This window comes from Podarcis pityusensis (assembly GCF_964106645.2).
Source record: "Podarcis pityusensis genome assembly, chromosome: 5".
NCBI lineage: Eukaryota > Metazoa > Chordata > Lepidosauria > Squamata > Lacertidae > Podarcis > Podarcis pityusensis.
In genome coordinates this window covers 59,459,197-59,531,285 of record NC_138032.1, presented here as the reverse complement: position 1 = coordinate 59,531,285, position 72,089 = coordinate 59,459,197, and the positions used below count along the sequence as shown (strand labels likewise).

At 42.1% G+C, this 72,089-nt stretch overlaps 2 protein-coding genes across 3 annotated transcripts; one reads left to right on the top strand and one right to left on the bottom strand.

Annotated features, from left to right (window-relative positions):
- Positions 1–17,649: 17,649 nt before the first annotated feature.
- Positions 17,650–40,410, bottom strand: GLRX3 (glutaredoxin 3). The gene is made up of 11 exons (XM_081007216.1): positions 40,252–40,410; positions 37,968–38,076; positions 30,861–30,935; positions 29,999–30,200; positions 25,429–25,601; positions 25,282–25,343; positions 23,981–24,038; positions 22,629–22,681; positions 21,494–21,533; positions 21,318–21,410; positions 17,650–17,923 (listed from the first exon to the last, which is right to left on the bottom strand). The coding sequence occupies exons 1-11, from the start codon at positions 40,332–40,334 to the stop codon at positions 17,873–17,875; spliced, it is 999 nt and encodes a 332-aa protein (XP_080863342.1). The 5' UTR covers positions 40,335–40,410; the 3' UTR covers positions 17,650–17,872.
- An 11,711-nt stretch (positions 40,411–52,121) lies between these two features.
- On the top strand, positions 52,122–64,769 carry LOC308477989 (uncharacterized protein C10orf143 homolog). Of its 2 annotated transcripts, none has more exons than XM_081007232.1 (4): positions 52,122–52,530; positions 60,109–60,273; positions 60,395–60,460; positions 62,288–62,815. In XM_081007232.1, exons 1-4 carry the CDS (start codon positions 52,465–52,467, stop codon positions 62,399–62,401), a joined length of 411 nt encoding a protein of 136 aa, XP_080863358.1. In that variant the 5' UTR covers positions 52,122–52,464; the 3' UTR covers positions 62,402–62,815. The 2 variants fall into 2 exon arrangements, with proteins under 2 accessions (XP_080863358.1, XP_080863359.1); XM_081007233.1 differs by lacking the exon at positions 62,288–62,815 and adding an exon at positions 62,841–64,769 and having other exon boundaries at positions 52,363–52,530.
- The last annotated feature ends 7,320 nt before the right edge of the window (positions 64,770–72,089 follow it).

The following is a 72,089-nucleotide window of genomic DNA, read 5'->3' as shown; positions in this document are numbered from 1 at the left end:
TTGCAGACATAGATTTCAGAGGTGTTAAAAATTGATTTGCTCTCTGGATCTCTGCCTAGCCAGGCTCTTCTGGCAAGCTGATATTTCTCATGCTCATAAAGTAAGCACTTTGCTGCTGACTCTGCTTGTGCCACTGCTTCCATGCAGGATCGGAGTAGTTCATTTTCAGTCAGCCTAAGACACACGCTGAGAGGGGGAAGTGATTTAAATCCCTTTTGCTTCTGGGTAACCCTAGAGAAGCCATGATATCCATAGCTTAGTCTTTTTATTATCTAGCCTTTTCCCACATTTATGAGCTCTGTCTTTTAAAACTTTATATATACTTTTGAAGGAACACAGCATACTTCAAGAGGGCTTAACTCTTTTATTCATGCAGGTCTTGAGCAGGGGTGGGGGGTGGAATATAATGAATAAGACAGGCAAAAGGAAGGCTGTGTAATGGCTCTCTCTCTTCTGCCCCACCTATTAACAGGACAATATTTATTCAGATATACATATTTCTATAGTGTGTTGTCTCACTTATTCCCTGAGACAGAAAATGTATTTTTTTTCTGATGTGACTAGGGCAGTCATGTTTGTTGTTCATACATCTGTTCCATTCATGTGTAAACGGGAAGGTGACATGGCGAGGAGAACTCAGAACTCCCTATTCCATGCCTTAACTCACCTTTCTCCATTCCTTCAGGCATGGTGTAGTCCAGCTCACTTCATCAGTCAAAAAGGACTGAGGTAAAAAGTGCAGGAAAAGGACATGAGATGTAAATCAGGAGAATGAGGAGGATCAGATCCACTACCCATTTATAATTTTACTGTAAAATTCAAACCACCCACTACCATTTTGAGTATGATTAGACCAGCGTGGTGTAGTGGTTAAGAGAGGTGGACTTGTAATCTGGTGAACCAGGTTCGCTTCCCCGCTCCTCCACATGCAGCTGCAGGATGACCTTGGGCCAATCACACTTCTTTGAAGTGTCTCAGCCCCACTCACCTCACAGAGTGTTTGTTGTGGGGGAGGAAGGGAAAGGAGATTGTTAGCCACTTTGAGACTCCTTAAGGGGAGTGAAAGGTGGGATATCAAATCCAAACTCTAGTGGAGTCCCATACCTTCACAAGTTTCTGGGTATCACAAGTTGGAGAAGTGCTGTTGCACTCAGGTGCTCATTGTGGGCTTTCCATAGGCATCTGATTGGACACAGTGAGAACAGGATTCTGGAACTGTGAGAACATTGTGGAACTGTTTGTCTGAAAAGGACTGAGATGTCCTAACAAGCACATAACTTCCCAGTTCATGTTCTTTGAGGTCGATTTGCTGTTTTCCTTGGCACTGGGTTGAGCTGAAGAGAGAATATAGCCCTAAGATTATTGTTGTTTTGAAATAAAATTAGTTCAGCATTAGCCGCTAGGCTGTATGCTAACCAATTGTCTTAAATAAATGCATACTGTTTGGTAGAAAGCCATGATGCATAGTGACATTTTATGAGCGCTTCTAACAAAAACACATAGGAAAAAGAGGGTAAGATAGAGTTAGTGCCAATTTTCCTGTTTTGTTTTACAAACATCCATTTTATTAAACCTCTTTTAGTTGTGCCTCTCATGTTTTGAATCTTACTCTACTTTTTCATGAGAGTGTATGACAGAACAATTTAGTAGTAAGACTGAGGCTTTGCATATGTATCTGAAAGTACTTCCCATTGAATGCAAAAATTCATTTTATTGAGCACAATTTTATTAAACTTTTTCTCCCTCTACTACATAGTGACATCCCAAAAATAATCAATTCTCAGTTATAAGGTACTGGATATTTCAAACCTATAATTAAATGAATTGTATATGCTGTTTTCATAAATATTGGTAATTTTTAGAGACACTTGCCAGACACGCACAAATCAAGAATATGTAGTTTTGGTCCTTAAGCTGATGGATTTTGCTTCCTGTATTACAAAACACACACATATAACATTCATCATGCCTGGAGACAGTTTCACAGCTCTACATATATTGGCTATTCTACACCACAGCTAACTATTACTCAAGAAAGATGCAGTGATAAAAAATATCACTTGATTTATGTTCTTTCGTTTCGAAGTTTCTCTCTCTGAAAACTCACACTCAACATGAACATTCTTTAGTAAGTTACCCTACAAATAAGCCACAGATTCATGAATGATACTGAACAGTTTGCGCCACCTCTTAAGACAAAGAATTTACTGAAGATGTAACCTACCTTCTCATTGACTTTTTATACATTAGAGCCATTTAAAGGTGCTGAATCACTGCTTTACTGCAATTATGTGGTAACCTTCTGTGCTATATTATCCAATGGTGCTCTCTATCATGGTCAATATCCTTGAATATTCACTAAGAAATAAATCTTACAATATTGTAAGGTACCTTACAATATTAAGATTATTGCTCAATTGTTCTGCCACTTTTATTGCTTTCTACTGAGCTCAATAATGGGAATAGTAGTCAAAGACTTCTTAATTGCACCTTAATATCAATTCCTGTTCTCATTGGAGGGAGAATACTTTAACTACTTATCTAGGGTGTTTTCATCTTTATTTGCAAAATAACTTTGCTATATAAAAATGAAAAGAAGCAATCTGAAGCAGTCATTAATTAAAGCTCCCCCATGGGAACTGCCATCAGCACCAATTGGTGGAAAGGTTTTTGAAGGGAAAATCCATCACTAATCTCCCAGCTGTACTCAACACGAAGAAATAAAATGGGCTGAACCAGCAAACAGGAAGCTTTTGATTAAAGAGGCAGTAGTTCTGAAGAGCCACAATAGTGCTTCAATAAAATCTAGGAGGACAGCTCCAAAAAAACCAAAATGCAGTAAGTATACAACAATATTGTCTGACTACTCCACTTAGTATGGAAGCAACTTACTAGCTTCTGGTATAGAGAGACTGAAGACAGATACTGTGTAGGAAAACAACAGTAGCCAGCTACTTATACACTGATGTTTTTCCTTTCTTTTCTATTTCTGTTGAGGACCAGACTATTTTTACTTGGAATATATTAAGTGGATCTTCTGATTTTAAAAACCAACATCCTAGAAACTGTACCAGGAACTCCTTCAACAGATATGCAGGTATACGGCAAATACAGGCAAAAAACGAACAGCAGTGGGGGTGGAGAGGAGTCAGTTTTGATTGATGCAAGAAAGGAACAAATACCTCTTTAATCCCTGCTGAAAAACTGGGGGGAAAACAGGGCTATGTTTTAGTTTTCAAAAATCCTGGCAATTCAGTCACAGATGTCCTGCCTTCAGTTCTGTAATTCCAGCCTGTTTATTTCTTTTCATTGACCACACTGCTGAATACACATCTAGGTTTAGGATGGGAGTGGAGAATCTTTTTCAACCCATGGGCCATAATACATCATGGGAACCTTCTTAGGGGAAAATATGCTACCACTGTGCAGGGCCAGAAGAAAACATGGGTGGAGCAATTAATGTGGCTCTTAACTCTGCACAGAAGGCTACATTTCCACCCATAAAGAAGCTAGAAGTATCTGCACATACCTACATCTCTCCATCCATGAATGCAGGAGGTATTATTACAGTTCAATGACATATTCCAGCTAGGCAAACTTGATGAGGAGGTGTAGCAGGGTTGGTGGGAGGTGTAGCCTAGGTCAGAAGAGCCCCAAGAGTCAAACAGAGATTCCTGTAGGGTCACATCTGGCCTCTAAGCCTGAGGTTCCCTGCCCGTGATTTAGGAATAACAGCTTTTTAAAAAATCACTGACTAAAAGTAGGAGGGAATATCCCTATGAGCCAAACAGCAAGGTGTAGTCAGCAAGTAGACACAAGCACTCTAGGACGAAAGGCTTTTCAGGGATGAAGATTGGGAATGTATATCTGTTCTTGAGCTAAACGATTCCCATGCAGAAGTGTGAAGCTACTTCGCTTGTGCTGCAAGCTCCCCCAAGTAAATGTTTTTGGTCCTCTAACATCCTTTAGCTCTGAAATTTAAAGCCTTAAAACTCGCATGCAAAGCGGATGAGGATTTAGGTAAGAGTGCAGAAACGTACTTACCTAAGTGCCTGCCGTTAACAGAAGGATTCTTTGTGTTACAAAATAGGCTTTATACATGTGAAATTCCCTCTAGACATCCTTTGAAACTAACTCTTTTGTGTCACAGAATGAATGAGCATGTGAGAGAGAAAGAGACAGAGAGACAATCCCAGATGAATTTTGGGCATATTGCCATTAGATTCCACTGTTTACAACTTTTCTTTTCCCAGTTTTAAGGGCTTTCCATGTTCCATGAAGCTCCAAAATGCTGGGAAATTCCAGCTGTTATTGGCACCACAATTAACAGCCATGTTATTTAGGGAATATTGATATGGTGTGGCTTCCTAAACTTTTATTACCTTGCAGCTGGATGGCTGACAGTGGCAGAACAATAGATCTAGGTCCCAGGTTTCTCTCTTCACTGGAATAGATACACGAAGCTATATCCAACAAAGAGGAGCAAGAATTCACATGCAACTTATGCCTATTAAGCAGCTAAATTCATCAAGTGACATAAGATTAGAAGATAAGGTTGCCAACTTTTTTCCTAACCAGGCTCCCATGCCTTTAATGGAGTTGCCAGTTGTTGTTCCTCCTCTGCTTGTAGCCACTGGTTCACTGGATGACATTAACAGGGTGCCTAACAATTAGCCCAGCTGATTTCTGCACATTTTTTTTATTATGAAGGCAGAGGAGCAAGCCCAGATGGGGTTTTTCAGGGCATCTGGCAAGCCTATCCTGTAAAGCTTGTAATTGAAAGAGGAAATTATGAACAGATAAAACAGCCACAGTTGTCCCCTAAATCTTTCTCCTCCCTCTTTCTTTGAAGGCTCTCTAGTGCCATCAAAAGCTGCCCATCTTGCAAATGTACTACAGAAATATCTTTTGTTAATGTCTGATAACATCCTGTAAAACTGGACTGCTACCCAAAAATGACTGTCAGCATTCATTTGTATATGTCCAAAGAAATGGGGAAAGGTGCAAAGTCACAGCTTCATCTGGAATTGTCAATGTAACTGCAATATTAAAATATAATCTGTCTATCTCCCAGTTACACACACTCATACTTGTAAAGAATAGTAAGGAAAACTGTGCCTTTTTGGAAGATTTAAATTAAGTACAAAAAGCTCAGTGGATTATTCAGCCTCTCAAAAGGCTTTTGATTTAAAAAAAAAAAAAATCCTTGCAAGAAGCTCTTGGGAAACTTAGATACCAGAATGCAAGAGCAAAAAGCCCTGTCATGGATTTAAAAAGAGGTTAAGAGGCACGAAACCAACTGGAAACAAATGGGCAATTTTCAGTATGGAAAAAGGTTAATAGTGAAGTGCCCCAGAGACCAGGACCAGGTCTGGCATTTTTCAATGTATTCATTAACCATCTGAAAGGGATGGTGAAAAGGAAGAAGACAAAATTATTTAGGTCAGCCAAGGCTAAGGAAGAATACGGACCCCAGGTATGGATCTAATGCTATTCAGTGCTTTCGTATTTATCAGAGTTAAATCTAAGATAACACACTTGAGAAATCACTATTTAATTACAAACTTGAATTATCTGTAACCTTACGATGCAACTGCAGGAAGAAACATATTGCTCTGCAGACGCTCTCCCTCACTCTCCCCCTGCTGTAGTCCTTCTAATTCAGCGCTGGGGAAGCTCTGTCCCTCTAGATGCTGTTGGACTACAACTCCCATCAATCCTGACCATGGCTATGCTGGTGGAAGAGATCCAGCAACATCTAGGGGCCCACAGGTTCCCCATTCTACTCTAGCTGCTTTTCAAGTTCTGACTACTTGAAGCTACCTGGGCTTTCAGGGAAACATGCGGTTGAGGTGCCTGGCTGGATCCAGGATGTGGCGATGAAATATTTTCCATCTCTTTCTCTCCCTCCCTCTTCATTCAGCCTGTGAGAGGTGCTTTGGAAGATCTAGATTTTCGATACCTTGTGCCTTCATTTGGCTAAATGGCACCTAATCTTTTTTTTCCTCTAGGTGACCCAGGTCCTCCTGTGTCTTGCCATGACTGGGAAATGGAAGAGGATAAACTGGGTGAAATGAAATCCTGACAAGACTAAAATGATGGTGACTGGCAGACCTAATGTCCCTGTGCACATATGAGCCCCTTTCCATTAAAGCGCTCAACAACTAGCCTTAAAGACTGTTCCTGGATGTGTTTGCTGCAGTGGTGGCTAGGAATCCTTTGAAAGATCTCTGCTTCTTGATGCAGTTGTGGCAATTTCATTCTTATTTGGACCTAGCTTCCTTGGCCCACACTGTTTTAACCTCCAGCTACAACTTCCCTTAGTCAGCCATATCACTCCCTTCCTGCTGGCCTAGTTGAGTTAAATGTCATGGAACAACTGTAGTCGGAGACTTTTGGAAATGTATTGTTACAAGATTCTGTCTTGCCCCAGCCCATTCAATGATATCACTTAGATTTCAAGTGTTCAGCCACATTTACCTTTTGCCCCATACCTTCTAGGCACAGGTCCTCACTTTAACACTCTGAGCGTTGTTGGTTTTTTGAGCTTTCCTGGCAAAAACCTGCTCTTTAATGCTGAATCAGAGCAAATGGCAATTCAGGTTTTCTGTGGATTGCCATTTCCTCCAATTAAGTGGTAAAGAGTGGGTTTTCACAGGGAAAATTCTGGGTAAAAAAAAAAAAGGAAGCAGCCTAGAAACATGGCACAAAAGTCTGAATGAGCCCCCTGCCTTCTTAGCATAACAAAGAAATAGCAGAAGTGGTCTGTCTGCAAAGAAGTAGAATGATGTCTGGGTCAGCTGAGACTTTGAAAAGAAGACCTTTTTGCTTTCCAGCTCCCTTGTGCAACATTCAGAGGGCTTTGTCTTGGGCAGCTCTCACCTAGGTAACTAGCACTTGGCAGCATTCAAGGATTGTCTTGTATCACTCATTTCCATTAAGCTGTATCACTACAGCAAAATAAAGCCATAAAGCTCCTGCAGAGGCGAAGGAAGTTCAAGGAGAGTCAGATGATAAAAGATAGGCTGTGGTTCAGGAAAAGATCTCTTGCTTTTCCTATGGAGTTCACAACAATTCGGCTCACCGGTAAAAATGCAACGTTAAAAGATAACAGCTCCATAGCAATAGGGGCTCCCAGCATATACATGCAAACAATACACACATACACTGTTGAGTAGCTGGCACTAAGGGAATGAAATTTTCCAAACATAAATAATGCAGCTGAGGAACAAATTGACAAATACACTGAGGCTTGTATCCAGTGCAGTGCTAAGTAAGCATCCCATCAGTGCCAGGATAAAAACAGCCCTGCTGGATTTAGACTAATGGCCCATCTTGTCCAGTAATCTATTCACACAGTGTTCAACCAGATGCCTGTAGGAAGTCTGAAAGCTGGAAATGAACACAACATCACCCTGCCCACCTGTGATTCCCAGCGACTAGTTTTCAGAGGCATTCTGCCTCTGACATATTAAGCAATGGGACTCTTCCCCCCTCTCCTTCTCAAACCTCCCCCAAATCTGCTCAGGTGTAGACTAGAGTGAGCTAGATAGACCAGTGGTTTGAATCTGTTTAAGGAGCTGTTGCTATCTGTCATTGCTGCAGGCAGAAGCACTCCAAAAGCAGGTATCCAGTAAACAGAGTTTCTGTGTCAGAGGTGGAGAATCTCTGGTTCATGGGCCCACCTTAGCCCTCCATAGGTTCCAATATGGCCCGTGAGGCCATTTTTCTAAAACCATGGCCATCTATCCAAGGGGTGATCTCACATGATGGATGGAACTTCAGTCCTGTTTGGTTTGCCTGTGTATGCTAGTTCCCTGCAGGGAACTTGCTGTATGCAGTCATCAGCTAATGGGTGGCTTAGTTTGGTTTCATATGTGAGCCAGAGCCAGGCAGCTACAGGAGGCAGTACCAACTTATTCTGGTTTTCCTCCTCCTGTGCAATGATACAGGCACAACCTTCAGATATTGAAGATAGAGGAGAAAAGCTGGGCACCTAAACATGTGACATTTCTAGAAGGCAGCATTAAACACTTAGATATGTATTCCTGTCATTTTTCAGTTTTTCTGAAGGAAAGAGAAGACTCTAAGGGAGTCTCTGAATGATAGGAATTTTATGAATGTGACAGGACACAAGACTTGCTGCACTCTAGCATAGGATTTTTAGGGTACAGGAGAAATGATAGGGTTCCACCCCACTTTGCTTTAGCAACCACTCTCTCCCGTTAAGTTTCACACAGCCTATTTGAATGCCCACTTCGGCACCACAAAGCAGTATTCAAAACTGGAAGAAGATTACGCATCATTCCCCCATCACCCACCCACGCTTGCTGGCATGGCTAACATTAGGATGGCCCATTTCCTACAACAAAGGATGAATCATTGTTGTTGAAATTACAGTGAACAGTTGCTTCAGTGTGAATACTGAAGGACATTTTGGAACAGCAGACGCTCTCTGATCCTCCTCCCAAAACAAAACAAAAAAAATGAGAATGCAAGCATGCAAGAAAATCAATGTTTTGGAACTGTGTATCAGTCAGTATTCCAAATGCTTAAATAGCCCGGGAGATTAACCCTCTGGCCTTGTTAACAGTCCTTGACTGATTGCTGCATCAGCCGGTTAGAATATTATTACATTTCTTGACAGTTTCTGATCAGCATATTGAAGTAATGTCAGCCTAAACACATACTGAAGGCTGCTTAGTAGTATTTCCCTGTGTGTACCTACATGCTGTATTGGGAGAACCAGGTATGATAAGGAACTGAGCAAGCAGAGTAGAAAATTATTTACGATCTGTTAGTGGCAGCAGAAAAGCATTTTTTAAGCTCTGTATTTCAATGCCATCACATGTTTATCTCCCCCCCCCCCCGCCATTTGACCTAGTACGCAAAGGGATGCCTTACTAAGAAACAGACATCAGGTTTCAGTAGCAGGATATGCGAAGACTGTAGGTCAAGATTCACAATACAGTTCAGAAGCGCATTCTTTGATATATTTAATATTAAGTTGCGGAAACCCTATCATACACCGTAAATAGCAACATCTATGCAAAACAACAGGTTAGCTAATTTGGATTATGGGACTGTATTACCTTTGTAAAAAGGGAGAGGAATACAGGGAAAGTGACAATGTGTTTGTTTTTCTAATGCCCCTGTATTTCATCATGGCATCATTGGGAACTAGGCCTGCCTGCCTGCCTTTAGCAAGCACAGCTGAAACTCCCATTTTGGCAGCTTGATCTTGGACAACTGCTGCTAGACTGGATTGCTTAGGTGTTAGATACAGTTAAAAGTGTGCCGCTGGGGTCTGCTTCAGCTGTTAACACTGACCGGCTTTTTGATGACTTTGAGGCCCCTGCCCTCACCCCTGCCCCACAGCTGTTCAGAATGGGCTCTGTATTTATGAGCCAAGCTGGCCTTTTTCTGAAAGTTTGGTGTATGCCTGTTAATTGAGCCACACCCATACCCCTTTTTCATACAGATCCCTGCAAACTGCACTGTTCAGCTTCCTCCCTGAGCCACTATACCTGGGGGAAAGTCAGGGTTTAAAATCCAGATGGGAGACAGCGATCCTTGGATGGTTCTACTACTGGATATGAGCTGGATAGTTAAAGAGAGCCTCCAAGCCTGGAGACAATCTACCACTGATTAGCTGGTGCTGCAGGCAGACTTCCTCCAATGTGAGCTGCTGACCAACTTCCTGGCACCCATTGTTGGAGGCAGACCTCCAGCCCAAGGAAATTTACAAAAATGCATAAATCTGGGGGAAAGTGTGCATAAAAATGAATATCTTATTGAAAATAACATCCAAAACTGCATTATATTAGAAGACATTACTTGCAAATCTGCATACAAGCATGTGCTTATGGGGGGGGGGAGAATTGCATCAAAATTCTAAAGAAATTTCATCAGGATTTTTAAAAAGAAATTTCCCAAATTGCTGCAGAAATGTGAAGAACCGAATTTAAGATTGGAAAAATGGGAAACTGATATTAGATATGTAAATGCACTTCTGCATGTAATTTGTGCAGGCAGTTGTAGCTACAATTCCCTGTATACATCAGAGCTCCCACACGCATCAGGTGCAAAACATTTTCTCCAGGACTGAATGTCTGGGCTTGTAGCTGCTTCCTTAAACCTGCTCAGAACCCAACCTAGTCACAAACAAACCTCACAGTTCCACATCTACAGGTATAAACTGGAAACTATAATGATTATCTCACAAATTTGTTTTTTAAATAAAGGCAGTATGGGCTACAAAGAAGGTTGTGTGCTGGGGACATGGCTGCTATTTATTTTGAGCATTTTTAAGCTCCTTGTCCAGACCAAGTCCTCTCAAGGTAGCATACAGTATGAACCACAAAACTGAAACAGAAGATTAACTTCTAAAGTGACAAAGGGAAAGATAAACAACATGCTAAAATATATATAAAAAACCCAGCATAATATAATTTTAACAAACCATAGCAATAAAGCAGTTAAGTCAGCAGCATATCCAATAAAACTGTATTAGAAAGAAAGCCAGTTGAAACAGACAGGCCTTCAAAGCCTTTTTGAACATCAGGACTGAGGGGCTAAATGAGTACCTCAGAGAAGGCTTTCCACAAAGTAATTTCAAATTCATGGAAGCGTTCAGTTATATAATTCTTTTGTTACTTATTTATTTATGAAGGGTGTGGTTATGGCATTATCTCCCCTCTGAGAACCACCATTCCTTATGTCAAGAACCACGATACACTGGATGTTGTTTCCTTTCCCTGCAGTTTTCCTTCCCAAAATGAAAAAATATATTCCCTCTGACAGCTCAAATTAGAGCGTAGGAAGCCCCATCTAGTGTTGTTCATATTTATTCTGAATTCAACATCAGCAGGGTGAGCAAGTTTAGAATAATTGCTTTAAAATGTCATCCATTTTTAATGTCAGGCATAGTAATCAGATTTTTCACCTGACTGTGTCATATGACAGCTGAGACACACTATCCTCTTGTGAATGAACATCCTTAAATCAAAAGCGAATTGAACTGTGAAAATGTATCAGGGCAAACCACCCACCCCACATACATGATCACATTTTATTACTACTTCTTAATGTTGATTTAGTACCAACAGGCTAGTTGTCACTGTATTATAGGCACTGCCAGATTTTAGTCTATTCATTTAGGTAAATGGGTTAGCTTTTTTTAAAACACAAAACTAGAAAACCACAGTGTGCTGATTCGAGGAGAGTTGATGCAATGCTAGATACTGCATGAAGCCTATATCTAAGAGCACTCTACAATCTAAATAGCAAAGCTACCAATTGCACAGAAAATAAGTCCTCAAAAGGGAAGGTTCAAGGAGAGTTCACAACTTTGTAAAAATAAGAAACAATTCTTGACCAGGTCACCGTAGCCTCACAGATGAAATCTAAAAGGTATCAATTCATCATGTTCAGTGACAGGCTAGAATAAAACCTCTGTTCCTTGGGAAAATGAAAGTTTAAGTGTTTAGGGTACTCTCTGTTTGGGCAGCCGGTTCTTGATGCCTTGTGCCAAATTCTAGTTAATCCAATACTGTTGTCTATTTTTAAAATTATTTATAATGGAACAGTACCAGTACTATGCACTGAACAAGCTTTGCATCCAGAAAGCTTATCATTCTTCATTTAAATAATTTACAGGCTGATCCTATGGTCCTCCTGTGCCATTGGCAAGCCACAACACAAGGGCTAAAGCAGCTTAGTTGTGGCCCTAGGCTCAACTAGCAGCACAATCAAAATGGCACAAGAGCTAACAATATCTAACATAGCAACATTGAGGAGCTTTCACATCATCCGTGGGAACTCTACTACCACCAACCAAGAGCCATGTTTTCATGGGAAATTGTAGTGAAGTGTCATCAATATACCGGTGGCAACCTGTTCAATTTCTCTTGTACATCTGATTCAGGCAAGGTGGCAGAAGCATTGCACCAGTACTTGGATCTATGCACGGACAAGCTGAGGACCAATAAACTGAAGCTCAATCCAGACAAGACAGGGATGCTGCTGGTGGGTGATTCATATGCCTAGAGTGGTGTTCCTCAACCTGTTCTGGACAGGATTGAAATCCCCTTAAAAAGGATCAGATCCACAGTCTGGTGATGTTCTAGATGCAGCTTTTATCATGGGAAGTACAAGTGGCAACCTGTGCCTATTCCAGATCTTATACTTGTGTGCCAGCTTCAGTTATGTACATCATCTGTGACTGGCAGTTATGCCACTGTCTGGAGTAGATCAAGTCCAGAGTGAATATAGCAGGGTTAGGGAGCATGTGTTATTGTAGTCCATATGTTATTGGACTACAACCCACGTTAACCCAAGCCAGCATGGGTTATCCTATAGGATCTATAGGTTTGGATGTAAGAAGGCAGCAATTTCTGGCCCAACCTGCATTTTTCATAAGCAGTGCTGTTTCCATTTCACTGCGATTCAGTTTCCACCCAGTTCTTCATTGTCTGCTATGGATGAATGTTACTGTTGTTGCTATTATGTGATTCCACACCATGTATGCAATCCTGCTTGGTTCAGGTACATGAGGTTAGGCGCTTGTATCTGAACCCTGCAGAAATCAAAATTGAACTCCCTGCACATCAACTGATTTTGAAGTTGGGGAGTTCAGTGCTGCTCAGTCATTGTGATTTCCCCCGAAAACCCAGTTCAGCATCTCTGTATTCCAGGACAGAGAACTATTGGATCTCATCTCTCTCATTTCTTATGACCTTTTATACTTCACAGATCTGCTCACCTACAGCTCTTGCGAGATCTAGACTATTTCTATTTGCATATATGAACTTTTCACTGTCTTGGTTATCTCCATACAGTTCTGTAGGGTTTCTAAACATCCACCTCCAACTGCCACACAAGGGAATTCCCTGCTATCTCCATAATTAAGCTTTTGGTCCAGGCAAAGTGAATTGGAGGTGACCTATGTTTTGCCTTGTACTGAACTAACCACCTTTTCCATTCTGTAGCACTGCATTATGGGTGCTTCCAAGCCACAAAAGCTATTTTACTCACTACCAGGTATTCTGTGTAAGTAAGTATTCTAACCATAACAACTAGTGTGACTCTTGCTTGTTCCTCTGCACAAGCAAGATACCGTATTGGCCTGAACATAAGTCGTACCTTTAAAATTGGAGGGGGGGGGAGGAACAAAACCTGAATATAAGCCGCTCCCTTCCTCGCTGCTGCTGGCTGCATATTGGGGGGGTGCTGTTTTGCCAATGGTCAGAATTTGGGGGGAAAGTGAGGCTTATATTCAGGCCAATATGGTAACAGTGGCACCTATTAATTTTCCCTAATTTCCCTAAAATTAATCAAGGCAAATATTAGCATTTATGGAACAATCACATTGCAATAACTTGCATTTCAGTCCAAACACAAACTGAGAATCAGGTAGAGGAGGAGGAAGACAGTTGCCAGCTGCTAAAAAGGAACAGGAGAAGGAATACCGGTACTTAACAGGTGTAATGGCAGAGGTACAAACCACCAATGCAGGTTAAAATCCCACTCAGCAGCTGTTTATATTCAGTATTGCTCCCAAAGAGAATTTTAACCTTTCTGAAAGGGGCCAGGTTATCTATGGTAGTGTGACTGGGCTTTGCAAGAGTGACAGCTGCCTCACTGATCTGTGTTTTTTAATTTAAAAATACAAAGCGGCAAATGTTTGAGCATTTTGTCCTTTTATAAAATTTATAAAATATCAAGCACACATAAAAGAAAAGCCAGTCAAAAAAAAAAAAATTCAGCACAAACGCAGTCTTAAACAAAGCTGGGAGGATGGCAAGGGAAACCTTGAGATGCAGTGGGATGGCAGCGACATCCTATGGCTCTCCTGGAAAATATGAGCAAATGCATGATACATGCTGGAGGAAATGGCTAATGTGAAAGAGATCTCTCCTCCAAGCATGCATTTTCTCAATTAGCATCCCCTTCCTTTTTTTTTGCATTAGCTTTTCTCCTAGTCAAATGCTGTTATGGTCATAGCAAATGAAGACCTCACACTTTAATTCAGAAATACTTGATCTTACCTATAGCACACACAGAAGGACCGCATTTGGGGCACAAACAGTCCTATGCTGACATCGTGTGGCAAAACCCATCTCTGCATGCATGTGGTTTGTGATGCTCTCTCTAGAATGCTGGTATGCAGCACCCTCTTGTGGAAGCACAGCAGACATGCTGGCCAGCAAATACTTTCAAAGTAAAGCAGTTGTGCTTATAAAAATTATTACCAATCCAAAAAAAGGATATAAGAAAAATTAGGCTAGAGAGAACTGAGTTTGTTAACAAATAAGATTTACAGGTATAGTACTGATTCAATGAAGTCAGTGCTAGTGCCAGGTTATTTTGCACCCTAGACAAGGCTAATGACTTGTACCTGCCCCCAAAAATTGCTAACTTCAATTTTCAAAAGCAGATGTCTTGTAGAAATGATATAGTTCTTCCAAGTATAAAATAAAAGTAAAATGTTATCAGAAATTTATAAGAAATAGCAAAGACTAATCTGTATAAAACTGTTTCTCTCAAAAGTCAGCACTGCACCCCTTGAGGTCTGCATTATATATCTGTAGGGGGGACAAATACTAGAAAATAATCGCATAACATCTGATGAGTGCACTGAAATTCCAGAATTCATCTATTTTTGTATCATAGAATAATAATAAAAATGTGCATCAAGTGCTTTCTCAGTATGACACTTTATAGGTAAAGGTAAAGGTAAAGGGACCCCTGACCATTAGGTCCAGTCGTAACCACTCTGGGGTTGCGGCGCTCATGTCACTTTATTGGCCAAGGGAGCCGGCGGACAGCTTCTGGGTCATGTGGCCAGCATGACTAAGCCGCTTCTGGTGAACCAGAGCAGCGCACAGAAATGCCGTTTACCTTCCCGCCGGAGCGGTACCTATTTATCTACTTGCACTTTGGCGTGCTTTCGAACTGCTAGGTTGGCAGGAGCAGGGACCGAGCAACGGGAGCTCACCCTGTCACGGTGATTCGAACCGCCGACCTTCTGATCTGCAAGTCCTAGGCTCTGTGGTTTAACCCACAGCGCCAGTTAGCTCCTATTATTTCTATATGGGAGGCTCATTTGGTTTTTTTAAACATTCAATATTTTAGGCACACATACATACAAACTTTTTCCAGCTCTGCAATATTTATAGGTAAATTTCACCCTGCTTCTTGGTTTTGCTTAATTATAATGTCTATGTTGTGCCTGAGCTTTGAGACCTGTTCAGGCATTGTCTCAACCTGACAGCCCCCACCACAGAGACTTTTTCCCCATCTGTATAGCGTCTGTGTTGTGCTTTACTTATTACGCCAGAAAGACAGGCACCTATATCTTGTCCAGCATTTTACAAATAAATCAGTATAAAATTTAAGACCATCTTGTAAACAAGAAAGCTTAAAAGAAGATGGCTCACACTTGCATTCAAGAATATGTAATGCAATGAATATCCTGTAAGGTTTCTGTGTGCTTGTAGGAAAAGGAAAAGACAGCTTTTATGGGGAAACTGCTAGAGTAGATGAATGAGGTCTCAGACTGAAGCACAGAATAAATTTTGGGGGAAAAGATTTGTCAGTATGAACCCCCCCCCAAAAAAACCCTGAGTTTGGTGGGGACAGGGGTAAAGACTTGAGTCCTTGCTGTTCTTGGATGCAAGACTTTTACCCCTCACTTTTTTTAAAAAAAGTCTCTTCAGCCATTAGCTGGAGGTCACACATATCTCTTTAAGGCAGGTTTCCCCGACAGTTTGCCATCTAGATGTTTTGGAATTTGACTCCAATTATCACTGACTTGCTGAGCTAGCTGATGGGAGATGGAATCCAAATTACCCAGATTGGGGAAGGCTGAATTAGCAGCATAGTCATTGCCACAGTGTGCTTCCCTGTACTTAGCATGATAAATCTGATACCCACACTTCTAACAATGCTTGGACCACCTTTGCTGTTAGAGGGGCTTGCCCAGATTTGGTGATCATTAATTGACCATCAGTAAGTATTCAAGCAGCTAGAGAGGTGGTTACAGAGTTTGGAATTGCACCAGCACTCACACTGTCAGCATTAACTGTTTTGTGGCAATTTAGCTGATCTTAATAAAAGATTATTACTCAACTGTGGCTTTTGGATTTATTTATGTTTTAATTGACTACCATGACAACAGTAGTTTCCAGGTTATTATGACTGCAGAGACAGATGTCTTATCCAACAGTCAGATTATTGACTGGGATTCCATTCAAAACTCACATAACCCATTTTAAAACACCTGCCCTAGTTGCCAGTTCATTTCCAGGCCTAATTAAAGGTGCCCATGCTAATGTTTAAAGCATTAAATGACTTTGGCTGCAAATACCCCAGACCACCTTCTTCCCTACAGACCCTCAAGGGTGTTAACATCAGCAGAGAGGGGACCTCTTTGTCGTTGCACCATTCTCTAAAGCTTGTGTGTGGCCCTGGGGAGGGCATTCTCTGTGGGTGTAGCAGAATGAGAGATTGCATTTGAGGAACTCCATGGAGGTAAGAGGAGATGGGAGATAGATTATAGTGTCAGGGACTGGCAGGACGCTGACAAGTGTGCACTGGGGAAGAAGGGCTGGAGTCTTGACTCTGGAGAGCGAGTCAGTGATTTGTGGGGAACTGTACTAGCCAGGAGGCATGAACCAAAGGCAGGGGACGCTTCAAAGGTGGAGGGTGGAGCACAGAATGGGTCAGAAGAAAAGGAAGAGCCAAATTACCGTAGTGAAGGGCCATGTGCTTCCCCAGCCTCTCTTGCACCACTGTCTCCCAGAACCAGGAGGGGACTGAAAAGGGATGAGCAGTGGAAGTTGCCACATGGGCGTAATCTCTGGCTGCATGTGTGCAGCGCTTCAATGAGAGGTACCTAAACTGGTGGAGGAGTGGCAATTGCTGCATACAATACCAACCTGGGAATAGCTGCCTAGACACAAGATTGGTATCCAGAGCTGTAGAAACACTGTTATCTTTGAGAATAAAGAGTTAACTATCAGCCGTGTACATTCCTTGGCTAGTAAGAGGCCCTAGGCAATATGGCCAATGCTAAGGGAGGATGTGTGTTGCAGCCCAGCATCATCTGAAGGGCACTAGATTAGCTAGTCCTGCCTTAGTCCATTGCTTCAGGAAGAATCCATCAACTGCTGTAGTGGGCAATACAATCTACTTCATCTCATAATCTTCCCAGGTTAACCTCCTTGAACTGGTTCCTATGCCAATGCTCTATCACGAGTGGGGAATGTGCAACCTCCCAGCTGTTGCCAGACTACAACTCCCATCATCCATGGCCTCTGGTCATGCTGAATGGGGCTGATGAAAGTTCCTAGTTCGGCAACATCTGTAGGGCCATAGGTGCTCCCCACTCCTGCTCTATTTGCTGCCACTTATTTGAAGAAGGTCCAAAGAGATGCAGCTCAAACAACAGCATGCTGGATAGCAGCTTCTTCTGAGGCTGGTTTCTGAATCCAAGTGTGGGTTCAAAAATCCCAGGATACTCTGAGCCCAACAGAAAGGATCAATGAGCCACAGGAGACGTGAGTGAGGTCCACAAGTATTTTACAAATGCTGAACAATTTTGTGTGCAGGAGGAAAAATGAAAAGTATGCAAGAACATCACAGGCATTGTTGGCTTCCAACTTTAATTCAATTTGAAGATGCTTACGGCTTTACATTTAGGGTGAAAACCTACAATTACATACACCTGTAGTATGGCCTTGCGAAGCATGAGCAGGAAATCAGAAACCGGCATTCTATTCCTTCCAGCAAATCGTGAATTGTTCCAGTGCAACGAACAATCATACATTTTATATTTCATTGGTCTTCATTAACGTGTCCTTGTGATGCATTAATTTTCTCCTTTCAGGGTAGACGTCAATTCACCAGTTTCTTTTAGTTCCTGGAAACAGAAAAAAGGGGAGGAAGCATTCAGAGGCTGGTGTCACCAAAAGAACTCTAGTTAGCCTGTAATTCAGCTTTCCTCAACCTGATGCCCTCAAGACTCCAACTCCCATTACCCCTAATCAAGCGATTTTGTTGTTTTGCATGCAGCTACATTACTGCATATCTAACAAGAGGACAGTGAGATACCCAAAAACTTCTGTTGCTTTAGAAGTTGGTCATCTATGGACCTACCAGTCCCACAACTGGTAACCATCTCTCTGGTAGAAGCCAGGAGACCAGAGAAGAGACTGCAGAAGATAATTACAGTTGCCCCAGCTGCAGCAGTGAGCAGTCACCCCTGCAGACTCCTTAGAATGGGGCAGGCGTAGCAGATGAGGCAGGTGTCAGCTGTCTGACAGACGGACCACAGGGCAAGCGCATGGCAGAAGGGCATCTCTGTAACCTTTAGCTAGCTCTAGAATGAGGCTTTGCTCAGTATACATCCTCTCTCTTAACGTGCTCTCTAGAATCTGGGCAAGCGTGATAAGCAGGGAGAGATTTGTTATCTTTCTCAACATGGAAAGCACACCATGTTAATCCAAGGTTGCACAGTGCCAAGGAATGGCTGCCACCAAAAGTATTGGCCCAATGCCTCTTCCTCGTGGCATTTAGCAAAACAGAACAAGCAGGATGCCATCATTGTTTTAGGTATTTCTACTGCTGGGAATTGGGGAGGGAAGAGTGAAGCAAACAGTTTTGGTCTTAGCTATGCTTTGAAAAAGCAAAGTGTCGCCATTCCTTTGGACCAGGTTATCTGAGAGATCACCTTCTCCTCTTTAGGAGCCCCTTCTCAGAATGCACCACCAAGTGAAGTGAAGCAGAGCCCCCCCCCCCCCCCTCCGAGAAATAGCCTCCCAAGAAAAGCTCACCTGCTGCCTTCTTTATGGTCTTTTTGGTTCCAGGTAAATGGCTTTTTCTTTATTTTGCTTTAGGATTTTTTTAGACCAGTTGCTCAAAGAAAATTCTCCATGTGGTGTGCAAGTCCACTTATATGTAAAATATGACTAAAACACACCAGCTAATTAAAAATAAATATATATAAAACCATCATTATGGTTGGTTTGTCATGGTGGTTGTTCTGTGTTTATGGTATATAAATTTAGTATAAATATATTATACCATAAATTTATTTGTTTATTAATGTTTTCAAATATGTTGTTACTTGGAGGCCTCTGGGTAACAACGGACTAACAAGTCCAATAGATGATGATTATTAACATATAACACCAATAAAATGTTTAAAATGAACAATTTATTCTCCCAGTCTTTTAGAAGCTGTCATCTTAAAATCTCAACTTTTATTCCACTGCCCATATAGTGTATCTTAAATTATACTGAGAATTTGGTTTTAGGCCTTTCTCTACCAGAATTTTTATGTTTCAAATGTTTTTATGATTTTTTTGGTATTCTTCTTACTAAGAAGTTTTGGGGGGACTTAGATCTATTATTCGGCAGGCAAATACCAGAAATAAAAAATAAAAAATATAATCTTAGTAAGATCAACAGAAAAAGCTTGGGCAGGTTAATAGATTAAAAATAGGTTCTTTAACTGGGCATAATAAAATAGATTTCTTTATGTACTTTTTATTAACAGGTTTTTTTGGGGGGGCGGAAATGAGAGAATGATGCTGACCTAGAAAAACATCTAAAATAACTAAACTTAACTTTAAACAACATTTTGTCAACTTCAATTTATTCAATGCCCTCTAAAAAGGCAGATTAACATGACTAATCTCCCCACCTCTTTAAAAACTATATAAAAAGAACCCTTTAATGCACTACTCCGAGAAATAAATGTGTGGGGTTGTTTTTTTTAAAAAAAATGGATACATGAGCAACGTAATACCAACTTCTTTTTAAAACCTAATGAGATTTATTGATTCTGTCTTCCCGGGAGTTACAGTGCCTATGGTATTGGCTATAAAACACTCAAGACAAGAATAGGCTCAAGAGTATTTGGGCTTAGAAGCCTGCGCTTGTTCTGTTGCACACACACACACAAATATATATCAGAAGATGCCGTTAACAAATGCAGATCTATTTCTGTTGCTTAGGGCCTTTTCAAGAAAGCACACAATAAAGCCTTACCTTTTCTCAGGAATGAGAGACAGTTTGCTAGGCAAAATGTCATCACCTTACTCAAGAAAACACAACGTCAAAAAACTAAACTGAGAACCAAATGAAAAGCTGTAAATGCACCCACAGGGGCGAAATGGTTCTTACAGGAAGGTAAGTGACTGCTGTCAAGAAAATACATTTCAGTGCTACACTAGCAGGCAACCTAGTTGCACACTGGAGATTTAGGGCTCCTTTCACCAATATATTAAGCTAATGATGAGAGTCACAGGAAAAACCAACTAAGTCACTCAGTCTCAAAACAAAAAAAAGGATCAGAAAAAGGGGTGTGTGTGGATGTGTGTCATCTCACCACGGCTGAACAAAGGGGAGAGATGCTCAAACAAGGAATAAGAAAACTCAAAATGCAGAGAAAACGCAGAGATAGATCAGTCTAGAGGTAGCTGGGCAGGGAGGAATGCATAATAATAGAGAGATTTACTTTGGAAATTTAAACGCTGCCCTTCCAATGGGTTTGCATTGTGTAGGGCACCTTACAACAATAATAAAAAATCACATAGCATTTATGGCTGCTGTGTTAAAACCTCTGAACAACTAGGATTGTTTCTAAAGGATGTAAAAAAGGCACCAACCAAGGCAGGTTAAATGTTTGCCAGAATAAAAATGCTTTTTTGACCTGCCGGCAAAAAAAATAGGGGGACGGTGGGGTTCAACCGATCTCACAGAGCAAGATAATGAATGGCTGCTAGCCACAGTGGACTGTGTCTTTACATCCATTGTCAGAGACAGCATGCATCTGAATATTAGTTGATGGGAATCTCAGGTGGGGCAAGTGCTGCTGCAGCGAGGTTCTGATGAGGGCTTCTCACTGGCATCTGGTTAGCCACAGTCAGAACAGGATGATGGGATAGATGGGCCCTTGGCTTGATCCATCAGGCCTCTCCTTATGTTCTGGGTGCAACTAGTTATGGCTGTGATCTCAACCCAACTGACCAGGGCTCAGCCACAGCTACGACACAAGAGAAAGGAGCAGGTAAGCTGATATGGAAATTGATGGTTCTTTGGGTATCCTGGACCAAGACATGTTTTTATTGGCTAATGACTCTTCAAAGTGATGGTGTTTGCTGTTTAGGGATGTAAGAAGGAAACACCACCAGTTCAAAGAGTGACTAACAATAAAAACATGTCCAATATAAATGAGAACAAAATTTAGGAAGACCTTTTTTTAAGAATGAAGATTACACACACCTGCCAACTATTAGGTCTTTGCTTACCTTCACAATATCCAGGCCTCCGACGAGTTCCCCTTTCACATACAACTGGGGGTAGGTTGGCCAGTTTGAATACTTTTTTAATCCTTGCCGCACCTAAAGAGAATAAATGCTTGGTCAGCCTTCCACGGTGCAGTTTTTAAAGATGATGACAGGAAAAGCGCAAGCAAACAACGTACCTCTTCATCCTCCAATATATCAAACGTTTCATAATCAACACTAAAAAAAAAAAAAAGAATAATATAAAAAAGGGTTTTATTATACAGGCTAGGAATATTCACTCAGCTACGCTAATTTCTATCGCTTATTTATCAGTGTAAAAGTGATCCCAGCGACTGTATTTCAAGAGTAAAATGCAAAACGTTGCAATACTGTAGTGATATATTTGTTTATTTAGAGAATTTGTAGCCCACTCTTCGGCCAAAAAAAGCTCTCAGAGTGGCTTACATTACAATCAATTAAAACAAGACAGTCCCTGCCCACAACACTCACAATTTTAAAGAAAAACGACACACAAGGGAAAGGGGACAGGGTGGGAAGAGGAAAAATATACTATATATTTGGTGAAATATCCTAATAAAAGAGAGAAATATTTACTGAAGACTAGCAGATAATCTATACAGGCCAATCCATTTATGCAAATGGAAGTTAACTGAGCAAGGAATAGCTCAGTTGGTAGAGCACGAGACTCTTAATCTCAAGGTCGTGGTTTTGAGCCCCATGTTGGGGAAAAGATTCCTGCATTAGATGACCCTCGTGGTCCCTTCCAACCCTACAATTCTATTATTTTATGGTTCTATGACATAGGTCAGTTCCACCATTTGCACAGGTGTTGGGGGGGGAGCTGAGGGGAAGGCTAGAGGTGAACCAAAGGGAGCCCCTGATCACCTAACACTAACATGCAACATGTTCCTAAGATCAGCTTCTGTAGAGACACACTGCAAAGCAGCCAAGGTAGCACCTCTCAGGCAAAAGGAAGCATTTCCTCACACAGTGCTACGACATTTGCTATTACAATATTGTAGTAATAGCCACCAGCTTGGATGGTTTAAAAAGGGGTTATGGATGTGTCTTGGTGGCTGGGGTAGTACCTCCAGTATCAGAAACACTGTGCCACTGAATACTGATTGTTGCGAATGGAGACTGCTGATGTGCTGAGGTGCTGCTTGTGGACTTTTCATAGGTTTCTGGTTGACCACTGAGAGAAGAGAATGCTGGAAGAGACGGCCCCTTCGTCCGATCTAGCAGCGCTGTTCCAATATATCTGTGCTCTTACTTTAAGAACAGATTCAAGGCAGAAAAATATTTACATACCCGGTACCGTTTAGAATTTCTAGAATTTGCTTGCTGAATCCACACTTCGCCATCTGCAATAAGAAAAAAAACAACTCTGACGTGCATTATGTTCCAGTGCATGTATGTGGCATGTGGCAATCCCAAGTAAGTGTTTGAAGCACATTTATACACATTTTTATTTTTTTCCACCTTTGCTACACCAAGGATGAGGAACCTTGTGGCTCTCAAGATGTTGTACTGTGCTGATTGCTGGCCGTGCTGGATGGAGGTAATGGAAACTGAGGTCCCTGGGAGACCAGGGTTCACATCCCACTTGGCCATGACTTTGGGCCATCGCCGCCTCTCAGCCTACCCTGCTTCACCGGGTTGTTGTGGGGATTAAATGGATAATCATGTACACCACCTTGAAAGCCTTGAAGAAAAAGGTGGGATATAAATAAGGGGTTCCACACCCCTGCACTTCATCATCAGAAACTGAAACATGTGGCTACTTTACCAGCTCCTTAGGAATTCCCAGGGAATGAATTATATTTGCCATCAACATCTGCTCGAGCAAAAATTTCCCATAGCAACCCATTCCTCATATTGCATAATTAGGGCTGCGCTTTTTGCAGCTGTCACAATGACGACGCAGTTGCCAGTGTCCCTCATGGTTCACACGGACTGTGGTTGTATACCCATGTACACATCTATATATGACCACGCAGGGAAGTTAGAAGTGAACTGTCCCATTCTACCCTCTGAGCTAAGGTGTCAGGCGAAGAGGAAAAAGAGATTGTTCTGTTGTGGCACCCCATTGGTGGAACCTGGTGCCAACACTGTTATCATTTCAGCCCCAGGCAAAGGTATCTTTATGGCTCCTAAGCCTTTAATGTATTATTTTAACATGCTGTTAAAACATATCCTTTTTTAAAACCTTCTATGTTTTCGTGCTCTAGAAATTGCTCTAGAAAGCCGTGCTGAAGGCATGAAATTAAGTATTTTCTTCATTCCCTACTTGCAGCAGCTGTCGGCTTGCTGTGTAGAGATGAAAAACCCACGGCACCCACATATGATCACTACATTACCTCCATTATCAGAGGGAGTATGGTTCTGAACAGGCGTCTGGTTGGCCGCCTTGAGAACAGAATGCTGGACTAGATGAAACGTCTTCCAATCCAGCAGGGCTCAACTTGTGTTCTTACGTTTATGATCTTTCACAGCCAGGTGCACTCCAGATGTTTTAAAATGACAGCTCCCATCATCCCCAACTACTGGCTACACTGGCTGGGGTTTATAGGAGCTATACTCCAAAACATCTGGATGCTACTAGGCTGGGGACAGCTGGCCTAAAGGATTTTAAGCGCTAAAAGCATTTCCAAGAGCCTTACCTGCTTATTTCCTTTCATAAAGAGCATCACAGAAGCTTTGTTTATCAGGTCTTTAAGCCTAAAACAAGAGGCAGGGGGAAATACAGATAAAGTAGAACAGTCTTAAAGGATTTTTTACCTGGGTAAAAAAAGGCGAAAGAGGAATTTAGCCTAAAAAATTGTCTGGTTTAAGAGCCACAGTGCTCCGGTTAATAATAATCGTAATAATTGTAACAGTCATTGTTATGATTATCACTATCATTATCATTATTGGCTGCCCCTCTGACTGTGTTGCACCACAATAAAACATCAAACATTAAAAACTTCCCTTCCCAGGGCTGCCTTCAGATGTCTTCTAAAGGTTGTATAGTTACTTATATCCTTGACATCTGATGGAAGGGTTGTTCCACAGGGCGGGTGCCACTACCGAGAAGGCCCTCTGCCTGGTTCCCTGTAACTTCACGTTTCACAGTGAGGGAACCACCAGAAGGCCTTCAGAGCTGGACCTAAGTGTCTGGGCAGAACGATGGGGGTGGAGATGCTCCTTCAGGTACACAGGGCCGAGGCAGTTTAGGGCTTTAAAGGTCAGCACCAACACTTTGAATTGTGCTTAGAAACGTACTGGGAGCCAATGTAGTGGGAACCAATGTTAAACAGTCCCGGAGGCCACTCCCAGTCACCAGGCTAGCAGACATAGGCTGGATTAGTTGTAGTTTCCGAGTCCCCAACAAGGTTATTGTGTATTCTGCTTGACCTGTTGCCTGCTTTCCTCCCAACGTTTTATTTCTAACCAAGTTTCACAACTAGACTAGTGGAATCAGTGTGCAATTGCCACCGTTGGGATTCAGGAATCCCCACACATCTAGATCACTTTGGGTTGCATATTATTGGAAGTCTAAGACCAGTTTGGACGAAGTCAGGAATTTGCCCTATTCTTGGGGAGAAGCAGAGGGCTGGATTGCACTCTGTGTAAATTGCAAGGGATTGGCTGGAGGTGAGAGGCATGCTGGTACAGGATGAGACAATTTAACAAAAAATAAAATATCCCCAGTTTTACCCCTTTGCTTTTGGGGCTGAAGGTGACCCAAAAAAAGGTGAGGTGGCAGCAAATATCAGGTAGCAAGATCTGGCTGGCAGCTCTACAGGGCTGTTGTGCAGCAGATGGGCAAGGAAAATGAAGGTGAATGAAAACCATAAGGCACAGAATTCTGTGTACTACACACAGTAATCCTACACAGCAATAATTTTAACGGAGAGATCATTAATGGAATATGTGATTTTCCTTCGCAATATTTTTTTTTAAAAGGTAAAATGTATCATACCTGTCTTCTATTTTATGTGCCTTTGGACAGGTTGTCTCCAGCTCTCCAGAAGCCTCAAGCTCCTGAAAAGAAAATTATTTCAAATTCATAAACCAAACACTATTTTAAAATTACATTACTGAAAATGCAGATCTTTTGTTTTCTTACCTTAACAATGTCCAGCCCGCCTATAAGTTCCCCAGCTACATATAACTGTGGGTAAGTAGGCCAGCTGGAGTAGGTTTTCAGGCCCTGACGTACTTCTTCATCAGAAAATATATCGAAGCTGCTATACGCAATGTTATGTTTGTTAAGAATCTCCACTATTTGTCTGCTGAAGCCTGGAGGTTACAGGGAAAAGGAAAAGAAAAGCACAGACCTTAACAAGGCTTTAACTTTAACCAAAACTGTGGTTTAGTGTCTACATTACAGCTTATATTAACATGTGTTGCAAGAAAACTGCCCCCACAAAAAAGTTAAATCTCAAAGGACGACAATGTTTATCCAAATTGCATACCCTAGCAAAAACTACAGAGCTGAGTTTACAGAGCTTCTCCTGCTGCTTGCTCTGTTTTGAAGTGTGATGTCCAGTTTAGGCAAAATCAAACCCAAATGCACATGCAGATAAATGTAATGCTTTGATCCAACCAAGGCTCTTATTTTAATATTTAGGTAGATATATTTACAGTGGTGCCCCGCAAGACGAATGCCTCGCAAGATGAAAAACCCGCTAGACGAAAGGGTTTTCCGTTTTTTGATGCGCTTCACAAGACGAATTTCCCTATGGGCTTGCTTCGCAAAACGAAAAAGTCTTGCGAGTCTTGCGATTTTTTTCACTTTCCCCCCCTTTTTCTAAGCCGCTAAGCCGCTAATAGCCTTTTAGCCGCTAAGCCTTTAATAGCCGCTAAACCGCTAAACCGCTAATAGCGCTAATCCGCTAAGCCGCTAATAGGGTTGCTTCGCAAGACGAAAAAACCGCTAGATGAAGAGACTCGCGGAACGGATTAATTTCGTCTTGCGAGGCACCACTGTACAACATAATGAATATTGCTTCAATCCCCTTAAAAAAAAAAACACTTTCAAGAATGCAGATTCAACTTATAGTGAGTTGGCATTAGTACTATCAGTGTAAACAGAATTAATTTCCAAATAAATCATACAGTTCAATTTCTGAACAAAATCTACCTTTTTTAACTATAATATGAAATTCTGATATTCGAACTGTTTGAAGCACTGCATGTCCCAAATCTGTAAGTCTGCACAATTTTTCTCCACATAAAAATATTTCAACCACACAAATTTCAGAAAAACAACAACGTTAACCTAACTCCTTAATTAGCAACTTGCATAAATTTCAGTGTAATAAACCTGCATAAATATCAGTTTTGAAACCACAACCAATATCAAGTTTGGCATATTTTTCTGCTGTTTTAAAATCCTTTCCTAAAGAAAAATTATCTTCCTCAGACAACGAAATATCCAGTATATAAATTAAAGTAGCTCTACCTGGTGAGACCTGAAACACCTCACACCAATTTTCAAAAGGTTCTAATAAATGGGATTTAAAGCAACAAATTTTAAAAAGTTTCAGGCACATACAGACAAAAGGAACCTTTACATGATTTTCCATCTCACAAGTTCATCCATTACTTTTGATTTGTGCTGTAGCTCCAGGTCCTCCATGATCTGCATTTTGAGCCATGAGCAAGTAGCATTTATTTATATGGCATCTAAGTTGCTTTTCTTCCACAACTGAAGCATTAAGTTCTTGTACAGCCTGGAGTGAAACAAGAATCCCGAATTCCACTTCCCCCCACTACCACCAACCTGCCATTCATCTGGGAGTTCATTAGTAAACAGCTACAGGCTGATTGCTGATGGTTATTCTGCTGCCAATATATTAACTCGTTTATACTGTAAGAGGCTGAGAGAAGGAGAGAGAAAGAGAGCGCTTCATTTTAGCTGTAGGCAACTCCATGCAGACGAGAAAGATTGATTGGTGGCGGTTCATTTTTAAGGGTTAAAGTAGCAGACTGGAAATGTTATGCTTAGGGATAAAGTGCCAACACTGCTTTATTCCCATAACAAAAGGTTTAGGCTGACTTTCTGAGCAAACACCATCTGAGCAACGCAAGAGCTAATGAAAGCGCCGCTGAAGTGCGCGTACGTGAACACACAGGCCGCTTGAAGAGTGGTGCGGACGCTGCGCTGCCGGTGATAGGAAGCTAAGTACAATTATAATACTAATGATGTAAGCAAGCAACAAGCCCGTGAGCACAGAGCCAAGGGGATAGACCTCATTTAACATTATTATGAATTGGCTTTCCGTAGGAAGTGGCGAAATGCGGGACATAACAAGGATTTCTGATTCCACACCAAGATCCAATTACGCTCTGTTGCATTCGACAACCTGCTATTAGTATGAAAATTAGCCTGGACACCATCCATCAGGAACCTCTTCTGCACAAGATGCATTGTGCAGAAGCTCCCAGCTGACCCGCTCCTGGGCTTGAAGCTGCATTGCAAGCCGAGGGGGCTGAACTCCAGTAAAAGGCCAAGGGGCTGCTTTCTTACCCTAAGCCTGGGGCCATTCAGCTGTGGCACTCTGTACATTATCGGACTACAACACCCAGAGCCTCGGACAGTGCTGGCTACGGCTGACAGGGCCCCAGCAACATGGGGGCCATCACAGGCTAGCCCCTTCCTACCATCCCTACAGCTAACCCCCTCCGGTTGTCAACACAGCTGTCCTTGCGGCCCACTTGAGGAAATAAGGACCAGCTCATTATTGTGTTAGTTGTGTGAGATGCGGCACATATTATGAATGGCATTGGCTAGTGAGGTGTGAATGGACATACAGCCCAGTCACGACAAATGTCTCTCTAAGCCCAAGGGTGGGGGGGAACTATTCATATTCAATTTATTATAGAACAGCAAAGGAGAGCAGCAATGTTATCTTCAGCCTTAGTACTTTGCACTAATTCTGATCCTCCCAGATTACATGCAAATCACACCAGCTTTTGGAACTTGCTGCCCACCTGCAACCAGCAACTGCCCTCAAAAGACCACTGAGATAGTGAATTATATCTACCTTGCTAGAGACACACTCTCCTCCCACCCCCCTGGACTGGTGGACTTGCAGGCTGCACTGCGTTAACACACCTTTGTCAAGGCATCGCAAATAGCTCAGCTTTTCCCTCTTGTAGAAGGAATATGCATACGGTGCATGTGCAGCCGGTACCAAACCGCATAAGCACAATATCGTACTGTGGTGCTTACGTATGCACCACGTCACATGAAGGCACCTGTACATGAGAAATATTAAAGCTCTCCAGAGAGCCATATTAAGATGCAAGCTTCAAACCTGAAGCCACTGCTCAATCTGTAACCCCATACAGTAGGGTGAATTTTTATGTCTCAGAGCGAAGAAGGGGAACCTAACTAGGGCATTGTTTGCATTCTGAGAATTCAATGGCAACTTCAGCAAGATGATGCCCTTGCATTGCTGGGACTCTGTTTGCTTATAAGCTTGTGGGGAGAGAACCAAAAAATGTATAATGAGTTAACAGGGCCTAGGAATCCATTTGTCATACCTTGATCTCCATTATTTCAGTTTAGTTCATTCTTCTTTTTTAAAGTGGTATATGAACATTATTGGTAATGAAAAGACAGTACATTCCATAATTAGAGCCATTTCCAGAAGAAAAAGAAAATGAAGATTCAGTAAGGGTACCAAATTGGCTCAAGGAAGCAAAAATTTTATTCTTGGGTTATACCACCTAAATGTCAATGTGTCCTTTAACAAAATCACTAACCCGACAGGTTCAGTGATGGAATGTCAATTAATTTCCACCAATGGATGTTAACAAGAAGCGATTCTGAAATGTTTTCTTATAGGCTGCTAACTGCCATCCCTAAACAAATGCTTATGCTATGTCTCTTATGGTATGTATTGCTCAGACTGATGCTCGTGCAATGGACCTCAGTGATCCACCTTGAGTTTCTGAGGGCAAATACTCTGTCACTTGACCCTGAAAATCTGCTGCTTGCTTAAAACATCTCCCTCTGCACGGTTTTAAGACATGTCCTGTTTTACTCCCCTTTTAATTTCATTGTTCAATCAGCACACAGCTATTCTTACAGAGCAACATGCTGCATGCGAGGACCTCTGCACACTGACAAACAGATTGCTGAAGGGGAGGAGGCAGAAAACAGAAAAAGTTAGAACTGGACCCAAGCACAAAATAAGTTGGAGAACAGTGCTCTGGCTTGATGACTGTGGCTTTAAGCCTCAACTCATTCAGGCAATACAGCTGCGTGGACATGGCTGGACTTGAGTTGCTAGGTGCCCTGGACACAGTGGAAACCTATATTTGCATCACCGTTATTCTCCATCCATCTCCATTCCAACTCCACTCTAAGGCCCTAAACCTCTGGCCTAACCAACTGTTGATCTAGCAACCATATTCTACCTTTCGGAATCTAACAAGATGGTGGGCCAATACAAAGGCTATAGCATGGCTGCAGCTAACAGGGTACAAGGCAGCCTTGAAGGGGAACAGCACTATGCCAATCGACTTATCCCCTCTGGAGCCTAGGACAACAGTTCCATTTGTCGCAAAGGATGGACCAACAATGGTGACAAGAATAGAAGCCACTCAGATAGAAAGAGTAAGATATAATACTCCTTAGATATCAAGCCCTGCTGAATAAAATATAAATTTAAGATAATTCCTACCACAACGAGGCTCCTGAGGTGTTCCCTTCATAAACAGCATGCAAGGTGCAGCATTTGTCAGTTTCTGGAGTCGCACATTCAGGTCTTCTTTCACATTGTCATTAGAGCCAGGCGGAATGGTTGAGCTGGAGGCGTGGCGCTGGACTTTCTTGGTCAGTTCTGGTGCATGAGCACCGTCTAATCGGTCAATCTTTTGCGAATTCTACCAACAGAGAACAGCAGTTTGGGCAAACATTATGAACTTCACAAGCACAGTCTTTAAAAAGCTACTGGAATTTGAACACACATACTCTCTCTCTCTCGCTAGACCATATACAAGGGTTATTTTGTAGGATTCAAGTCAAAGCAGGTTAAAAGCCCCCAGAGAAATCCACTGAGTGCTACTGGTGTACAATCTCATTTCTATAGGGCTAACACAACTGAAGGGAGCACACACATGGCCAGAACATGTAGTAGGTTAACTAACCCAAGCTCTGCGCTTGGTGAATCGAATTTTGTTAGAACTCGCTTTAACAACAATATTATTACCTGCCAAAAGGATTTTGGACGAATCACCACAACGAGCTTAGGAACCAATCAATAGTCATCTCCACATCACTATCCAACAGTGTTAAAAGGTTTCAAATTCAGGAACTGCCTGGTGATGCAGAATGTATTTCTCAAAAAAATGTTTCTGCAAGTTACAGCGTAGGGTAGCTTCAAATTTTTTGAAATGGGCCTTCACCACATGGCTAAGACGAATGCAATTCCCAGCATTCCTAAATTAATCAAATGTTACCTCTGAACAAAGTATCACACCAGCACTGAGAACAGAGAACATCATAAGCATCCATGGACGTAAGCAAACTAAAAAAAGGCTTACCTTAAAAAACAAGAATGTTGGGACTGAAGTAATTTCATATTTTTCAGACACTTCGGGAACCGCTTCAGCTTCCAGCTTAAAAACAAACAAACATAAAACATCTTTTGTTTCCAAGCTCTTATTTATAGTTTAGATTGTGCTGTCTGATCTTGTCTACACTGTTCTTTTAGTCATGTTAAATGTTTAAAAAGGATTTCAGTGCAAAAGTTTGTGACACATTTGCATTTAAATGAAACTCACAGGGAAGGCTTGTCATCTACTGAGCCTGCAGTGTCAAAACAGGTTCAGAGGTTTTTATTTTGTTGCACATTTCAAAAGATGCCTGGAGGCTGTGAATAAAAATTTTGGTGCACTAGTGACCTAGTAAATTTTCAATCATATGCAGCTACTACTATATTGAAATCCATAAATCACTGACCCCAGTTATGTCATGATTACAGTGCTTATTTTCTGCCCACAGCAATTCTTGCTGTTTGCTCTATTGACTAATTTCAAGAGGCAGTACATCATGACTGACATTTGCAGCCTTCTGCAAATTATGAAGCAAAAAAGGAGTATTTCTTCAATAAACTATTGATGCCTGCTAAATTTTTGTTTTTAACTCCTGCAAGACTGCTAGATATTAGTATACTACTGACCTGAAACCTAAATAGATCATCAAATACAAAATTGTAGAAAATGCAAATATCAAATACATTTCCATTTACAAACACAGGAGACACATATGATCCAACTATAAAGGACTATATGACTGTTGGGAAACGGGAGGCAAACAGGGTAGTTTGCTTAAGAGCACATTAATTCTGGCATGTGATATACATGTGTGAATGCCTGAAATATTGGTAAATGTTGACGTTAGCATGTGAATGCCGATATCCCCAATGAGTTTTGTGGATATCCTAAAACAGATATATTTTAAACACAGTATTCATTGGGGTTTCTAAGCTGGGGAAGGGCCATGCTCATCTGATTGCCATGCAGCAAGCCCCAGGGTTCAATCCTCAGCATCTCCAGGTAGGACAAGGAGAGAACCCAGCCTAAAATCCTGTAGAGCCATTGCCAGAAAATGTGGATAATACTGAGTTAGCTAGATCAAGGGTCTGACTCAGTGTAAGGCAACTTTCTATGTTTCTATGCCCTTAGAACTGAGGTTCTCTTTTGGAGGACGTATGCTTCTGCATACACACTGCTGGAAAATGCAGGAGGCGAGAGTGCTATTGCGGTCAGCTCTTGGCTCCTAGGCTCCCCATAGGCATCTAGCTGACCACTGTGAGAACAGGAAGCTGGTCTAGATGTCTGACTGGCTCTTCTCATGTTCTTCATTGTTGGAGATTCACAGCATTTGGGAGGCCTGTCAACATTTACACGTGAGAGCTGTCTTAAACCGAGTGAATTTCATGTCACGCATACATGGAGATTTGTAAGTGGAAACAGCAAGACAGAATGAGCTACCTGAACTTTAAAGCACACCCAGTGACTATCTGTTGTGAAGATTAAGGGTAATGAGACATTAGGGGTGAAGAGAGATCAATTAGGAGACCAAAGTCACATTGACATCTTGCACTTTATCCTGAAACTACAAAAAATCAGTACATGTCGATGCAAATTTTCAATACAGTGGTACCTCAGGTTAAGTACTTAATTCGTTCCAGAGGTCCGTACTTAACCTGAAACTGTTCTTAACCTGAAGCACCACTTTAGCTAATGGGGCCTCCTGCTGCTGCAGTGCCGCCGGAGCACGATTTCTGTTCTCATCCTGAAGCAAAGTTCTTAACCTGAGGTAATATTTCTGGGTTAGCGGGGTCTGTAACCTGAAGCGTATGTAACCTGAAGCGTATGTAACCCGAGGTACCACTGTAAAGCGTATTACTTAAGGTGCAAAGAAAACAAAGAAAACAACCTTGACTGTGGAAAGGTAGCAATTCCAGCTAAGTTTAATTTTTTATGTTCGCATGATCAGGACATGGAGCAGGATCAATTTCCCACCCTTCTGTTGTTAGGTCATAAAGCTTTAATATTTCCTATTAGGGAAATGAAACATTATTGTGCAGGTTTTCCTGTGCCTAGCCATTTGACTCTTACAGTAAGCATCTCTGCTTATTTCAGTGGCGCCTAGAGGTGACTCAAGTGTCCAGGTGCTCATGACAAACTCCATCCCAACATAACTGAATCATCTCAGTATATATGTGGGATCAATGTTTGAAAGCTCCTCAACACCAACATCTTAGGTACGGTTCTCTGTGGTGGCAGCCTTTAAGTGGTGGAATTCCTTCGCTCCAGAAGTTCATTAACATTATACAGTTTTCAGCAAATGCTGAAGATGCACCTCTTCACCCTGGCTTTGAAACTTGGTGTGCATTTTCAGGATGCGGGTGGCGCTGTCATCTAAACCACTGAGCCTAGGACTTGCCAATCGGAAGGTCGGCAGTTCGAATCCCCGTGACAGGGTGAGTGCCCATTGCTCGGTCCCTGCTCCTGCCCCCTAGCAGTTCAAAGCACATCAAAGTGCAAGTAGATAAATAGGTACCGCTTCAGCGGGAAGGTAAACAGCGTTTCCGTGCACTGCTCTGGTTTCGCCAGAAGAGGCTTAGTCATGCTGGCCACATGACCCGGAAAAACTGTCTGCGGACAAATGTCGGCTCCCTCGGCCAGTAAAGCAAGATGAGCACCACAACCCCAGAGTTGTTCACGACTGGACTTAACTGTCAGGGGTCCTTTACCTTTACTATTCCTGTGATTGAAATTTGTTTTGATAGTTTTCAATACTGAATTTTAAATTGTTCTAACTCAACCTGCTGGTGGAGGGCAGGCAGTAAATTTAACAACAGCAGCAAGAAGGCAGACTTTTATTTATGTTTTTTTGCCCTCACTTTGTTTAGGACTACTTGTGGTGTGGTTTCTATAGTATTTTAATGCATTTTTTAAAAAAACCTCTTACTACAATAAAAGATTACATGCCACAGATGTAGCTAGCCATTCTGAGGTGGCAGAGCTACAGAAGGCAAATCAGCTACATCTCTAGCAAACACGGACAATAAGCTTTCTTTTCTCTTTTCTGTTTCTGTTTAGCATAATTGATGTTGTACTTTCATGTTTCATCTTTCCCCATTGTAACTCACTGAAAGCCCCATCTATTTTCAGTTAATCGCTACCACGCAAACATATTAATTTTATAATTAATTTGACTTCAGGCAATACAATTATAGACTTGCACAATGATGGGACTTTACTTACTGTAGCTAACTGTTACCAATAGTGACTTAACGACACATTACTCAACTACAAGAACTACTAGTACAATAATGCAGAGTTCTGTTCCATACCATGCATCAAGACCAAAGCTGTTTGGCTGAAACACTGCAGTCACAGATATTTATGTTCTAAGTGTCATGGTGGGGCATCTTAATGGCCCAGTTCACACAACACATTACACCACAGTTAAAAACGAACTGTAGTTTAATATAAACACACCTTGTGCTAGTGTACGCTGCTGAAAATGTTTCATTCCACTACTTTCCTGTTCCTGCTGATGCCACACCGCCAGGAGACAAATCACAAGAAGCAGGCCAAGAGCAAATCTTGGGTACCGCTTGTGGTTTTGCTTGGAAAGAAATAAGCCACGAGTCTTGAGTTCAGATTGCAAAACAATCCGGACCTTTGCTTGTTTCCCTGCAGAGAAGTAGGAACTTCTCAGCAACATAAACATTCCCACAGTTTGTTTTTAACTACGGTTTCAATGTAACATGCAAACTGGGCCAATATCAATTTATTGCATTTGTATCCCAACTTTTTCTCCAATGAGATTGGAGTGGTATACATGGCTCTCCCCCTTATTTAAAGCCCACAACAATCCTCTGAAGTACATTAGGCTGAGAGGTAATGACTGGCCGAAGGTCACCCAGTGAAGTTCATAGCTGACTAGGGATTTGAACCCTGGGTCTTCCCTTTGAATGGCACTAACAGTTCAACCACTGTAACATTTTCATATGGCACAAAGCACTGTGAGGAGTTGGTGGACAAGCAAATCAACTGGTCATACACAGGGGCAAGTTTGTGTCTCACATTAGTTGCAGTCAACGGTCAACTACGAGGAAGCAGGCCAGTGACACAGTGGCTCAGGACAACCCTTAACAAGGTATCTTGCAAAGATATTTCCATGAGCAGAGGGGTTAATTAAGAGGGTAGGCCACATGGCAATTGACACCTCATCATGGTTTGAGGAATTCCTAAAGCATGGAGCTGAGGAATACTGACACAAAAGTTTAATGTTTGTTTTTCAACACCACAGTGTTTTAATCCAAACTACTGATGAAGGGTTGATGAACAGCACTTGTAACTAGTGCATTTTTCTTTTCCTACCTACCAGAGTGCTGTTATTGGGACATACAAGTATTATTACACAAATCCAGATTTCAATCTACTACAGGAAGACAGCCACCATACATAATTATGCAAACCCAAAAACTTACAGTTACAACGCATCATCAGAGATCTACAACCTCTCCTGGACAATGACAGTTCTCTTTCTCAAGCTCTGGGAGGAAGACCTTTCATTGCCTACAGACAGCCACCCAATCTTAAACAACTCCTAACCCACAATAATACTACAACCAGACTTAACACGGACACTGGCACCAGAGCCTGCAATAAACCCAGATGCCAACTTTGCTGCCACATACACCCGGACAACACCATTACCGGCCCCAACAACATCACACATACCATCTCGGGACTATTCAATTGCTCATCATCTAACATTGTGTATGGCATCAAATGCCAACAGTGTCCTTCAGCTCTCTATATTGGACAAACAGGCCAAACCTTACGCCAAAGAATAAATGGACATAAATCTGACATCAAGAATCACAAAACAGAGAAACCAGTAGGAGAACACTTCAATCTCCCAGGACATTCTATACAAGATCTCAAAGTAACTGTTTTACTACAAAGGAATTTCAGAAATAGACTGGAAAGAGAAGCTGCTGAATTGCAACTCATTACCAAACTTAAAACCATGGAGAAACCTGGTTTGAACAAAGACATTGGATTCTTATCCCATTATACATGACTAAGCCATTTCTCACCTTCTCACCCCTTGCCTTTTCCTGTAAGACCTATTACAGTCGTTAAGAGTCGTCAGCAGGCTCATCTCAGCTATCTGCCAATCTCCAATTCCCACCACCCTTTTGAGTAATACCCCTCCCCACCTTCTCACTATATAGAAGGATCTGGCAACTTCTGTTTCAGTGTATCTGAAGAAGTGTGCTTGCACACGAAAGCTCATACCAAGAACTAACTTAGTTGGTCTTAAAGGTGCTACTGGAAGGATTTTTTTATTTTGGCCAAAAACTTACGTATCTTTGTTAGGTGAAATCAGTAGCTAAAACACAAATTAAGAGAATATCTATTTGCCCAACCAGCAGCACCATTACATCAAATCACACAAGGGGGGGGGGCTTTTTTAAAGAGTAGTATTACTCTCTTAAATCCCTCAGATAAGAAGATCAGGATTTAGTCAATTGCATTACAGGAAGAAAAGCTACTGGGAGTTGTATTAAAAGTGCTAGCTCAAGTAACTAAATGAGAAAAAAAGAGTATTAGCATTATAGCTGGATACTTGGCAATCAAAGATTTGGATGGCTATTTCATGTCAACATTTTGAATACCAAGCTTCTTAGACCTGCTCGCACCCTCAGATCTAAGCCATAGAGTACTTATGTCTCACCAGACCTCTTTCTATCAGCTTTCCTTATTACAGAACACTACCTCCTGGTTTTATACTGATGCTTGCAAACAACCACTGAGTCCATGCTTTCACCAGAAAGTAAGCGTCATCTCAGCGTTTTCTAAGGCAACCAAAAACCACAGCATTGAAGTAAGGAGAGGTTCTCTCCCTCCTCTCCCCATTTCTCCTCTCCCCATCATCCATACCACCATCAGCATCAAGGCACAGGCCCCACTCTCCAGGTCCAGATTTGCTTTCCACACCTAGTAGGAGATTCGATCACAGGGCATAAGAATGTGTGTGTGTGTGCAGCTCAGAGTATGGTGTTGATAACACCAAAGGTGCAGGTTCGACCCCCGTGTGGGGCAGCTGCATATTCCTGCATTGCAGGGGGTTGGACTAGTTAATCCTCAGGGTCCCTCCCAACTCTACAAGTCTATGATTCTATGCATGCACCTCCCCATCGCAAAAGACATTTCTTTCTATCACCTCCCACTGACTTTCATGAGATAATTTTACAGACTGTGGCATTTCCTAGGCTTCTAAGCATTGCCCCTACTCTCGATGCTGTCACCAATTAGCTTTAATAAGTTATTGTAGTTTTAAAGTAAGGGAATAGGAGAGTCTATGACACTTACAGTGGTACCTCGGTTTAAGAACTTAATTCGTTCTGGAGGTCCGTTCTTAACCTTAAACTGTTCTTAACGTGAGGTACCACTTTAGCTAATAGGGCCTCCTGCTACTGCCGCACCATGATTTCTGTTCTCATCCTGAAGCAAAGTTCTTAACCCGAGGTACTATTTCTGGGTTAGCAGAGTCTGTAACCTGAAGCGTCTGTAACCCGAGGTACCACTGTACTACCAAGGAAAGAGAACAACAAGGCAATTGCAAAGCCACAATAGACTCAAGTTGCCCAGTTCCAAGGTTTTAAGCAATGTAGGAGCAGCTAGAGTACAGTGGTGCCTCGCAAGACAAAAAGAATCCGTTCCGCGAGTCTCTTCGTCTTGCGGGTTTTTTCGTCTTGCGAAGCAAGCCCATTAGCGGATTAGCGCTACAGTATTAGCGGCTTAGCGGATCAGCTGATAAGCGGCTTAGCGATCAGCTGTTAAGCGGCTTAGCCATCAGGAAAAAGGGGGGGGGGAGGAAAAAAACCCCGCAGGAACTCGCAAGACATTTTCGTCTTGCGAAGCAAGCACATAGGAAATTCGTTTTGCGAAGCACCTCCAAAACGGAAAACCCTTTCGTCTAGCGGGTTTTCCGTCTTGCGAGGCATTCGTCTTGCGGGGCACCACTGTAGTTACGCTTCCACCTTTTCCCAGTATGCATACAGCAAGTGTTCATGTTAGATCAAAAGCAGATAACACAATGTCAGTTCAACTTACTTTCACAAATGCAACCTGGAGATGCTCCTTTGCTAGCTCAGCCATGACACTGTTCATTTGAACACACTGAGGAGCCCATGGGGCCCAAAAATGAACCACCACTAAAGACCTGTGATGAAATAAACAGGGAAAACAGAGAGGTCAGATGCCAGCAAAACAATGTAAAATAAAAGCAATCAGAGTCACAGCGAAAGGTTCTAGCTTTAATCACTAGTTATCTCACATGAAAAGATCTCGGGAAGAGGACAGAAAAGGTTTCTCTCTGCCTGAGACCCTGGAGAACCACTTCCAGTCAAAACTGAGATTAGTTGGCCAAACAGACCAACAATCTGACTCCATGGCTGCATTTAGATTGTTCTCTGTCAGCTTAAAAAGCCAAGATACGAACAAGCTGTGTGCACATCTTCCTTTACACAAGCAAGCAGAGACAGGGAGGAAGTTTTCTGTTAACCAGAAGCTGGAAACTATAGTTAACTGCCTCTGGTTGCATTAGACTATTTTGAGACAATTTCAAACCATGGCTTAATATCCTGGTTTGGAACAAAGCCGTTAACCATAGCTTCCTGGTTCAGACAAAATGGGAAACTAGGGTGAACTGAAAAGTTACTCATTTGCTCACCTCTGCTACAAAGGGAGAAGAAAAGACAGTGAGTACACAGCCACAAGTATTGCTCATATCACAGTACAGTGTATGGCAAGCCAATGTTCCCCATGAGCTGCCTTCTGGTTCTACACAAGGCAGTGATCCAAATTCAATTATCGCTCACTGCCACACATCCCATTTTCATATTCTAGGCACAGTGGTACTTCGGGTTAAGTACTTAATTCTTTCTGGAGGTCCGTTCTTAACCTGAAACTGTTCTTAACCTGAAGCACCACTTTAGCTAATGGGGCCTCCCGGGGCCACAGCGCCACCAGAGCATGATTTCTGTTCTCATCCTGAAGCAAAGTTCTTAACCTGAAGCGTATGTAACCTGAGGTACCACTGTAATTTACAACCATGATGTGTTGCCCCTCAGTGGGAGATTGCATAGCCAAGACTTCCAACCTAGCAATTCCCCTGCAATTCTAGCCACACTAGAAGGTACAAAATGAACCTGTTAATTCACCTCATGTTACTCCATTATACCCCATAATCATTCCATGGAGTGGATAAATAAGGGTCCTGGCAGTCATAGAGGTTCTGCAGAGAAAAGTTGCTAACAACTAGGGCTGGGGCTTTCCTTTCCAACACTCTTGGTCTTTTTCACAGGTCATGCTAGCAGAAATCCATAGTGTTTTTAAATCCCCTTTATGATTTGGCAACAGAATATTCCTACATCATCAACGGTTCTTTGAGAAATCCCAATCACAGGCCAGGGGCATCTTTCCCTCCTGGCTGGGTGTGTAAATCTCTCCCATACATGCGTATCAACCTTGTGTTTAAACACTAGTCTCATAGCCACAGGCAAACCAGAAATACATGATGGCAAGTGGATGAGCTGGCAGAGGAGCAACATAGCAATCTAGCCCTCTATTGCACTCAGCACATAAAGGAAGGCATCTGCAGAACTTTTGTCTCACTTTTATCAACACTGGGCAGGATAGTAAAAAAAAAGGGGGGGACATTCTAATACTATAAAGTTATAGCCTGCAAACTCATACATCAGGAAAAGTGTGCAGATGCCTTTTTTAAAAAGTACCAGCACTTAAGTCTGATACAGTGTCATTTATGTGATCTGACCTGCTCATTAACTTCTGTCCTGTGGGGGAGCCAAGACCATGTTCCCGCCCCCGCCCCCATACACACGTGTCCTCAAGAGGCGCTTTTATATTTCACACGATTATGGACTGGACCCTAAAAGCGCACACTTCTGGGAAGTAAAACTGCGCACAAATTAAGCCTACTTTCAGAAGGGCGGCGGCGGCGTTGAGCACGACCCCCGAAGCCCGTCTACTCAGAAGTAGGACTTTCAAGCCTTATTTATCCCCGCACAGGAGAAGAACTCTTGCCACCCTTCAACCCTCTCGATCGTGAGAAGGGTAAGGGGAGCGAACAAGGCGGGATAACGACGGCTAAACTCCTAGCCACGCTGGCTGGAGAGAAAGCCCCCATTCGGCTCAGCGGCCCAAAACGTCGGAATGGACACCCGCATGAAGTGAACGTGTGAATGCGGAGCGCCGGCCTGGCAGCGGGCGCTGCTGCTGCTGCTGCTGCACCACTCGCTTTCGGCTGCGGCTCCTTTTCCTGGCTGTTTGCCAGCCTCGGAGCCGAGCTTGGAAGGCGGCGGCGGCAACAACATACCTTCCCGGCTGCTGCAGCAGATCGCGGAACTGGTCGGCGGACGCCGCTTCTGCCAGAGCTGCCGCTCCTCCTTCCGCCGCCATGGCTGGTGCTGATCTCGGCGCCGCCGCCAAGCGAGGGAGGGAGGGATGGGGACTGGGAGGCGCTAAACGCACATGTCACCTACTGGCCTATCGCCTCCGCTAAGGCGGCCTCACTGCGCATGCTCTAGAGTTGTTGTTTTGTTTTTTCCCCCTCACCGGCCGATTCATCCTCGGGAACGCTTGCTGAAATCTCGCGCATGCGACTTAACGAGAAATGAAGCCCTGCGGTTCCAAAGCGGCCTGCCCACAACTCCTACGCAGGTGTAGGCAACGCGTCTGGTTATTAAGGCAGTGCATAGCTTAGAGGCAAATGCCACTAAAACTTGACTGGGACTTTCATGTTGGTGCACGGGATCTATCCATGTTTTCAGTTGTGTGCACACACCCACACCCAGCCAGTCTGAAGAACGTAGGAAACTGCCCAACACCGACTCAGATCTTGGTCCACCTAGATCAGATGCAATGGAGATCACGCTGAGCAGGCAGCTCCTATATGAATTGATGGGTACATTCCATCCCACTGTTCAGGATTTTATAATAACTTTACTTGTGACAGAGAGTGAATGATGTTTCCACTTTCTGTGTCATGGAAGTACCTTGACCATAATTTCACTCCCCGAAGCCTATTCCCGCCCCCACCACACCACCCTGCCCTCCTACAAACTAATGGGTCCACTACTTCCTATGAAGGTGTGGGGCAGGTAAGAAACTTTAAGGTTAAATTAGAAAATGAGAGACGAGGCATCTCCTGGCCTCAATTCACAGAGACATACAATTGCCTTCTTTTTAGCATTTTCTGGTCATTCCGATATCTAGTCCTGTTTGCAATACAGTACTGTACCAAATTTCATTTTTCTAGAAGTAGCTTGACTACAGTATTTGGGATGCACCAATAGCTCCTCACCCCCCATTTTGAAAGGATTGTTGTGCAAGAGTCCATTAATTATTATTATTATTATTATTATTTGGACACCTTCATAACATGTACCCCAAATTTCAGCACCCCAGCTCATTGGGACATACTTCACAATTTGATACAGTGGTACCTCAGGTTACATACGCTTCAGGTTACAGACTCCGCTAACCCAGAAATACTGCTTCAGGTTAAGAACTTTGCTTCAGGATGAGAACAGAAATCGTGCTCTGGCGTTGCGGCGGCAGCAGGAGGCCCCATTAGCTAAAGAGGTGCTTCAGGTTAAGAACAGTTTCAGGTTAAGAACAGACCTCCGGAACGAATTAAGTACTTAACCTGAGGTACGACTGTACTCCTTTCAGTGAGGCTTTAAGCTGTTGTAGATATTACAAACAAAAATGCATAGAGTCATATCTTCTTTTCAAGCTTACTCATAAGTATGCCTGCTATATCCAGTATAAAATGCACCTCAATACTATGCATATCAACACAGAAATATGTGACACTGATTTCAGTCACTTCCAAGGTAACCATGTACAAGTCTGCCGTCCCATACACATTTACATGAAAGTGGAACTTCCTTCCTTTCAAGAAAACCTCCATAGGGTTGTGCTGAAAGAATACAGCTGTGTAGTTTGATCCTATGTTCAGCATAACATGGCTGCATTGTTTAGGGAATAAAGATACAATCCTGTTCTTCCTACCATTTGTGATGAGTACAGGGTTCAACGCTTTGTAAAACAAGAGCAGAGACTTAATATTAGCTCCTGCTCAAACACAGGCAAGTTGATTGTCTTGAACATAAAAAAGGCAACAGAGAAGCTTTCCCAAAATGGAAGTGCAGTTTTGAGATAAGTTTCACTTGTTGAATTTGCTTAGCATGCATCTGTTAAAATTATAAGAGCCTTGAGGGAAAGGGGGGGGTTAATGTTTAGAAATACAGCTCACCTAAACTCATCACTCAGAAGCACAACCACTCCCATTTGATTGAAATAAGCTTAAATCTACTCAAGTGTAAGCAATCCTGTTTTAGTGGCTGAAAGCAATTTGTAGCAATAAATTTAAGTTAAATCCAAGGATTCCAAAGAAAAGCCAGCACATGTACCAGTTTCTCTTTAAACTGCTCCCACCATAATTCATTAAATTAGGAACAGAGGAAGCTGCATTATACTGTATCAAAAGGTCATCCAAGGAGCTTTGTTGCTGTGCAAGTCCCAGGCTGTGTACAAACTATAGATTTAAAGCACATTCTTTCCTCAAACTGATTGATGTAGAAAACCAGATTGGCGTTTGTTCCAATTCACAGTAAAGAGCAGATTTTCCTGGGGAGAAGGGGCAGGACAGACAGAAGTGTGGACAAGCCATGAATCAGACCATTGATCCATGTAGCTCTGTCCTGTCTACCTTTCAAGCAGTGGCTTTCCAGTGTTTCAGACAGGAGACATCCCGATCCCTAGCTGGAGGTGCCAAGGACTGAACCATGCAAGCAAGCAATGCTCTACCACGGAGCTATGACCTTTCCGTCCAAAATACGTCCTGAACTTGCTTGTCTAGAAACCATTGTCGTTTATTACAGGCCTAAATTTTAGAAGAAGGCCACACCTATTCTTCTTGTCTGTTTCCTTGTGCATGCAAAGCAATCTCTGAGGATGTCAACTGAGAATAGAGGAATAGAGCAGGGGTACGAGACTGGGAGGCAGCAGAAGAAAAGGGAAGCAGCTGCAAAATATATGGAGTTTGCATATTTTGCTGGCTATGGACTTGGAAAGCTCTGCGGCCATAGGGAAACTTTTGCTTTGCATAATCAATCAGAGGGAAGCCCCAGTTACATGGGTAGTTCCTTTTGCTGGGTTGTGCCATTACATGCAAATAACTTGCACCAACATCAGCACTGTGTGCATCAGACTGCAGGGTCTAGCAAATAGCAAAAAACAAACACCCTCTGTTTTGCTCTGCTCCTGCAGTTTCTTTTAGCACACCACATCAATGACTAAGAAACCTGCTTAAGCCCTTAGCACTACATGTCCTTATTCTAGTTTTAAGATGCTAATGAAGCCATTCAACAACCAAGTACAAACCTGATGCCACTGAATGTTAAGGATCATCTGCATAGGTGGATGAATCTCCCTGCACCAATTATGGAAAGAATACCGCTTCCTAAAATAAATACCCTCCCTAGTCTCTTATATCAACTACAACTGTTTCAGAGAATTTAAAACCTCACACTTTAATAAGCTCCACAAGACCTTTTCAAGGTTCATTTGGTAGGCAAAAAACAAGAATTGTCATTAAAAATGTATAGGCCCATCGAGACATGGGAGAACTAAATCTCCCTAATGTTAGGCTATATTTCTGGGCATCCCATATGGAATATCTGGCAGCAGGGTCCCAGAGAAACCGAGGGCTTCAGTAGCTCCAGATTGAACAACAGGCAGCGGGCCAAATTAATCTGGCAAACCTCCCAGACAAGTATAATCCTCCAACCGCTCAGCCAGTACGAGCCCCACTGAAGTGAACAGGGCAGCAGCGAGCACAGCTTTTTGAGTACGGAAACCAAAGTTTCCAGATGTGCAGGTACTCACCTTAAGTCAAAAGGAAGCCGATTGCAAAATCCATATCTAACTCTAGGGCAAAACATTGTTGTTGTTGTTGTTCAGTTGTTAAGAGGTAAAAAAGATACTGAGGACCACATGGCCCATCTCTTATTCTGTACTGACTTGCTCATGAGTATTCCAATTGGAGTTCCTAGGGATTGGTCACTTGTAACTGGTTTTTAGGCTTACGGTCCTTATCATCAGAATGTATCTCATCAGCAATAGCTCAAAAAGCCTCACAAATTATTTATGGAGACCTCATATTATACATATCATATTAGGGAGGGAGAATTACTGAACCTGTCAAAAAACACATTCCTGACCATTTCAGTTTTTATTTCATTGTATTTACAGGAGAAATTCCCCCATTAAAAATTAGCACCGTTAAACAGAATTCTGTACTCCCATTGGAACCACTATTTTTATCTGGAGGAAAATAGGATTTACTTCTTTAAGCTCTTTGGCCTTAAAAGTGCCTGCCTCACACACAGAGCCAGTCAAAGTCATCGCAGTGGACGAGGGACACATCTTTCCAGGTCACAAGGGGAAGGAAAGACTGAAGTCAAGGGAAAACACATTAAAATGAATTCAAGGCAAACACAAGGTTAAATTTCATACATAAATTTTATTTCTCCATTGCTCTATAATAAAATACATAAAAATGTAGCCAAATGTCTTAAAGGAATACCTTAAAACCTCTCCATCACCACCACCAATTTTCTGGTAACCCACCCTCTTCCAGTTCTGGGAAATTATAGTACTGTGGGGAGCCTCAGCACTGCTTATTATGTATTAATTGGGTTTGGGAGCTCATATATTAATTGGGTTGGGGAGTTCTTTTATGAACAAAGTATTTTCATAATATTTTGCCAGGAACATATTGTGCATTTTCCAGTTGCTGATAATATGCTAGTATACAAACCACTTCGAAAATAACTTACTGTTTGAGTATATGCGTTTGAAGGCAGCAAATGATGGAATTTAATTAATGTATTCAAAATGCCATGTTTTATTTGTCGAAGATTACTTTTGTATTTAACCTACTTATCCAATATCTAGTGTTTATAAGCATGTATAGCTTTTTATAACTGAAGCATGCTGCAAGTGTTTATCTTGACTGTGAGCCACATCCCACATTCAGTAAATCCATAACCAGGTTACAATCCCCCTCATACACCTACTTGGAACTAAATTCAAATGAAGTAAGTTATCACATATGTGTTTACAATTGGAATGTCACTCTCCCCTTTTTTACTTTATATTTACATACACACAAGATAACTCTACAAAGCCAGTAAAGCAGTGTTTCTCAAACTTGGGTCTCCAGCTGTTTTTGGACTACAACTCCCATCATCCCAAGCTAGCAGGAGCAGTGGTCAGGGATGATAAGGGTTGCAGTCTAAAAACATCTGGAGGCCCAAGCTTGGGAAACACTGCAGTAAAAGAAGGGAAAGCTATTCTAATTAAACCAGCCACAAACTTACAAGAAGAGGATATAAAATCTATCAGGGCCAGTTCACCCATGAGGCAAGGTGAGGAAACTGCCTCAAGCAGTAAGATCCTCCAGGGCAGCAGATTCCAATATCAATCTTTTCCCCCTTGATCCTGATGAGGATTTTCCCTCATCCATTCTTCCCTACCGGGGAGGAGACCTCAGGTACCAAAATGTCTAAAATTTATGAATGTTAATGAGCTTCCCTTTACTTATGTGAGATCCATTTTTTGACCAAGGCAGAATGCACAGTGAGAAGTTTAGTGATCTCTTTGCCTGAGCTCAAACAAGGCTCACCAGAAAGTGAAGATACCCTTGTAATTTTTCCTTTGTCCTCAACTGGGGGGGATAAAGACACAAGCAAGTAAAGATTGCTTACAGAAAAGAACATGGTCACCTGAATAAATTAAACCTCTAAGTAAGATAAGGGGACTAAAACTTTTTTGTGTAGCGAGGCCCCAGGGCCCGAAGTTCCCATTAGATAATAAACACACAGATGCAAATATTTTGAGTTAATGGGATAAATAAGGCCACAACTTTATTGGTTACAGATGTGAGCGGTTTGGCTTAGGCATTGGGTGAAACCAGACTATATCCTGACTCCTGCATGCCCACAGGAAGTCTCTTAAGGGTCAACCACCGATAGGGGGTGCCCTATGATATACATCAATTAAGAGCACCCCCAGGCTCCCCAATGGGGTTGTGGTCTTAGCCCATGCCCAGGCTTTGGCCCTAGCCCATGCCCAGGCTTTGGACAGGATCCACACCCCCGGATCCCTTTAACAATATACCCTTAACGAGGAGGGGCAGGTGGAGGCAACAACCTCCCCTCCCATGAACCATGCTTACCCAATGCCTAACCGCCTAACCTTACAAAGTTGTGACAATTGCTACAAGGTAGGCGAAAACCAAATGGCTGGTGCCAGTTTGCCTAGTGGAAAAATTCCTACCTGGCCTCAACAATAAGGTGACCGACGTTAGTCCATAGCAAGGCCAAAGTCAAGCAACGCATAAAAAGAGGGTGGGTGGGCTGGGTGATCCGAAGAAGGTGGTGAAAGGAGGCCGCCACCCCAGCCGCGCCGTGATTTAAATGGCAGCAGCCACGCCCCCAGCTAACCCGATTGGCCAGCCGGGGGGGTATGATGCGGCTGGGAGTCCCGATGATGCGGGCGGCACCACTCCGCCCCCTATCGGGTCCCAGTGAGGTCCCAGATGCCCGCCCACAACTCCACCCCCCCCCCAGGAAGGGGAGTGGTCTTAGCAGGAAAGTACAAGGCTGCATTCAGAAGAGGGCAAAGTAAGAGTGTAACTGCAAAAAAAGCCAGCTAAATATTTAGTGCCGCCGCCCCAATTGCCTTGATAATTCTCTGCTGTAGCTGCTGCCGAATGCCAACAAGCCCAGGAAAAGCAAGGAGAAAGCAAATGAATGTGGAGTTAACATAAGAAAAGAATATAAGGCAAAAAGTCGGATGAAAGTCTACAAGATTTCATATAAGACTAACAGGCAAGCTTCACCAGATGTCCAAAAGTGAGAAAAATGCTGATTTCATTTGCTATGCAACATTTTCATCAAATATTTGAGTTATAAAATCTTAGATTCTTTGACCTCCTAATCTTTCTAAAGAAAATGCATCTTAATCGTTCTTTATTTTTCCAATAAATAAATCCACGGTTTAATTAAGCCATTACAATATTTATTAGAAATGAGTCTTTTTACAAGTGTGAGTTGTAGAGATAGCTGCTTGTCTGTAGATGGCATCAACACCCTCTGAAGATGAATGGCTATACATTGTTGTTAAAGCTTTTTGTTTTTATTATTAGCTGGCCAGGAAATTAGGTGTGGGGTATAAAATTAGCACTATTCTCTAAGTATAGCCAAACTTTTTACACTGTGTTTTTAATAGTGCATTTGCATTTCTTTTGTAAATGAGAAGACAGATGCAGGTTACCAACACAAAGAATGGGGGGAAATCAGTAACAGCACAGAAAAAATAATAACCTCCTGTAATTTTATATCCATAAAAATATTCTGAACAGTGTTACACTGAGACTTATCATACTTATTTTGTGTTGTGTTTGATGCAACTTTCTTCAGCAAAAGTATACCTTCTGTTTGTAACGGTCAGGTATATCCCATTATATCTGTTGGCATACATTGGTATAGCCAAGTTGTGGGGAATCTTTGGCCTACCAGATGTTGCTGAACTACATTTCCCATTATCCTGGTTATTGACCAGGCCTGCTAGGGCTGATGAGCATTGTAGTTCAACAACATCTGGAGGGCCAAAGGTTCTTCACACTTGTTATAGTTTAATGAGACTAGGGCCACAGTTCTAACCACACCTATGGTCAGAAGTCCCATTAAATAAAATAGGGTTTACTGCCTGGTAAGTGGCATAAGATTGCAACATATCTAGGATCATGCTGTAAGCTAGAATAATAAGACTCATTGAATCATATAGAGTTGGAAAAGACCCTGAGGATCATCAAGTCCAACCCTCCACAATGCAGGAATATGCAGCTGTCCCATACAGGAATCAAACCTGCAACCTTGGCAATATCAGCACCATGCCCTATCCAACTGAGCTATCCAGGCTGTTATTCAAGCCACTATGAAAGATAAGTGAAGACTCCACCTTACAATGAAATCTTAGCTATGTCTGCTCAGAATTAAGCCCTGTCGAGTTCAATGGCACTTACTCCCAGACAACTATGTATAGGACTGCAGTCTTAGAGATGGTCTTTTATCTTCAGAACTACTTGTGAGCCTATTATACATCTAACACCAATAGCACTGGAATTCAAATCACAGTCAACCATTGCCAAAGGCTGATAGAATTTCATGTGACTTGGAGGCCTCCCTGGACTGATACTCAGTTTGGGTCGGAAGACTGCTATTTACTCTAACTTGCTTCTGCCAATGTTCCAACAAGCCCTCTCAGGGCAAATCCTGCAAAAACTATTTCTAATCCATATTAGAATCCAGACTAGTGGAAGATGGATTTTGTTTCACCATTAATACAGAAATTTCCCACCCCACCATTGCCCCCATTGCCTTTGGTCAACCACCAGACAAAGTAAATGCATGTTTAAATGAGCTACTTCGTTTCCATGACAACCTGTTCTGCAGATGTCACTTATATCATTGTATTATACAGAAAAGCCCCGACAAAATTGGAAAGGACTGCTACAGACACTGAGCATTATTAAAACAATATTGTGGCCTTATTTAGCCATATTCGTTAATAATAACATTTCTCATAATACATAAGCATACAATCCAACACCAACTTTCCTGGGAATAAGTCCCAGTGAACTCAGTAGTGGTTGCTTCTGAGTAGACCTCTGAAAGGAAGGTTACACCTCTATGAACACAGATCACCTCAAGAGAATAAGTCCCAGCGAACCCTGGGACCTACTTCTGACTAAACATACATAGAAATACACCTCTGCCATGAATTCACTATGTGTCCTTAGGCAAGCCCGTCTCTCTCAGCTTCAACTCTCCATTTGCAATATGGGTGATGATAATAACACTGACCTACTTTTCACGGTAAGGATTACCGCTAGGCAATTAAGTGAAGAACTTCGAACACACGAAAGCACTTTGTAAATGCTAAGTATTACTAATGATGGGAGGCAACCGTTCAGACACTAGAACGCTGTTTCAATATTCCTTGCCCCCAAGTTGCCATAGAGTAATTGTATCATATTCTGGAACTAAGCAATTCTGTTACACAGAGTACTTTCAACAGGAGGGGACTGACTTTTGACATAAAATAACAAAAAAATTATGACGGTGATAAAATATCTGCATTTCCCAATCCTCTAGGGCAGCCATGGCCAAACTTGGCCCTCCAGCTTTTTTGGGACTACAATTCCCATCATCCCTGACCACTGGTCCTGTTAGCTAGGGATGATGGGAATCGTAGTCCCAAAACAGCTGGAGGGCCAAGTTTGGCCATGCCTGCTCTAGGGCCTTCTCAAAATATTTACCAGTTTGGGTTGCCTTGGGCAAGACTCTGCACCAGGGTTTGCCAAACTTGGGTCTCCAGCTGTTTTTGGACTACAACTCCCATCTTCCCTAGCTAGCAGGACCAGTGGTCAGGGATGATGGGAACGGTAGTCCAGAAACAGCTGGAGACCCAAGTTTGGGAAACCCTGCTCTACACTGACCAGCAGCACTCCAGGGTTCCATGCAGGAGTCTTTCCCACCCCTACCTGGAGATACCTGGCATTAAACCTGAGGCTATTTGCATGCAAAGCCGTGTGCCCTACCACCAAGGCAATGGGAGAACTGCAATTGTTTTCGCTCTCAAAATGCTGACTCTGGTACAGTGCCATAAACTTTTACTTAACCCTTCAGTAATATTTCCTGTCATGAAACTGCCCTGTCATGAGTACCGTGAGCCTTCCGTTCAATTGTGTAGAGTAACATGCCTGACTTGGGGAAATGATCTGATCAAGAAAACACCTTTAGTGGAGTCCATTACAACACATAGACTGTTTAGACTATGTGTCAGCAAGATTATTTTTGCCTGGTAAAATCTGTTGGGTGGGGTCTTAATTTATAAATCTTGAGTGTCCCTGTGACTTGTAAATATTCTCTTGTGGTCCTTTTTTTAAAGTATGGGAGACTACAATCCACAGATCTTTAAAAATAAAAAACTGTCCCTAGAAACAACAACCATAGCTTGTGTTCTCGTTGGAGAAATGCTTAAAACCTCAAGGGATGTTATCTAAACATCATTATTGATCAGAGCTGAAACCTACAGATACTGCTGCTGAGCTGCATATTAGTAACACACCATTATGAAACAGGAATAGCAACAGACGTGTGTGTGTGTGTGTGTGTGTGTGTGTGTGTGTCACACTTGGTGCTCCAGGGAACTGCAAATATTTAGTATCTGTGAAAAGAAGACTAGTTATTTATTCCCAAACAGTTGTGATTTTAAACTTCATCTAGTAGTGAACCACAGTCTGCAATGGATTAATTGCTGGACTCCAGAAACACCAAAATGTATGAGGATACAGCTGAGGTTGTGTCTGGCTACATGGTCTCTGCTAGACACTTGGGCCATAGAGGATGTCACAGAGTCAGTAACACCACCCATGCTAGAGGACAACAAAGACTAGAGAACCATTCTACATTTGAAGGTTCTTAACAGATTCCTGAATAAATATATAAAACAAATGAATTCCAAAAACCACATAGAGCAATATTTCAGGCCAACAAATGTGTCACAAAATACTGTGCAATTTTTCAAGTTTTTTGGAACCCTTCATCAGGCTTCGGTAAACAAGGCAAGAGGGGGAGGAACTGGCTAATGCTAATGCTGAAGCTATGGAGTCTTCATTTAGACAGTCTAAAGATGGGAAATGCTACAAGGTAGCAGACATTCAAATGAGACTCTCCTACCTGTTATGCTGGTTTGGGGTTGCACCTGGGTCTATGACAAAGAAGAAGCAATGATTGAACCACCTTTTTGAAAATCTAAAATCTAGTTACCCATACCTGTCTCCATACTTAGGCAAAACACACAGGTTCCTTGGTAGGTATAAAACAAGAATAAAGAAAATCTAGACTGTTTTTATGGTATATTAACAAAGCTGAAGATTAATTTTGGTTGGGGCACGAAGTGGAAAAGTCAATGGAAACCAACTACAGTGGTACCTCAGGTTAAGAACTTAATTCGTTCTGGAGGTCCGTTCTTAACCTGAAACTGTTCTTAACCTGAGGTACCACTTTAGCTAATGGGGCCTCCTGCTGCTGTCGCACCACCGTCGCACGATTTCTGTTCTCATCCTGAAGCAAAGTTCTTAACCCGAGGTACTATTTCTGGGTTAGCAGAGTCTGTAACCTGAAGCGTCTGTAACCCAAGGTACCAGTGTACTACTAGTTTTGGGGCAGAATGTTCTCTAAGAGAATGCAGACATCAAAGATGGTATGAAGACCTACCTCTCCATCATAGGCCTATATGTCTTGCCTAGAACTCCTGGTATTTTCAGTTCTAAGCCGGCATTTTCAGTAAGTCCACAAAAGTTCCGAAAAACTACAAGAGGCTTATTTCCAGGACCTCCAAGTTCACAAGTTCCTATGAGGAGGTGGATCAAAACCTACCTGGAATCTGCATGGACCTTGTGTTTTTATCTTGTATTGTTGTGCTGTGGAGCACCCAGAGATCTACAGATGAATGGCAGTATACAATCTTAACAAATTATCATCACTATCATCTAGATAACAGAGTATTCTTTTAATAATTATTATCCATCTGGGTTACTATAACCGGGCAGGGTAATTTAAGACTAATATTAGCATATATAACACTCTTTTCCACATGACCCAAGAGCTGATGCTCCTCATCATTCCATCTCAGAGGTTGATGCATTAGAAGGAAAACACAAACTGGATGTTCATTGAATGCACTCCATGCTTACAGTGGTAAGAAATAAACAGCTTTGGACCACACATGACAAAGCTCATCTCCTTCAGGGAATCTTCTTGTGCCAAGAAGTCCCGATCTACCTTTGTAAAACGGATATGGGTTGTGCTGAAATAGTTTATAAAATTAATGAAACTTTCCAAGAGAGGTGGTTATTTCAATGCAGAAACAAACCATTTCTGCTGCTATAGACTCAAAGTCTTTGACAGCAGGTTAATTTGCGAGTGATTACCAGAACGACTAGGAAGTTTCTGCCAAAGCATCCTTTCAAAGAACAGTGAGCTCCGACTACCTCGCCTCACTGAATTTGAAAGGAAGGGTTAAATTTTTTTTCAGTATCTAAATAAAAAGGTCGTTTAAAAAATCTTGGGGGGAGGGGAATCATAATAACCCGATTCGCTGCAAAAGCCCTGAGCCCTGCTTGCATTTTTCTCACGGATCGATCACTGCATTACTTCCTGGTATCGTTACATCTGGGCATCGTAAACTTGTACCAAACAGCTCTGGGCTCTATCAGCCGGGCCTTGCAAGGAGAAAGACACGCGCGGAGGCCGCTCTATCCTTCGCCGGCCAGATTAGGAGGATTGGCTACGAAAAGGAAAGGGGTGGAGCGCCAGGCGCGCAGCCCCACGAGAAGCGGCGCGGAGGGACCGAGCGCGCAGTGAGAGAAACGGACGGTCAAGTGGCCATGAACCTGGTGGCGGATCGGCGGAGAGCGAGGCCCGCGGAGCTGAGTATGCACGAGCCGGAGCGCGTAAGTCCCCCGCTCAGCGCTAGCAGGCTGCGCGCAACAAGAGCCGCTGCTGCTCCGCGGCCTGATACGTGTAGGCTTGAGCATGCGCTGTAACATCCGCTAAAGCAACGAGCGCCCCCACCCCTGTGCCGCTCTCCGGCTCGCCTCCGCCTCCGCAGCCCGTCTCCTGAATGCAGGTTTTGCGGTCGGCTTTCCAAGACAAGTTGGAAAGCGAAAGTGATAAAGGCAGAGAGCGCGCATATTATTTTCATTGCGAGCCTCTCAAAGCAAGAACTAAAGAAGAGGGTAGGAAAACCGGGCAGGGCGGAGAGGAGAGAAAGCAAACTTCATGGAAAGAGCAAGGCTGCTTGTTGCAATTCTAAGCAAGCAAAAGGAGCCGCTTCAGCTCTTACAGGGCTTCGCAAGTTAATGTGCCAGCCTTGCATTTCAAGGCGCGCGCGCACACGCTCGCTACAAGGTCCAGGCGAGTTAGTATTGTCTGAAAGAACGGGCGGAGCTCTAATGAGTAGGAATACTTTGCAACTTTTTCACAACCTCCAAATCTGTAGCATTTGTGTACAGTATTTCCCGAACGTAAATGTCTTGGCGCGCGTGCGCTCTCTCTCTTGCTCTCCTTTTAAGTTTCCCATTTCCAAAAGTGGGTTAGATAACAGTAGAAAAATTATGTCAGTACTTGCCAGCTAATTACGCCGAACTCCGGCTCCATCTGCAACTGCTTTGTGACTGGTGGGCCTCAGGAATTTTCAGGTGTCTCAAGAGAGCCCTCAGAGCAGAAGATCTGAGAATTCCTGCCTTGGCATTCCCATATTGTATTTGAAGCTGAAGTTAGTGGGGATCTTGCTTTCTGTACCCTTCAGCCCCAAAGGCCAGAGCCGTGAGTGGACACCACTGGGCACCTGCAGAGGCCAGTATTCATGCAGGCGACCAACTGTTAACCCCCACCGCCTCCTGCCTTTTCACCTGCCACCTCTGAACATCCAAGCAATGACAAGAGTGAAGAGATGGAGAAGCAGCTTCTTGTGTCCTCATCCTGGGCAGCTGGGCAGATTTAGGCTCAGTGGGAGAGGGAAAGGAAGGAGACCCTGGCACTTTGGAAAGGAGTTAAAGGGCAACTAAAGGCACCTTCGTCTATGGCCCCAAAAGCCTGGACCTGGCTTAGGTTGCAGGTGAGCATACTAAGCCACCTTTTTGCCCTGAGCTAGGCTCAGAGCTGAAGGATGGACTTGTTTCTTATGTTGGACTTGGGACTGACAGGTGTTTTTGCTGGGCTGAAAGGAGCCAGGCAGATTTGAACTACCCAAATCTCCCGCCATAGCTTGCCCAAGTTTGCGCCTGTGCTTTGCTCTCCACTGCCAAGGATATTGCCTGGCAGCATGGGGTACGTGCACATTGGCAACCCTGAGCCCTTTCTGTTCTGAAAGGTCTTGTGGACAAGCAAGGTATTAAAATGGTCCCATGCACTAAAGTGCTATTAGCCTCTTTGAGTTGGTTTGGTTTCTTTTCTGAAACAGACTAACATGGCTATCCCTCTGGAAACCATCTAGCTCTCTCATTCTCTGCCTTCTCTCTGAGGTCCAGTGCCGAGGGCCTTCTGGCGGTTCCCTCGCTGTGAGAAGCCAAGTTACAGGGAACCAGGCAGAGGGCCTTCTCAGTAGTGGCACCCGCCCTGTGGAATGCCCTCCCACCATATGTCAAAGAGAACAACAACTACCAGACTTTTAGAAGACATCTGAAGGCAGCCCTGTTTCAGGAAGCTTTTAATGTTTAATAGACTATTGTATTTTAATATTCTGTTGGAAGCCACCCAGAGTGGCTGGGGAAACCCATCCAGATGGGTGGGGTATAAATAATAAATTATTAATTATTATTATTATTATTATCATCATCATCATCATCATCTCTGCCTTCCATATCTGCACTCGGAGACAGGGTGGTTAAAAAACTGGTAGGTGACTACTAGCAGTTACAACCAACTTCCTGGGGTTTCTTCTTCTTTTGGCTTACATGAACTCAGTGTTATCCTTTTAAAAGACCAAACCATAAAACCAAAGGCCTGAACAAAGATATTCTGGGTCATAAACCTTTTGCTTCATGCACCACTTCTGGTGTTCTTAGGCCTATCCCTGTCAGATACTTTTACTGCCTCTTCAAACCTTCAAGTGATTCTCCTACGTCACCTTCCTAGAGGGTCTCCTCATTCATCAGACCTTTCCACCCTTGCAAGGAAGTAGCAGATTCTGACAAGGAAATTTCATGAGCTGTCAGGGACGTGAGAATGGAGAAATATGTAGCCACTTCGCGATACATAAATGTCAGAAACCATTACCCAGTTATAAGTTGTAGATGCATCTGACATAACACATTGTCACTTCCAAAGGAGGAAAAGGTGGATGTCGTGTGCACTGAAGAGAAAGCGTTGCTTGGAGCTTGAAAAAAATAATAACCAGTTGCCTGGGCACCTTACCTACTGGTACCTGGGAATTTGAAATACTCAGCTATGACAGGAGTAGGCAATGTGGTTCCCTTAAGTGATTTGCATCCCATGGATGGGGAACCTGTGGCCCTTCAGATGCTGTTGGACTAAACCTGCCATTAGCCCAAACCAGAATGGCTGAGAGTCCAAGGTGCATTTCAGCAACATCAGCCCAGCAACAAATTCCCCTCCCCTGCTCTATACCAACCTACTTCTTCACAAACCTAAAAAATATAAATAAATACATTGGGACTAAACTAAATAACATCCCCAGAAACCATACTGCAGGTGACTTCAGTGTGCTTTGTAAGCAAAGAAATTTCTAACACCTGCACTTCGTATTTTAAAATATTAATTTGTTTCCCGCTTCTGAGGGTTACTTTACCAAATACTAAGATTTTGTTTTGCCCTCTAGTGTTAATAGTTAAACATGACTGAGCCTGGTCCTTCAAATATTTTACAGACAAGGGTTTTTTGGTTTTTTTGCCTGTGTGGAAATAGTTCAAGGGAAAGTTCTTAACACAAAGAGCTTTTAAAATTTCTTAGTGAGCAAAAATCCAGTTTCTTAAAGAGACTCGGAATTTAAATGCAGCAGCATACTCATGACAGGAAGCTGAAATCACCAGTGATTTGTTATACACTAATTTTGCAAAGCTTGATGCCCCTATATCTTTTTCCTGAAGTGTTTTCCGGTGAGCTTTATAGTGTAATTAAACCTATCAGTGCAATGGCATGTGCTTGTTAAAAGAGCCACCTTTGGTACTTAATTGTAGTTAGCCATCATTTGCTTTATTAAAAGGACATTTGCAAATATACAACAAGGCAGGCAAATCCCCAAGGATTCCAACCCACTATCTTCAAAACCCACACACAGCTCTAACCTTCCCTTTGGCTGAAAAGGGCTGGACGTGTTTCCCCTCTAGAGCCTATTAAAACCACTCTGTTAAGTGACCAGAGGCTGTTAACGCATTAATGACATTAGTTGCTTCTTTTCCTTCAGGGACTTTGCACAAAGCCCCCCCCCTCCCCTTTTTCTTTTTTGGTGACACTAATAGCATTTCTTCGGAGGATTGGATTTGTTGGCTATGCTGATCGGAATAATGCAGGCTAATGCCACCCTCATTTTCAGTGTCTGTCTAAAGGCCATCTTCTTTAATGCTTTATATTCAGTAGAGTGAGTTTTAATATCACCCTTAAGGGGTGATTGGTCTTATCTGCAGCTTTTGAGATCAGAGTTGGTAATTGGTGTCTCCTTTAATTTTTATCCCACTGATATACTTAGCAAAGAAAGTGCTTCCAGCCATATGGTAATGCAGCCGTTCCAGAGTGCCGAGTGCAGGCTACCTAGCCTAGCCTATCCCTTGAGTCAAGCTGTATATTCCATGCAGAAGTAGCCAAACCAAAAAAAATCAGGCTGGGGACAAAGATGATGGGGTTCGTGAAAGCATCCACAATAGGACGGACAGCTGAATGAATGAATGAATTACAAACCACCATTAGATGAGTGTTTGGTCTTAGTATGCACCCTTAGTGTGCAGCAATATAAAGCACTGTCTGGCATTTAAAACAAGGGGGCATTACTATGATGCTGTCAGCAATCTGTTACTGAATCCAGATCCCTGGGTCAAGAGAAACAAGAGATGATTGAGAAACAATACCAAATAAACAATACCTTGTTAAAACTATCAAATTCGTAGACACACAGACAAGCTCCAGTAACATACCCAGGTCAGGTAATCCCCACCCTTGGAAACTGCCTAGAGCTAAAAGGCAACCATCAGTTTTGTAATAATAATAATTTATACCCCACCCATCTGAGTGGATTGCCCCCAATAAAGGTAAAAAAGGTTAATGAGCAAATAACCAACATCTCTACAACCAATTTCCATGATGCACATCAGATATATTCAGTGCAAATTATACCCTAAAGTATATTCTACATGTGTTGTACAGGGGTGGTCAGTCAGACAATTTCCTGGCCTGTAAGATAAATGTCTGAATCATCTGGCTGTGTGTTCATTCAGGTTTGCCAGTATGCTAATGAGTGCAATAAATGCTTGATACTTTTATCTACAGTACTACATGTAAACACAAAGGTCATGCAAGAAACTTCTATGTTAATGCTAGTTTAGACTTTCACATTTGTTCTGTAGAGTGTTTGCCACTTCTAACTTACACAGGCTGGTTAAGATTCACTTAGGTTGTGTGCTGTCATGTAAAGCCAGTTTGCTTTATTCACCCGGAGTGTGTCGCCGATTGCCCTCTAAATGTGCTTTCTGAGGACGTTCCTAGAATCTTACAGTTTTCAGTGATGGGAGCTGTAACGGCTTTGCTTGACTGCATTTGTGCCTTTTCAAAGAGGGTGTTGGAACAGATTGTCTTTTTCTCATTCTTTATACTTCTGCCAAGGTACTAGCTGTAGGGAACCTAAACAGGGCCTACTTGTAGAAGTTCTGTGGGTTGCTCATGTTTGTGCAAGTGAAAGCAAAACCCCAACTAGTTACCTACAGACCTTGTGCATCAGAGAAACACCATATATGAGGAGGACGACGAGAAAATACATTCTGTGAACTCCTGTTTTCAAGCTATGTCTCATCACAATCTGTACATGGAAAAGTAATGTAATCTCATTTCTATTTGTCGCTGTGCACAAATAGTAACCAGCTCTTGTCAGGCTTTACAATAAATACAGTTCAAAAACAAGAAACACATGAAACCACTTTTCTTGAAGGCAAAAAGTTGAAGGCTGGATTCTGACTGTTCTGTACCTCTCTTTTTGTTACACACACACACACACACACACACACACACATATATAAACACACTACTGTACTTCTAAGCTATTTTGTATACGTCAGAATTCACAATGCAATTAAAGAAAAGGGCATATTCCTACCTAAAAGTATAAAGCTATGTTTAATAGGTCACAATTTCAACCATTGTTGAAACAATGGTTACTGCTTCCAGACAAGTGCCACTAAACACTTGATAGACCCTTGAGAAAACACTAAGCTGCTGCATATCCCAGTGGGTGAGCCCAAAGTACTGGGGAGCAGCGTTCAGAATTCGCCAGGGGCTTTTTATACTTGTCTATCGGACATTTGTGACCAAGTGAAGATATGGATTAATCCGTATAGAACTTTTCAGACATTGTATACCTGCCTCTGTTTGTTTGCATATGATAAAATAAAAATGCTCTGCCTACTCGGGTTTCCAAAGAAGAAAATGTGTGTATATCCTTGGATTTACACTTTACAGTACTTTTTAAAAAGTGGGACACTGTTGTAATTATCTTGTTCCAAGCCCTTATCAGGTATATTCTTGACTTATTTAGACTTTTTAGCCCTGTTAGAACAGGTCTGGTGCACTTATGCACCATTCTGATGAAATTCAATAACCTGAGGTGGTCTCCAAAGCTATATGACTCTGTAGGGCTTTGCCATGGACGTGCTAGGTACTGTGTTATTAATGCAGCATCCGCCATCAGAATTCTACGCTGGTCTGTTGTTGCAATTCCACGAGATGTTTTCCAATGGCATTGAATTTCAGAATAATTTGGAATTCTCTGTAGAAACCTCTGTAGGTTCTGCTTGCATTGGTATAAGATTCTTAGACAACTACTCTGTATGCTAAATTTCTGTCCCTGATACTAAGTACCTCCCAACCCAAAGCAATAGTCTGGTTTCATTTTTGATAAGCAAAATTTCATCTAATGCACAGCACCAATTCACTTTTTCCTTTTATCCTTTGTCCCCTACATATCTCTAGTTAATGCCACTTGTACTTGCACGCCATAGATTTTAATAAAGGACAAATTCTGCAGTAACAAAAGAGGTGGATGTTTTCCCGGTGGAAGGCATTTTGCACATTCATAACATGATGCATATTTTGTTTCTGATTCACTTCCTTTAGCTATATCTTGTTTCTTTCTCAGCAGTGCTCTTGTTTCAGCCTTTCTCCTTGGAAATTCTTCTTGCATTGATCCACTTTAAATTTGCTTTCTGCAAGTGAGCATATTGTAGTGGATTTTCACTCCCTAATACAAGTGCTGAGGGCTCTACTCATCTGAAGATTCAGAGGTTCAAAGGAAAGGACAGCTGTTAAAAACTCTCCCACCCTCCAGAAACCTTTGCTCTAAAAACATTAAAAGGGGTCAGGTCTGGGGGTGGTTGAAAATCATACCCACCTGCTAAGGATAGTACATATAGGATGTTTGGAATGCATGCAGGTCTTCTTCCCCCTTTCTATTTCTCGGACCACAACCACCGACACATTCAGCATCCTGTGGCTCCACTGCCCTATACATCCCACGGGTCCTGAAACACACTGAGCACAGGTCTTTCACTATAGAATCATAGGATTGCAGAGTTGGACTCTAAGAATCATCTACTCCAACCACCTGCAATGCAGGAATATGCAGCCATCCCATACAGGGATAGAACCTGCAACCCTGGTGCTATAAGCACCATGCTCTAACCCAGGCATAGGCAAACTCAGCCCTCCAGCTGTTTTGGGACTACAACTCCCATCCTCCCTAGCTAACAGGACCAGTGGTCAGGGATGATGGGAATTGTAGTCTCAAAATATCTGGAGGGCCGAGTTTGCCTATGCCTGCTCTAACCAACTGAGATGGATGGATGGATGGATAGATAGATAGATAGATAGATAGATAGATAGATAGGTCTTTAAAAAAATGTTATAAACTGATATTCTTCAGCACACCTAGGAAATCCCTCTAGTATAGGGTTTCCACCAGTAATGCATGAGCTTTGTCCGGGTGGTCCACACTGTGACTGTCGATTAAATACTCACCTTGATTTTTATTTTATTCTATTTTATCATATTGCTGTTTGAATTCTGTGGCACGTGTGTGTGTGTGTGTAATAGGAATGAAGAAAGCTGCTTTATACCATGTCAGACTGTTGGTATAATGTCTAACTCTGTACTGTCTGCACTGACTGACAGCAGTACTCTCCAGAGTTTGAAGCAAGGGTCTCTCCCAGCCCTATGCAGAGGTGCCAGGGACCTTCTGTGTGCAAAGCAGAGGAGTGGGATGTGGTGGAAACTTTGCACTTAATTTCTTTTTCTTTTCCTCCCCCTTCTAGAAACGAGCATGTAGAAGTTCAGAGACTATTCCACAAGTGATCAGCGCTTGCCACCCACAAAGCAAGTGTGCTATGGATTACTGGGATATGGAGCAGGATTTGAAGCAGAAAGATCCCGCTGGTTTTTTTAGTCCTCAGATTATGAAAGAAAAGCCAAATTCCGTGGTATGTTTTATGTAGCCCAAATCCATGCTTTTAGCAGAAGATGTTAATATATTTCATAATAAAAAATGTCAACCAGTGGCTGCTTTTTTCAGAATTTTGTGTATGTGTGCTTGTTAATCAGATATTTCCGGATAATGAAACCAGAACTACAGCCCAGCCTTGCCCAAGATGTATTGCTGGAGAACCTGTAAGTATATTAACCTTCTTACTATGACATAAAAGATAGGCTTGTTCTTAAATATTAGAGCCATAAAACATAAAGTTAATAAAAAAAAAAACCCTGCAATTACATTTCTCCGGGATAAAGCATGTAAATAAAAGAGGCAGATTGATTTAGCTTTTTCTCCATATGCTAGCAGAGTGCAAAACTAATACATTTCCTGCATCAGATTGGAAAATATAGGGACTTCAGGCTCATTTTTCAAATGCATTCTAGAAAGCAGAGTTTAGTCGTGTAAATGAATCTCAATTCAAGTTAAAAAGGTGTAGATTATTGTATTCCAGGAGTATGTCCAATTAAGAGACATTTTAATATTTATGGACAGAGTTTTAGAAGTACAATTCCACAAAATGGGGGGGGGGGGGAGAAGCTATAGATAGACATATGGCTCACTTCTTTTAAACATTTCCAAGCAGTTTAGTTCAGTCTCAGAAGGTTGTTGGGTCTTTTTTTAATTATGCAAAGTTATTTCTGCCCCAACAATGACAATACAACTCCATTCCAGACCCCCAAGTGCTTTGTAATGGGCTTGCAGACTTCCTCACTCAGTTCAGTTTAGGCAGCAGCTCTGTGCATGCAATTCTTTGCCAGTGAAGCCTTATCCTATTTGCTGAAGGCAATGGAAGGCTTTTGCAGATGGGAGTCCTTTGTTGGTGGAATTTAACGAAATCAGTTGGCTTTAGGGGTGCAGTAGCATCCCTGTCCACAGCTCAAAAAAAGGGTTGACCTTTTTGCAGGCATTCCACAAAAGCCCTCTGGGTGGGTCTTCTCCCCCATGGAAACTGATGTGATTAGTTTTTTTTTTTTCTGGTGGGAAGTCCCCTCTCCTGAAGGAAAGGACACAGGGAGCCGGATCATTCACAATGACACTGGCCAACACCAAACTAATTTGTTTTCTCCTGCTTTGTGGAGGGTCAGGATATAGGCACTTGTTTTGGATTACAAACCATTTTAATAGCCATGTTTTGATTTAAAGCTAATCCAAGGACTTCGTTTACCTGGTTTTTTCCATTCTAACCGAGATAGATAGATAGATAGATAGATCTTCTCGTGGCATTTCCTGTAATGTATGAAACATGCTTTTTCATGATATGGAATCCTAGGTCGAACTATGCTGACCTGCAGCATGCATACACACAAAAGACACCAAAGCCTGCCATTTTCCCTAATCATGCATAACTTGGCCTTAGCTTACACTTTTGCTTAGTATACCTCATTGGGTAGCTCAGGGTTCTTGGAGGTCCTACCGTAACAGCTAAATGACCCTGTTTCAGTACAAACGCTAAGATTTCTTCCCACCCTTTTTGCAACTAGCTTCTTGTATGACATGTGGCTAGGCCACTGGAGTCAAAGGTCCTCCCTTCATGTTTGAGTATTGCAAAAGCCAGGGAAAGTGCGATGAATGTTGTCTGTAGGCAATTTTAGATATTTGACAAGCAGAGGAAAAATGGCGCATGAGTAAGCTCTTGTTTCCTGTTTCTGTGGTTCTGTGCAATGTCTGAAACAGGTATTCATGCATCTACCCCATGGGAAAAGTTCCCTGAAAAGTAGGAGCCACTTAAGAATCCTGTGCTGACATCTCTCATCTTGGGATGTATGCACATTCCCCCCCCCCCCTTTTGTTTTGCCATTCATGAACTTACAAAATTGCCACATGATAAAGTGATGTCTATTAGCTTAGATGGTCTGAAGGAAGGATTAGACAAATTCATGGCGCGTAATCAATGGCTATTAGTCACAATAGCTAAAACATTGCCTTTGGTGATTCGATTTATTTCTGATTGTCCCCAGCAGCAGCTGAACTGTATGGGTTGGCTATTGCTGCCGCGCCTGGTTTATGAGCTTTTTGGAGACATCTGGCCAACCCCTCTGGAGACAGAATACTGGACTCTCTGGGACTTGGTCTAAGCGAGCAAGGCAATTATTTTGTTCTTATGCAAACAGGAAGAAAGTAGTGTAGGCTCAGTTTAGAAAGCATTTGGCTTATGGAGGCCAGCTGTATTGGATGAGCATATCCAGCCACACTCAGAAGCTCCCTACAGATCCAGCCATAGAATACAAAGTCAACGTCTTACTTGGACATCAAAACTAATACTTCCCATGCTTGTCAAGGCTGCTAATATTTTTGCAGGGGTTTTGCTTACTCCTTATTCTCTACATCAGGGATAGCTTCCAGATGTTGTGGACTACAAATCTCATCATCTCTGACCATTGGCTATGCAGCTGAGGCTAATGGGAGTTGTAGTCCTCAGCTTCTGTAAGGCACAATGTTGGCTTCTCCTTTTCTATATAGTGCAAATGCTGATCTGTATAGTAACCCCTGATTTGCTTTTTTTTTCAATTTCAGGGACACTTTGGCCATATTATGGGATTTATAGAAGATCAAAGGACATTGATGCAGTGATACTCCGTAACAAAATACATAGGGACTGGTTTGAGATTCCAGACTTTTTCTACACTCCACTACATTCATAATTATTATTATTACATCCATACAGTTTATCTTAGATCTGGGGAAGATCTTGCCTGAAAAGGCTTAAAATCAATCTTGTGATTCCTTAGGTTATAGTTGGCCTACTTGGTAGCAACCAATTGAACCTAGTCAATGATACTTCTTGAAAATTGAGTCCATGCATCCTTACTTTTCAACAGCCTTAGATTGCTACCGTCTTAGTATTTCTTGCAATGAAATTACGATGTTCATTCATGTAAAGCACATAGGAAATACAATAGGCCAGTTGGTGGTTACTCATAGAAGCAATACTAGACATATTCTGTCCTATGAATTCCAGAAGTGTGATACTCTATTTACTCAGACTAGTCCCAACACAGTCAGTAAGACAGCTTCAAAATATGTGGCTCGAATATTCTTTAAGACTGCCTTAGTTGAACACAGTAAGGGTTACTTATGAAACAACATGCATGGGTTTTAGCTCTTTGCAAAGCAACCACTCCTATGAGCAATAGCACAAGCCTCCTAGTATATAGAACCAGGTGTGTCTGGCCTCCTCTAGTTGAATGGCCAGTCAAAGCCATTCTGGTGTGTGGCTGCTATCACATTCTGACTGTTTCTAGGAGCCACAGATGAGAGCTGAGTGCAGGGTGAGGACCAAAAGTGAACAGTCTACCACCCTAGAAGGAGCACGAAGTGTCCCCCACCGGAAGTACTACCCCTCCCATAATGTCCCATACACCCCTTTCCTAATAGATTATAGAATATTTACACAGGCCACTGTGCACTGAAAATGTAACCTTAGATCAAAGGTTTCTACAAACGAGTAAATAGTTATATACAGAGACACACACAAACACACACATATATATAAACACATATACACATATCTATATATCCCAAAATTAAATAGGGAGGAAGTGTTATAACCACAAAAGCGTTGCTTTGAGAAATTTCAACATTATCACTTTTTTATAATCAGTTTTGTACATGTGTATATGTTATTCATCCTTTTGTATAGAAAGCCACGTTCTCCTACTTTCATATATGTAAAATAATATATAGGTTCTTACCACTTTTAATGCAGATTTTTATTTTTTATTTCACCTTTGAAATCTTTGTATTTTGTAAATCAGTGTTTATGGAAAACTTTTTTAAAAAATAAATTGCATGTTGGTTTTAAAAGATAGCATTGTTTTTTTATTACATTTGCCTTTTTTTTAAAAAGATCATTATTTAAGAAAATTAAGATTAACCCTCTCCCACAATCTGGTTTGTACTTTTCTCTTTCCTGTCTTACAGCAGGCAATTTCACTTGTCTGTTTGACTGCATATTACTGAAGGCTTTACTTATGCACTGTTTCATGGAGGTATGTTCCACTGAAATAAATAGGGATTTGGGAGACCACTATGCCCTCTTGTTTATTGACTTTTTCAGACATAGTGAAATTCTAGTGGAAAGAGAATCTACACAATCCCTGTTTAGGGAAGTTTTTAATGTTTGAAGTTTTATTGTTTTTAGTCCTCTGTTGGGAGCCGCCCAGAGTAGCTGGGGAAACCCAGCCAGATGGGCAGGGTATAAACAACAAAATTATTATTATTATTATTATTATTATTATTATTATTATTTATTAGCAAGAAAATGAAGCCTATTCTCCCATTGTTCTTTGATGAACCAGTTTTGTAAAGTGACCATTCTTGAACAACAAAACAGTGAAAAGTGCAACTACTGAATTACAACCTGTCATGAAATTCAGTTCTGTTGCCTCTGGCTTGAATCATGTTCCTGTTCCACTACAGGTATCAATTAAATAACCAAAGACATTTTTGTTATCATTAATGACTGCTGTTTTGCATGCTCACTATGCTTATTCTACATACATTTAATGCCCTTTAATGTGATTTGCATTTCCACCTGACTTCCCTGTTTACTTCCCTCCCCTTCATCCACATCTGCCAACTGAGGAAAAAATGCCTCATGGGTCCAATGAAGTGGACTCTAGTCCACAAAAGTTCATGCCATTCTCAGGTACCATAAGATGCTTCATTGTCAGTAACTTGAGAAGGTATTTGTATGTTCTGAAATCTACCTTTCTGAAACCCTGGTTCAGTATAAACCACAAGAGGTGCATTCACAATTAAAAAAATTCTGGGATAGCTCAGTCGGTAGAGCATGAGACTTTTAATCTCAGGGTAATGGGTTTGAGTCTCATGTTGGGCAGAAGATTTCCTACATTGCAGGCGGTTGAACCAGGTGACCCTTGTGGTCCTTTCCAACTCTACAATTCTATGATTCTATTAAATTACTATGGGTGGAATTCAACAAACATTCCATCTGTGCAGGCATATCGGACAGAATGATTCCCCCTCCCTGTGTAGTGTTGTTGGGGTTCTCCCAATAGAAACACCTGAGCCCAATTTCAGGAGGCATGAGGAGAAGTGGGGGAAGCCCCACTGCGCAAGCAGAAGCTTCTGGTGATGGGGTTCATTAGGTGAATGCTGCCTTATATGCTGATATTTCCCTGACAAAGATGGTATATCGCCCACAGTGTGATATTGTTGTCATCACTTCCATAAACCTGGATGCCTTCATCAAAAGACAGTAGTTGCAAAGACCCATAGTCTCTGTAGTAGAAAAAATACAGGTATCTGAATATACTTGCAAGCAAATCTATTCAAGACTTGAGGTTTTGGTTTCATGACAAGGCCACTTCGTTCCCAGACTTCTCCTTAAGTTTGTTTTTCATTTTTTTAGTTCTTTCCTGGCTAGAATTTCTTGGTCTGCATTCCTCAATCCACTTTCTCCAGGAATTGACCTGAACAGGATTCCCTGGGGTAAGTGGTTTGACCTCAAAGGTCTTTCTTCAGGATTTAAGGCCTCAGCTTTTTCTTTTGAGGCTTGTTTTGTCAGCATATTCCAAGGTCTCTTGACAGATCTACAATAAGCCAGCCTTTCCCCCCTTTTTGTGGGGGAGCATTCTGTTGAAGTGTTATACCTACACCTCCTCTGTGACCAGGTGTCCCAGTAAGAGTATCATAGCCTCAAATATCATACCCAGATATTGAACAGTTGCACTTTGTACGTGACACACAATATACTCAGATGTGTAAAGAAAACAAAGCTGTCAGTGCATTTTAACTGGGGTTTAAGGGTTACCCGGCTCGTTTTAAATGGATCCTGATCACCTTTTGTAGCTCAGTCTCAATTATGAATGACAAATAGCATTTGGAGGGAGCATGAGGATGGGACAGAAGTGTTAACAGTCAGCAATTATTTGTTGTAGGTAAAGGTAAAGGGACCCCTGACCATTAGGTCCAGTTGTGACCGACTCTGGGGTTGCGGCGCTCATCTCGCTTTATTGGCCGAGGGAGCCGGCGTACAGCTTCCGGGTCATGTGGCCAGCATGACTAAGCCGCTTCTGGCGAACCAGAGCAGCGCACAGAAACGCCGTTTACCTTCCTGCCGGAGCGGTACCTATTTATCTACTTGCACTTTGACATGCTTTCGAACTGCTAGGTTGGCAGGAGCAGGGACCGAGCAACGGGAGCTCACCCCATCAAGGAGATTCGAACCACCGACCTTCTGATCGGCAAGTCCTAGGCTCTGTGGTTTAACCCACAGTGCCACCGCGTCCCATTATTTGTTGTACAGCACCCTAAATAAATTCATTGGCCCATCAGTTAAGTAACCCGAGTATGATGCTAGTTCCAGTCTTGAGCAGGTCAAGAAAAGATCCCAGAATATGGAACTAAAATAAATTCAATCTCAACCACATTAGTTTGACAATTCTGAATATATTGGATTGGATCCAGACTTAGTCATGCTTAAAGCAGACTCCATTGAAATCAATAAGACTATAGTTAGTCACTAATGTAGGTTCAATTTATTTCAATAGGTCTACTCCAAGCAGAGAAAGCCTGGCTCCAACTTATGATCCTTGATTTATGAATAGTTTGCCCTTCCACAGTGCGCATGATTGGAAGGGGAACTATGGTTCTGCGCACACGCACCTATGTGATAAATCAGTGCTGGTCTCATAGTGTCAATCACCAAATTAAAGAACAGAATGAGGAAACAGGTATCAGATGTGGTCCAAGTACCATTCCTCCTCCAACCCCCATGAACTGATAAAATGCTTAGGGGGAAGAGTTCTGAGAATAGAACAGTAGGCCTATACTTTCCTGCTACACTCCTAGTTTCCTAGATTGAGATCTTTATAGAGTATCATATAACCCAGCAATGCTATCTAAATAATAAGGTGCATTAAACACTTGTTTAGGGTTTTGCTCTTATACTATATCTGACCTTTTGAGCCTACATTACAGCACTCTAGTCCTAACAGCACATTTATTTAATTAAACAATTTATATACTGCTTAATATAGAATCTCAAAGTAGTCTACAGCACTTCTGAAATGAATTATTTCTAAAACATGCCACGGGTGCTATTCAGTCTTGTGCAATGTTGAGCATTCCAACTGTGCAAGCCTATCAGCTTGTCCGCAGAACAATCTTCCTGCCCCCACCGCTGTTCTGCGGGTGTTTATTTTTCCCCCAGAGCCAGTGTTGGGGGGGGGGTGAAGGGTGGGAGAAGAGGAGGAAAAGCCCCATTGTACAAGTGGAAGACTTTCAGCAGGGCTTCCACTGATGGATCCGTTAGGTGAATCCCACCCCATGTGTCTTTCTGAAACTGTCAAATGTTAACTTGAAACATCCCAATAAAGAATGGGGCCTGTATTGTGTTTTGTTGTTGTTTAAAAGGCTGTGTTTGTCAAGTCTCAAAAGTGCCTGGAAACCATTTTTTCCAGGGCACTATATGAGGCATATAGTGTGCCCCATTATGTGGAGGAACACTATAGGTAATCGTTAGTATGATACTCTGCACATGCTCAGCAACAGTCGATGCACGACTTCTGGTTTGTATGGTGTGAGTCTCAGTCTTTCAGCGTTCTCTGAAACTGACCTTAATTAGGACCAGCTTCCTGTTGAATTTAATCTGGTCTTGACATGTCTGAGTGGCACGTCTTTTCCTTGTTGAGTCAGGCTATACTTGCATGTGATTCTATTATTGTTACTGGAGCAGTATAGAAAACGCCGCATGATATTTGCTTGCAACACAGGGTGTCATTCATGAGTTATACATAAATGGCAGCTTTACATATTTAAAGGAAACACGAACTGCTTCATATCTGAAGTATGTTTCCCAGGGGGTACCACCACCATTTGATCTATTTTTGATTAAAATGTAAAAATTAAAAATTAAATCAAATGGTAGTATAACTCCTTAGGGAAAACATACTTCAGTTATGAAGTATTCCCCGTAGCAACCTTGAAAATCTTACAACTGTATTGTCTCATCTGTAGGTGGTCCTTTTATGTCACACATAATTAAAATGAATTGCTGTTAGAGAACCCATACTACTGCATACAGATTTATGAACCTGGAGGCACCTCCATTCACATGTAAACAGTGATATCACAAAGTAACTGTGAGGAATAAACAGCATGAGGATAGGTATCAGTGAGTAAGACATTTCCCTGTGCCATAAGAGGAAAGACCAGGTGCATGTCATAAAACATTATGTATATGTCTTGTAAAAAGTATTTCCTGCAGAAGGATAATAATGCAATGTGATTAGCTTACCCTGCCTTTGCTATGCAGCTCAGTTCTGTCTCCTTCAGCTGGAGTAGCGTAAGACCTTTTAATGTATAAAGAAATGGCTAATATGTCAGCAGGAAAAAAATACATTGTGAAATTGGATTTTCTAAGAAAATGTGCTTTGCAAACCCTAATACTATTTGTGTGTATTACGATATGTGGATGTATATTTGATAAGATTAGAGAGTAAGCAGGGATTAAAAAAAAAAAAGGACTATAGCATTTGCATTCCACATTTCACAGATCTGAAAAACCAAATCTGATATCTGGGTTTCTCTGGGATGATTCGATTCTTTTAGTCATGTCACCTCTGTCTGTAACAATGATTTGCAGCTAGGTGGTTGAAGTGAGGTAAAACTCTTTGGACATATACTGAAAATCACAGGAACTACAGATAGACTTGGCAACACCTTCTGTGTTCTGTTCAACATTGAGGACCCTAGTCTGCATGCTCTAGCCAACTCACCTCTGACAGGTGTACTCAGAGCAGGGCCTTTTCAGTTGTGGTGCCAACCTTCTGGAATGCCAGGTCCCATAACTTTGTTCCTTTTTCAGAAAGGCTTTGGGACCAAACTGATTGATTTCTGCATTGTTTGTTTCTGTTTCCAGTGCTTTGCTTTATAAATTTCTGCTCAGTTATTTCATTTGTAATTTGTTACTATGTAACAGCAGTGTTTAATTTTTGTTTTGCATCTTTGTGTTTTACAGCTTTGTGTTACTGACGTAGACACCTTTTTTGCAGATCTGTACAAATTTGTACAAAGTACTATAGGAGATATAGTGCCATGTTGTTCAAGTATGGCTTCTCATGCCTTTAAGCCCTAGCCATCCTTCCCCAACATGGTGCCCTCTGGGATGTTTTAGACTACAACTCCCATCAGCATGGCCAACCTTCAGGAATGCTGGGAGTTGTAGTCCAAAATATCTGGATGATGCCAGGTTGGAGCAGGTTGCCCTGGCCAAAGAGAGAGTATTCAGACAGGATAGATTTGCTATTCAAAATCCACTTTTTGAACAGCCACTCTTCAAAAATCACACATCTCCAAATTTTGCAACCCAGTTCTCTATATATTAGTGGAAAAAGTACAAAAATGCATTTTATTAGGGGAAGTTCCTTTTTTGAAAATGTGGATGCTAGGCAAAATTGCATACAAAATGTGTACATTAGGAGAAATTCTAAAATGCCGATCAGTTTTCATGAAGACTTTTAAAAAACTGACGTGGAAATGTAGAGAACAGAAGGATGAAAAAATGAGAAATTGAGAGAAACCAAAACTAAAAGATTCAGCCATCCCTAGCTTCACCCCGGAACTTAGAGAAACGAGATCGTAAACAACTTTACAAAAAACATCACTCTATAAAAAGGATCTTCTGGCTGTGGCTACATGCTCTAGTCTGAAGGAGAAGGCTATAGCATCATTTGGTCATTCCCACTGAAGCATTTTGTCTTCTGAAGGGATCAGAAAACAGAAGGGGGTTCAAAATCCTCACAGACTGCACAAGTCACTTCTTTGCATGAAGTTTCATAAATCCTACAAGACAATCATGGCAACCCCTTTACAAATGCACACAAAACGTATGGGACCTGTACATACTGTAGTTCAGGGGTCAGCAAACGTTTTGAGCAGGGGGCCGGTCCACTGTCCCTCAGACTTGTGGGGGACTGGACTATATTTTTTTTGGGGGGGGGGGGATGAATGAATTCCTTTGCCCCGCAAATAACCAAGATGCATTTTAAATAAAAGCACACATTCTACTCATGTAAAAATACCAGGCAGGCCCCACAAATAACCCAGAGATGCATTTTAAATATAATAACACATTCTACTCATGTAAAAACATGCTGATTCCTGGACCACCCGCGAGCCGGATTTAGAAGGCGATTGGGCCGGATCCGGCCTCCGGGCCTTAGTTTGCCTACCCATGCTGTAGTTTATACACAAGCAGAACCATTTCTTGTTGCAGACCCTCAAACGCGAGTCATGCAAAATTGCCATATTGTATAAAAGTGATTTCAGTGTAGGATTTATGATCTAGCAAGCAAAGCTGGCGATGCTTTCCTCCCGTTAGATTAACAGGAACATTTGTGAACTGGGAGGAAGGCATGTAGTATATATGCTCCCTGCCTGCCAGCACCTCCCACATTTGCCATCAGGCCCAGGGCTGTGAGAGGCAGCAGCAGCCAACCTGCGAGGACATCCTGCCCTGTGTGGCCTAACAACTAGCTGCTTCCAACAGCCAGAGATTCAGCTGCAGAATGGCATTTGTTGGAAAATCAAAGAACAAGGAGAGAGGGACTTGCATATATCTTTGCCTGGCTGTAGTGACTATTGTGTTGTGCTTTTAATATAATTCAAGCTGTCTCAATAACTTTTGTTAGTAGGCAGAGTATAAATAAATAAATGGGGTTTGTCCACATCTGCCTAGTGTTAAGGAGGTAAATGCCATCTTGACTACCTGAATAACTCTTATTAGTGGGTGTTTCCATTTAGCATCAAACATATGGCAACCATTGTGAATCTGTTCAGACCCTGAGATCAGCATCTGAGGGAGGTCCAGAGAGTGGTGACAACAGAACAGGTCTTTCCTGTAGTAGCCCCCTGTCTAAAGAACGCTGTCTCCAGGGAGGCCCACTGAGCACCAATTTAGTCGTCATTTCAGCACCAGGCAAAGAATTTTTATTTTGCCAGGCATTTGGGGCAGCTCCAACTCTTGGAAACCTGACTGTGTTTTTAGAACTTTTGTTTTCACCTGCATCTTTTATTCTTCTTGTAAATCAGTTCCGGTCTTTATGTTGTGTGAAGCAGTTCATAAATCCAACAGACTTAAATGTTGTGCTCCACACAATTGTAAAGACAGGAAAACAGTATATGGAAGGTATAGACGTTCAACAGTTCCATCGACTGTACAGTTGCTGCTCCTTCTGGCTGTGTTCCCTTTAGAGTTCATCAGCTGAGACAACAGATTTCAGGATGTTAGTTCTGGCAGTCCTCAAGCCCAGGGCTATTCATTATATTATACAGTCTCCTGCCTTGTTTTACAAAAGGTATTAGGAGACTTTGCAGGCTACCCTTTTCATTAATAATCTGATCCACAGCTTCAGATTATTTCTGTAATTATTCCACATAAAAAAGGCTACCAAGTATGATTGCAAATACGTCTTCATTTTCATGGTCTGCATTTGTGGGAGAACCGCAAATGTCTGAAGTTCTTAACAATGTGTAAATAAAGTTCATTTAGGTTTCTAAAGGTCTTCTTCTGACCCCAGGGACCTACAATTTAGCAATGTGGTGCTCTTAACAAAACTAATCACCAAACCGTTTGAAAGTTTAAAAATGAAGGGGGGGGAGAGAGATGTTATTTGCATAGTGAAAATGTTTCTTGAAATCTGCATGGGTTGTGTGGCAGTTTCTATATGGATCCAAAACAACGGACATTATAGCAGATTCTTCCTCTGTCTTGTGTTCTGTTCTGGTTTGGGTATA

Bases quoted from the DNA above. Each gene is read 5' to 3' on its own strand.
- LOC308477989 (XM_081007232.1), top strand. From the start codon at position 52,465: ATGAACCTGGTGGCGGATCGGCGGAGAGCGAGGCCCGCGGAGCTGAGT. The intron at 60,274-60,394 runs GTATGTTTTATG...CTTGTTAATCAG, and splicing joins AAGAAAAGCCAAATTCCGTG to ATATTTCCGGATAATGAAAC. The intron at 60,461-62,287 runs GTAAGTATATTA...TGTCCCCAGCAG, and splicing joins GATGTATTGCTGGAGAACCT to CAGCTGAACTGTATGGGTTG.
- GLRX3 (XM_081007216.1), bottom strand. From the start codon at position 40,334: ATGGCGGCGGAAGGAGGAGCGGCAGCTCTGGCAGAAGCGGCGTCCGCC. The intron at 25,344-25,428 runs GTAAGAAAACAA...TTTTCTTTTCAG, and splicing joins GCGGGCTGGACATTGTTAAG to GAGCTTGAGGCTTCTGGAGA. The intron at 21,411-21,493 runs GTACGTTGTTTG...TATTCTCTTTAG, and splicing joins ATATATTGGAGGATGAAGAG to GTGCGGCAAGGATTAAAAAA.